The following is a 72,089-nucleotide window of genomic DNA, read 5'->3' as shown; positions in this document are numbered from 1 at the left end:
CCTTAAGAGAGATCTGCAATTACAACAATCTCTCATGCAGAATCCGATACGCAGACAGAATAACCCAACCTCTGCGCCCCAAAGCGGGAACCTCCTCACCCTTCAATACAGGTGCCGTCTGCAAACAAGTAATCACGTCAGCCGGTTCCGCTGACTCCAAAGAAGAGTTCCAATTTTCACTCAGACCAGTAGAGTCAGCCCACTCACGGGCTAAGGCTCCATAAGGCGTTGAATCCCATCCGGGAATATCAACGGACAATTTAAGAGTAGATTTAGATTTCTTAGAAAACATCGCGAAAAAGAAAGAAAAAGAAACGCAGAGAAAGAGAGAGAAAAAAAAAAAAAAGAAGAAGAGAGAAAGAAAGAGAGAAAAAACTATACACGCAAATATATAAAAAAGAAAACCACGCACACGCTGAAAGCAAACACAAGACAATGATAACGCACACAGGTTTCGTAAACGGTTCGTGACGCCAAATGTTCTGCTTGGGTTTTCAGATCGGATGGAACCCGCTCCACAGAGCCCTTCTGACCCAAACCAGAACGTTACCCCCTCCCTAGGGCCTTTTTACACCTAAATGACCACATATATATGTACCACCTAAGGACAGGGAATTCCTATTATATATATATATATATATATCAAGACCTCACAGCCCAACCACAGTCTCGCGGCCTTCAGCAGACCCAGAATCTCCTACCCAGACGGCAGCAACACACACAGTCTCGCGGCCTCAGTCAGACCCAGAATCTCCTACCCAGCCGGCAGCAACACACACAGTCTCGCGGCCTCAGGCAGACCCAGAATCTCCTACCCAGACGGCAGCAACACACATAGTCTCGCGGCCTCAGTCAGACCCAGAATCTCCTACCCAGACGGCAGTAACACACACAGTCTCGCGGCCTCAGTCAGACCCAGAATCTCCTACCCAGCCGGCAGCAACACACACAGTCTCGCGGCCTCAGGCAGACCCAGAATCTCCTACCCAGACGGCAGCAACACACACAGTCTCGCGGCCTCAGGCAGACCCAGAATCTCCTACCCAGACGGCAGCAACACACACAGTCTCGCGGCCTCAGTCAGACCCAGAATCTCCTACCCAGCCGGCAGCAACACACATAGTCTCGCGGCCTCAGTCAGACCCAGAATCTCCTACCCAGACGGCAGCAACACACACAGTCTCGCGGCCTCAGTCAGACCCAGAATCTCCTACCCAGACGGCAGCAACACACATAGTCTCGCGGCCTCAGTCAGACCCAGAATCTCCTACCAGACGGCAGCCTTAGCACGAGCTCATCCTATTATTACCGTAGTACATGACAGGGGAATCGGGATTACTATATATCAGATCACACAAAGACTATTAGTTGAGCACAACCTGTTCTCTAGTTCGAGGGGCTCGTTTCCCCCTCATCCAGTTACCACTTACCTGACCAGGATTAACCTCTGTTCATGTTGAGTTAACTCTGACTAAAAGAATAGGCTATCCTCCTATACAAAAATACACAACACATGCTGACTCACGACAAGCTAAATACTTTATTTAAATGCCACATGCACATTCGCAGAATACATCATATATATATAACCTGCAAGGAAAGTGAAAGGTTAAGTTATACACTTCAAAGAAAAAGGGGTCGACATCACCTGAGTTGTATGTAGCCTGTGCTCAATGGTCATCTAGGTTCCCTTCTCCCTCTGTGCCTCGGCTTCGCCTGGAAGTCACACCTCCGCAGTCGCGGATCTACTCCCTTCTCCCTCTCCGAGTCACTGGAACCTCTTCCTCATCGGCTACTCTCTCCTCTTTAGATTCAAGTTCGTCATCTGTCTTCCCTGGAATAAGTAGTAGCTTTTTCTGCTAACGGCCAGATGCCGCCTATGGTCTAGAAGCAAGTGCCCATATCTAACTCAGACTTTCACTAATATAGAGGTGCATTCTCTCATGGAAATTTCCAGCTCGAAACCTGCCGCCCACCAAATTCCTGTACCTCCCCGTGCCAAGGACACGTTCCCAGCCGGCCGGCCTGATGTAGTGTCTTCGGCAGGGGAAAAAATACACTCCTTCGATAAGGGCCGGCCTGAACCGGTTCTCTCCGAGCGAATAACACCTCATAACTAAAACATCGCCCTCCCTCTAGAAATGTCCCAAGCTGCCGGAGCAGAAAGAAAGATGGAGTCTCTCCTGTCTGAGGCCTACCAGGCCTGAATTCAGCACGACTCCATGAAATACCCTCACTATAGGGCAAATTATCCTCGATGCTAACAAATCTATCCCCTAGGCTATGTATGTAGGCCCTGATCTATGGGTAGGAGCACGGGATTGTGTCAAAGTGTCTAATAGATAGGCCCTATTCACTACTCTAGTCCTTAGACTTGGATGGAAAGAGACTGAAGTCATATTGATCGCTCTACAACACAAGAAGGCCAGGAAAATCAAGCAGTACAATAGGGTTTAAAGGAGGGTGAGAGAATTAAGCCTTTTGAATAGAAAAAAATCACAATATTAAGTTGGGCCTCTATGCAGACGACAGTATGTTTGTGAGAGATTAACAGAGAACAGTGGGTCACATGGAGGCCATAACAGAATTATTTGGGTCTTTTTCTGATTATTCTATAAATAAGGAGAAGATGGGGGTGATAAAGTGGAATTTAGCAGGTACCAGGGTGTGTTGTGAAAAGATGATTAGGTATTGAGGCATCACAGTTTTACACAAGCTGAATCCTGAGGAGGGTGAGGAATGAAATTGATGCCTTATTATCGATGTGTGGGTATTTACTTTTGACCATTTACAGCAGGGCGAATTTGATGAAGATGATAATCCTCCCTAAATTAACTTTTTTTGTTTGACAATATTCCTTTATCTTTTCATAGGTGCAGCTTGGATAAGATACAAGGTAGGATAGGGAGCTTTATTTGGTCCTCCAAGTGTGCAAGACTTAGTTGGAAGAAACTAAGAAGGAAGTTGATAAAGGAGGGTCTAGCCCTGCCAGATGTCTTTTTGTATTATATCTTCTTCCAATTTAGGAACTGTAGAATGCGTTTGGGGGCCCCTGATGATTTTTGCAGAGGGAGAACCTATGCAGGACTGTTAGATTTAATCAGGCAGGACGGTTTTGTGAATAAGTTTGGGGACCAGAAGTACTTCAAGAAGGTCCGGCTGAAAGTGCCAAGGGATTTTCTGAAAATATGGTACTATATAAGGAAAATCCTTGGAATTGATAAATCTTCAAAGGTTGCTCCAGTTTGCAATCCCCCAGGTACTCCCACCTTTTTTGCTGGACAAGTTGAGCAATCTATTGATGAAAGCAGATGTTAGTAATTGGGGACAGCAACGGGGAGGTTCTGGGCTCATTTTGTGGGAGGCGTTAAGGGTAGAAACCAAGGGCACCCAGTCATGGTATAAGTATATGCAATAGGCTTCCTGGGGTTCAGGGTAACAATGGGCCTGGTCCCCAGAAGATCCCAAGAAGTTGGGGGACGGAGGAAAGGCTTCAAGATCTTATGCCGGTAAAAAAGGAGATCTCTATCGTGTATTGGGATTTGGTGAAGGCTGTTGATGAGAGGTACAAGGTTTCTGTCCACCATTGTGGTGGATATCAGCCAGTGGAGGAATATCCAGATAATTGCCAGCCCTCCTCTTACCTCCTCTACTCCACAGTTAAATCAGCTCAACTTATAAAGGACCCATTAAGTACCTGGCACAGAATCTACTATACCTGCAAGAGGCATGAAAGATTTGTTGAGGGGCCTCCACCCAGTTGTAACCATTGTGGTGAGGAAAAGGCAGGCAGTATCCATATGCTTGTTTTGTGCCCCAGATTGAAGGGTTTTTGGGGGTTGCAGAGTGCAGTTTTTGGTGTGATGAGAAGTCCAATCACGGTTGTTGAAAAGTTGATTATTAGTAATGGTAAATATGCATCTACCACTGGCAATAAGGCCACTAAAACTGTTTAGGTCTCAGAAAATTATTCCACGCTCAAATCTTGGTAGCTTGGTTGTGAGCAGGCAGGCTTAACTTCAGAGACAGGCATGTAAAGCATCTAAAATCACCAATTTAGTAAATAATAAAGACGCAACGCAGAATAAAAATCCAACATCAATTCCTACCAATAGGATCGATTTTTACCTTTAAAAGTACACTAAAAGGAAAAAAGTAGGGAACAGGAGATATGAATTTTTAATGAGTTATCACTACATAGAACATAGAAACCTATAGCGCCTATTGGGACATCTGGTCATGCTAGACAAAGTCAAAGTTTCAGGCCAACTGTGATGAAGTCCTGTGCGGCTACCCCTCACGGTAGGCCAGACCCGGGTCCAGTGCGACCGGTCCCACCGTATCGGGTGCTGACTTAAGGGAGCACCAAGTTTGCAAGTTTATTTTGATTTCAAAAGCACCTGCTGCCACATGCCTTGAGTCCGGCAATTTCCAGGCAACAATATAAATGTCAAGATAACTCTGGTGATTCATATTCTTCCTGGAGGGAGATTGGAGTTTTGTCACGTTGAGGTTTTGACTGATCATAAAATAGTGCAGATGGTTAATACGCCTACTGCAATGAATGTGTACCGTGCAGATCAAAAAGGGCATATAATGTAAATAGGTCAGTGTGTTACTGCTTTTCTTAGAGACATCCTTTTGTTACTTGCAGTTTATAAGTTAAAGTCCTATTATAGACCAGTGATTTATTAACTGTCATCAACAAACTGCATGCACACTGCAAAGTATAGATTAGAGCATGGAAATTGATTCTTATTATTAAACAGAACCCCCAACTATGGTGTTCCTTTTTAAATTCTGAGTTTGTGCTTCCCCAGACCAAGCACTCTTAAACTATACTGCCTACCAGTATAGATGACATTTCGCTCCTACACCTTGTCGTCCGCTGGCTTATGTAACATTTCCTACACATTGATTTACACACCAATTATTGATTGTCTTTGTGTAATGTTTGCGTGATGCAAAGTGCTATGACACCCTGCACTGGTATGAGTGATGCTATATAACTAATTAAATGCATCTGAAAAAGAGTGGTTATGGAAACTTGAGGGGCACTGTTAAAAGGTGTTTGTAAGGGAATCTGTGGTTGAGGTGATCACCACTGCCATCACAGATAGGGGGGCGCCTATAAACATTGTCACACCGGGCACCAGCTGTGTTAAAGCCAGCCCTGTGGTAGGCCTCGGTCAAAGTGTTACCTTCAGACTTAGAAACTTTTCTGGAGCTTTTTCTGTAGGGGGCCCTCAATGCTCTTCAGCAGTCCGGATTCAGTGAGGGTTCACAGGCTTGCTTTCCATGAAGCTACCCGTCAAACTCTGGAAGTCGGACCTCAGGAGCATTTCGGCGGGATGAACCAGCAGGGCAGGCCGGCTCGCGTTTGAAAGCCGCTGGCTTGACTCTCGCGGTTGAGTTGGTCCCCCTCTGGAGCTTTTTTCCAAAGTTCCCAAATTTCTGGAACTTCTTCCTGAAGTTCCTCTGGGGGTCCCAAAGTGTCCAAAACACAATCCAAGTGTCTGGAATCTCCAAGATGGTACTTGAACATTTAGGACTTCAGTTCCCACAATCCACTTGGACAAAACCCTTACAAATCCACTAGACACACTCCAGGTTAGGGATTCTTGCTGGTGATGGTCCAGGTGAGCATTGTTAACCTGTAGCTTTCAGGAGTACACTCTTTATTCCTCTTAAAGCAAGTTAGGTCCACAGGGCGGTTGTTCCAGATTGTGCAGCCGACGCAGTCTGTCAGAGTGCACTGCCTGGTTGGTGCAAATCAAACTTCCAGCATGGACCCTTCTTCTTCTCTTAGTTTCAAGCAGCAGATCTGAGAGGCTCTTCCCCTCTTAGATACTTATTCAATGTTCTTTGGGATCAAGCAAGAGGCCACTCCTGTCCAATTGGGTGCAGGGCAACACCCCAGAGGATGATCAGGTCCTCCAAAGTGTGGCATATCGTCCCCAGAAAGCACTTTCCTCCAGAATTCAATATGGCTGAAGTCTCAGCAGAAGAGTAAGAACTAGTTAAACCAACCTCCAGTATGGCTCATTTCCATAGCTCTCCTCCACTTGACATCTGCAAATGCCTTCCTTAAGTGTGCCATCTGGCTGGGTTCAGAAGGGATGGCCTTAAATGGACCAGGCTTTCTCTGACTGTTCCATTTTTCCTTTGAAGCTCATGCTTTACAACCCCTACCCCCTCCTCTAGCATTCCTGTGTAGCCAAGCCATCTCCTACCAGATAGCCTCTCTCCCCGGGTGCCACTTATTACTTCATCAAAGCAGCCTGGATAATCATATTAACTCTGACCAATCAGGGAAGAGGGGAGGAAGGCTGCATTTTGGCTTACAGACAAGAAAGTGTTATAAATTATTTTTTGTATATGTTAGGTACATTAAAAAATAACTTATTGTTGAATTTATCAATACCAGTCTCCTAAGTCTTTGAATGATGTTTTTGGTAATCCTTAGCGATAGTTATGAGTTTACAAACTATTGCAATGTTAACCTATGTGACTGGGGATCTGCAATGGAGAAAATGAAATGTCCAATTTCTCCAAGACCAGGGCCTATCAAACATCTTTTAAAGGACCCTGCCTATAGCTAAATGACCCCCCACCCATGGGACAACTAGGGGAGATATTAGGGGTCCTGAATATTCAAAATAATGAAGATTCTTACTCCCTAGTGCTCCTAGCACAAATGTCGAATTTGGGAAGCACTTTACTACAATGGGGGAAGCGCAATGTGCAATTTCTGTATTCCCAGGGTATATCAAATTTCTTCTATGAGGATTCTCCTTACAATTACATGATCCCCCCCACCCTTGGGACACCGAGGGGAGACCCTGTGGGTACCTAATATGCCGAAATATTGCAGTTTATCAATATTTAAATGCCCCTACCACCACGTTTGAGTTTGGGCACAATTTATATTTTAAAGCAGCCCTGCAACACAGAGCTGCTTGTAAAATGACCTCAAGCTCTCAACAGTGCACACATGAAAGTGCAGAAAGGGCTGCTGGCCTCTAAACTGCCATGCCCCATTATATACTAGGTACTTAAAGGTAGTTTTAATCCCCCTGCCCTAATATTTAGTAGGAACTTATAAGGTAGGTCACGCCAATCATAGGGTTACCCTAACACATAGTGTACCCTAATGTATGTGTGCATTTTCAATGTTTTTTCACCAAAGCACTGGCCCTGGGCCTGGTTATGAACAGCCCAGGGACAGTCATGGCCCAGTTAACACCAGTAACCATCAGCAAAACAAAATGGGGGTGCTCAGGGCACAGGATGACTTTGCAAAAGCGGTTTATTACCTTTTTTATTATATTTGGAATGAATGTCCAGCCTGACCAGGGTGCATTGCTTTGGCAGAAGTTATTACTTTTCTACCTGATCTTGTTGGCAAGGAGGAAGAGCTGCATAAATCGTCTCAGTCCCACTCTGCCTGCCCCCAGTAGCTGGTTGAACTCAGTGGACTGTATCTGCAAATTTGATCGGGACTGTAAAAAGTGGGAAGTCTGGCGAGCTTTGGACATTGAACATTAGCTGAAGAGAAAGCTATCCTTGCTTATTTTGGTCCTGTGATTAAGCCCAATATGCCGAAACGAGACTGGGAGAGAGGAGGTTTGTTTTCCACCTGGAATCCCCTTGTGCCCCCTTTGTTTAAATTTTTTGGCTATTGAAACAGCAGATAGTCAGTTGGCAGCTGAAGGCTTATACCCAATTGACACATTTATTTTGCTTATAAATCCCTAGTAAAGTGCACTACATGTGTTCATGGCCTGTAAGTTAAATGCTACTAGTGAGCCTGCAGCACTGATTGTGCCACCCGCTTAAGTAGCTCTCTAAGCGTGTCTCAAGCCTGTCATTGCAGAGCCTGTGTGTGCAGTTTTAAACTGCCATTTAACCTGACAAAATAAAACTCTTTTTGACAGGCCTAACCCTTCCTTTTAATACATATGTCACCCCAAGGTAGGCTCTAGACAGCCCCACAGGAAGGGTGCAGTGTATTGAATTTTGAACATGCACTTTTAAGTTTTACATGTCCTGGTAGTGAACAACTATTAAATTCGTTTTTCACTGCTGCAAGGCCTATCACTCCCATAGGATAACATTGTTACCTTACTACATTTCTATAGTATAATTCCCAAATGGGAAGAGATAACCCCTTCAAGTTTAGTGTCTCTGGAATCACAATTTAAAATCCTAACTTATGGTGAAGTTCAATGTTTAATTGCAATCCTGAAAATGCCACTTTTAAACTGTTGACATTTTCTTGCCTTAGCCATTTGATGTCTGCAGCCTGTCTCTGGTCACATGACTGGGTGTAGTTGGATTTTGTGCATTCCTCCTAGACAGTCACACACAATGGGATCTTAGGTGTGATTGAATAAGCCATCATTGGCAGGATAAGAGGGAGGAGCTGGACCCAGCCTCACTTATCCGGTGTAGACTGTGCCCTGACTCCACACAAACAGCTGCATTCCCCCTTCATCTGGAGCCAAGGTAGGGAAGGCAGGGCATCTGTGCACTTCAGAGGCATGCCTCTAGAAGATACTCCTCAATTCAAAGGTACAACTAGGTATAAAAGAAGGACCTCAGCTACCACCACTTCAGTACACTTCTGGACCTGTAGATACTCTGCCAAGATGAAGAACTGATGTGCTTCTGAAGGACTGTCAATCTGGTGGACTACACTCTGCTGGACTCCTGCTTTACTATGCTGACCTGCTGCCATCTAGCCCGGGTGAGAAGGACTGGACCTGCATCTCTTGAACCCAGAATCCAGAGTGACTCCAAGGGTTAGTTGGCTGGTCTCCTGACTGAAGCCTTTAGGATTTAACAGGCTTCCAACAATGTTGCGTCTGCACCTGGACTCTGCCATCTGTGAGTCTAACCTGCCAAATAGTGACACCGAAGTCATGGACCCTTGCAGGTGGGCCTAAGGTGCTTGCCAGCAGAACCCCAGGAATAACTAAAGTGCTTCCGTTGCTGCATAGATTGGACCCATCGCAAAGATCTGTGTCACCCTGGTCCTCGCATCTCTCATCAATGGCACCCTTGACAGTGATGCCAGACTCCGCATCACAGCCTCACAGTTCCTCATAACTGATGCATCGCCAGCTGTGCGCCGCATTGCCAATGCCAGAATTCGCATCACAAGCCCTGTCAACGGGATCCTTGACAACGATGCAACAGGACCTAGCACCCCAGCTTTGCTGCATCTCGGAACCGGCGCATCACACTGGCTGCGTGACGCATCGTCGACACGCATCCATGCAATGCTCTGCAACGAGGATTTAGGGTACTTTGTTCAGCTGGCCTAACAGGGTCCCTGTAGCTGGCACGTGCTCCATCGCAGTTCACCTGAACTTACAACTTTCTCCCAGTCTGGTGGGACCATATATCCCCAATTGGTGCTTTATGCTTTTTGGTGCAATTTTTCACTTTAAAATTTAAAGTTCAATAGCTCTGGTTCTACTTATTGGTTTTATGTAATTTTGGTCTTTTTTAATTATTAAAAAAGTTCTCTATTTTATTAAAACTGGCATGGGATTCTTTTGTGTGATGTTTTCACTGTTTTACTGTTTGAAGTGCTGCACAAATACTTTAGACATTTCCTCCGAGTTAAGCCTGATAACTATGTGCCAAGCTACAGGGGGGTAGAGCACAAGTTAATTTGGGGTTTGCTTACGCCTTAGCCTGACTAGGATTCTGGTTGCTGCTTGACCAGGGCTCACACCCCAGACAGCCAGTACCCAATTTCTAACCCCCAGCACCTTTATCCTGCAACCTTTAGTACAAAAAGGAAACAGTAACCACATGTGTGCAGTACTACCTTACCACAGCAGTCACATATGAGGAAAGTCATCAGCATTCATTTATGGCAAATTACACTTGATATCACTCATACGTGCACCACACTACTTGCCCACAGTCACTCATATGTAAAATTGCTCGGCAGATGGTTGATTACACACCCTTATCTTCATCCTTTCAATTGCGCCATTAATCATTCAAACCTACTAGCAGGCTACCCTGCTCACCCAAAGTCACGAGCTACTCTACTTTACCCCAGTCCTTTGCACGCTAACCAACTCATCCAAAAGATATTTCCAACAACAACACATGCCCAAATACCACTTGCTCACATTTAACCTTTGGCAGTTGATCTCACAATCAGATGTTCGAATACCAGTGGGTTCACTCAACCTTTCATCTTTACAAGGCTGATACAATGAGTATTATTGAGTTTGGTAACAATAAGCATAGCATTTAAGAGCCAAGATACCCATCTGGGTGAATTTGCAATTTACAAATACATATGTTATCTTGTATTCATTTTTCACAATTGTCCACTCATTCACAGTTACTCACCCAAACACACTGTCACTGTCTTAAGTCTGTCTTAAGTCTGTCCTAAGTTTGTCTTAAGTCTGTCTTAAGTCTGTCTTAAGTCAAACTTAAGACAAAATCCTAACTTTACTACTACTAAATGCCTTCTGTGAATACCAAAAGTAGTAGGACAGACTTAAGACAGACTTAAGACAGACTTAAGAAAGACTTAAGACAGACTTAGGACAGATTTAAGACAGACTTAAGACAAACTTAAGACAGACTTAAGACAGACTTAAGACAGACTTAAGACAGACTTAAGACAAACTTAGGACAGACTTAAGACAAACTTAAGACAAACTTAGGACAGACTTAAGACAGACTTAAGACAGACTTAAGACATAATCCTATCTTTACTACTGCTAAATGCCTTCTGTGACTACCAAAAGTAGTAAGTTTAGGATTTTGTCTTAAGTTAGTTCTGTGAATCGGGCCCACTCACTCTAAACACTACTCATCCAGAGGCACATGGAATAAATATCACTTTCCCCCAGTTAACAACATGTAAGCTGTCATCCAATCACTGACATAGGAACAATACTTTCCCACAGTCACATAAATCACCATTCACTCCAAAACCTTTATAGCAACTGTCACTAGTTGTGCCTACAACCACTTGCCCACAATCACTCATATGCAACACCACATGTCTACTTCCACTGATATATAGTGCTATTGCCTCAAAGCAGTGAAATTTCACCTTGCTCAGACGGGAGACAACCATTACAATGCAGTTATTACATCCCACTACCTTTACAACGCAGTCATTACATTGCACCATCCTTTACATCGCATGCCATTACAATGCAGCCATTACAACACATTTCACTGCAACGCATGCTATTACAATGCATGCCACTACAATGCATGTAATGGGGAATAGTGATTTTTACACCTACATTATCCGACACTTACCCTACTGATGCACTCACTGGAGTGGGAATAGTAATGTTTACCCCTACACTATCCAAAACTTACCCTACGGTTGCACTGACTGTAGTGGGAATAGTAATTTTTACCCCTACACTATCTAACACTTACCCCACTGTTGCACTCACTGGAGTGTGAATAGTAATTTTTACCGCTACACAATCCAACACTTACACTACTGTTGCCCTAAAAGTATTATGTGTTAGAATGGTATGCGTTGTAATGGTATGCGTTGTAATGGAATGCGTTGTAAGTGTAGTTTCTAAAAAAGCGTTATGATAGCATGCGTTGTAAAATCATGCATTGTAATGGATGTTGCAACGTAAAATCTGCATTGTAAAGGTATGCATTGTAAAAGTTTGCATTGTAACGTATCCTATTCTGCTCAGACAGTCATTTATGGAAAGCATAATTTGCACATAACACACCCACAATCACTTAAAATTACAAATTTAGTAAACACTACTCAACACTAATCAGATGTTTCCACAGCGCAGCTTCTCACTCATGAAGGTCTCAAGGCGCTGAGGGGTGGGGGCTTCTAATCCATCTGGGTACTGAGGTTCAGTAGAAGAGCCAGGTCTTGAGATCCTTCCTGAATTGGGTCAGTGATGGTGACTGCCTGACGTAGATGGGCAAGGAGTTCAATATCTTGGTGGCGAGGTAGGAGAAAGATCTTCCTCTGATCGGGTCTTGTGAATCTGTGGGATGGTGGCCAGGGCAAGTTGGGCAGAGCTAAGTTGTCTATCGGGTACGTGGAATGGGAGGCAGTGGTTCAGATATGCTGGTTCAACATCATGGAGAGCTTTGTAGGCATGTGTGAGGAGATTGAAGGTGATTTGCTACTTGAATGAGAGCCAGTGGAGTTGTCGGAGGTGTTTTGTGATGTGGCTGTGGTAGGGGATGTCGAGGACGAGTCTGGCTACAGCATTTTGAATGTTCTGTAGTTTCCTGAGCTGTTTCTGGGTAATGCAGGCATAGAGTGCATTGCCGTAGTCGAGTCTTCTGGTGATGAGTACGTGGATTACCATCTTTCTGGAGTCGGTGGGGATCCATCTGAATGTCTTTTGAATCAGGTGGAGCGTGTGGAAGCAGTATGAGGATCTGGCTGTTCATTGTGAGTTAGGAGTCCAGTATGATGCTGAGGTTACGTGCGTGGTCCGTGGGGGTGGGAGGGGTTCCCATTGTGGCTGGCCACCAGGCATCATTCTAGGCTGGGGAGGGGTTCCAGGATAGTACTTCAGTATTATCTGAGTTGAGCCTGAGGCAGCTGTCTTTCATCCAGATGGCAACGGCCTTCATCACACTGTGAAAGTTGATTTTGGTGGCTGTGGGTTCATTGGTGAAGGAGAGAATCAGCTGGGTGTTTTTAGCATAGGATATGATGTTGAGTCCATTGTTTCTGACGATGACCGCAAGCGGGGCCACGTAGACGTTGATGAGGGTGGGGCTCAAGGAGAAGCCCTGGGGCACTCTGCAGCTGATCTCTGCAGGTTCTGAGAGGAACAGAGGTAGTCTGACTAGCTGTGTTTGACCGGTAAGGAAGGAGGGGATCAAGTCCTGGGCCTTGTCACGGATGCCACCATCATGAATGCTCGTGATTAGGGTGCTTGGGAGACGGTTTAAAAGGCAGCTGAGAGGTCCAACGGGATGTGAGCTCCGGTTTCGCCATGGTCGAGGAGGGAGCAGATGTCATTGGTGGTGGTGAGGAGTGCAGTCTTGGTGCTGTGGTTACTTCGGAAGATGGATTGAGAGATTTCCAGGGCGTGGTTCTTTTTAATTTAATTAACTTGGAGAGTTGGGCATTGATGGTCTTCTCGATGACCTTGGCTGGGAAGTGGAGGAGGGAGATGGGTCTGAAGTTCTTGAGGTCTGTCGGGTCGGTGGATGGCTTCTTCAGCAGGGGGTTGATTTCGGCATATTTCCAGTCATCGGGGAAGGTGGCAGTTTCTATGGAGCAGTTGTTGATGGTGTGGCGAAGTTCTGGGGTGATGGAGGTGGCTCTGCCACAAACACTCACATGCAACACTATTCACCCACAACTACTTAAACATCCACTCCAACTCTCAGAGCCGCTTATTCAGAATAACTTGCACACATCACTTGTCGACAGTCACTTGCTGGTAAAACTGTTCTTTTACAACACTCTCAACACGACTTGTAAAAAGCCAATCATGTGCAACACAACTCATTCCCACACAATCATGTGCAACAGAACATCCACAAAGATTGACGTGTAACATTATTTCCACATAACCACATAACCATTCACTCATTTCCAATTACTGGAAAAAATAAAATTAGCATACATTTGCAACCTCACTTGTTCAAAGACACATGTCTACCTGAGTTCTTTGTTTGTGACCCTACTCACCCACTGCGACTCACGTACCCACAGTAACTTATGTCACTCACTACAGCAGTTGTTCATACATCACTTATAACAAAGCTAAGCATCAGCTCGCACCATTATCCAAAACACCACTTACAATAACACTCACTCGCAGTCACTCACAGCAGAAATGGCTTGCACTTGGAACACTCTCACCTACCACCACTCAACACCATTAAGGAAAAGCCAAATGTGACATCACAGGCTTTAAGCATCACTTGCAGTACTAATAATCAATATCTCTTTAAAATATCTTTCACTCAAAGCGTTTTTGAATGGCTTACCATCAATTCTGAATTTGTGGTCAAATATTATGGTTTTGCTACCGGATTTTGTGGCAAAACATTAATGTATTCCTAAAGGAATGGCTATGGAAGGGACACCCTCTACACAGCCCTTCCAAATAGCTATTCATCAAACCATTTACCTAACTAATATTTTCCAAATTGTTAATTGGATTCTTACATTACTAAAAGTGTTTAGCGATCTCAAACATTTTGATCTCAAACATTTACCGTATTGGTTTGCAACCGTTAAAAAACTTTGCACATCAAGTTCATTCTTTTAAAAATGTATTTCATAAACCTGGAAGGTGCAAGACAACCAGCTGTATTTTTTACAAGGTTATTTTTCATTCGACTTCAACTGTTCCAAAATAACAACAAATATTTTTTTATATTTTTCAAAGCACATTTGAATGGTATGCCTCTTGCATTTAGTCAGTTTGGAAGGGCAATTCTTTCAGTACGTCTGATTGCGTAACGATGCGGTGTGTTCGCACTTTATCATCTTCACATACCTCACGGGTGTGTACCCTGGAGCTAAAACAGCAGCGTTTTATTAACACATGTTTATTCATAATTGACCATTTGGGAGAAGGTAGGAAAACATGTCTATGATTTACATAGTTTAGGAAATGTCTCAGAGCACCTCACCCAGTCTGGAACTCCCACTGTGACAGATGAGCAAATGCCCATGGGAGATGACAGCATGGTATTTATGGCACTTCCTTCTTAGACAATTAGGTAACATATGCCAGGACCACGGGGATTATCTTTGAGCTGCACGGTATGTAACTCTATCTGAACGGAACCATCATATTTCATAACTTTGACAAACCATAGGAAAGACGAAATTAATTTCCTCATTTTAATAGATGTAATATTATTTCTGTGACTTAATCAGCTGTGTTGCTTGATGCGAATTTGCCATAGGAGTTTAATATGTTGATTTACGTGCTTGGAAATACATTTCACAATGCACCGCCCCTTCTGAATGCAAATATTTGTCATTTCTATCAAACCATCGTGTTCACAATTTGAAACTTACATTTATCAATACAGTTTTACTTTATAGCTTACAATTTAATATCCACATGCCCCGAACGCTTACTAATGTATAATTAAGCATTATTCTGACACTTCGGTGTTGTTAGCCTGCATGTACGTTTATGCCTATCCAAGCAGCAATATAATGTGATTGAAAACAGGAATACAATGCAAACGTATTCACACTTAAATATAATGGGGCAGATTTATAATAACTGGCGCATCCCTGCATATCAGCAGGGATGCGCCAGTTATTGTGCGCCGCAGCTCCGCCACCATGGATGCGCCGCATTTACAATGCGGCGCACCATGGGGCAAAAACGGCACAGATGCGTGACGCATCTGTGCCGTAAAAGTGGCGCATTGCTGCAGTTGCGTCGCAAGCGCGACGCAGCTCCAGCAATGCTTTGGGGGGACCTATCTTCACAATGCTGCGTCAATCTTTACGCCTGCTTCAGGCAGGCGTAGGGTTTTGACGCAGCATGGGCTCAAAAGTGACTGAATGAAATCTTGTAGATTTCACTCAGCCACTTTTAGGAGGCGTTCCTGCGACGGAACGCCCCCCTGCACAGGTACGCCTACTGCTGGTGCAGGGCTTTACAACGTGACGCATCTCCCAGATGCGTCACGTTGTAAATACCCATCAGCATGGCGCAGGATTTGTGCCGCCGCTGCGTCACAAAAGTGACGCAACGGCGGCGTAAATGAGGCGCAAGGGCCTCATAAATCTGCCCCTACGTATATTTTTATTAGATTCATCTTAACTTCTTTCTAGAGGTGGGGGGCGTGGCCGAGCCGAGCTGCAAGATGGCCGCCGTGTAACGGGGCTCTGCCGGCCGGACACCTAATCCGTCAGACAATCCGACCTCTGCCTTGATTTTTGAACATTGCAATACACGACGGGAAGTGCCCTGGCGAAGGGGATCCTAGCGGTACTGCTGCGGTTGAAATCGGCCTCGGAGATCCGGAACTACACGGCCGAGCTGGTCGGGCGGCTGTGGGGCACCGTGCTGGGCGGAGTCTTCTCCTACGCGAGACCCTGGGCCGAAATCTGGCGGATACGAGGAGGCTCTCGTGGACCCTGCTGGGACGTGGTGAGCCCTGCGACTGGCGCCCGAGTGGCTGCGGTGGCCTCCTGAAGTGCTGCGGCTGGCCCCTGCTGGGGGACTGATGCCGGGAGGAGGCTGAGCTGGCTGACTTGCTGCCTGGGCCTATCCGGCGCGGCTGCGCCCTGATCTGATGCCTGTGCCGATGGGCCTGCTGGAGTGAGGCGACGGGAGAAGGGAGCTGTGGCGCCCGCTGGGTAGGGCCCGATCCCTGCCTGCAGAGGGTGATATCCGGCTGCCGGGGCCTGCCGACGACCTGCTCTAACCTTCGTGTGCCTGAGGGCCGGGGAGATACAGCGCTGGCGGTGCTTGCTGCGCGGGAGGTCGGCCGGGTTGCCTCCCAGGCCGCTGCGGGAAAACGGTGAGGCCGCCATTGTTACCTGGCTGACGCAGACCCGTGCCCTGAATGGGACGAGAGCTGGCCTGGTCTTACCTACTGGGCTGATTGTAGGTGTGAACACTCAACATACACGCTCCTTGCGCTTGGTGGCCTGCTTGTTGCCTGATACCCCTCACCGTCGTTGTCGGTGGGTGGCTGGCCCTCGGGGGAAACATGGGGAAATCGGACGCCAAACAGAGGAAGCTCCCCTTCGAGAAGCAGACCTTCCGCGGCGCCGCTGCGGTGCCGGAGTCGCAGGCGGTGGTCCCTGAAACACAGTTGGACCCAACACCGGACGATGATGTCAAAAGCATGTTCCGTGACCTTAAGGGCTGCCTCAAGGAAATTGACGGAAAACTCGACTCCATGGCCCAGCGGTTGGATGGCATGTCGCACAGGGTCGACAAACATGAGGAGCGTATCACGGCGGTCGAAGCGCGAATTGCTGAATGCGAAGAGAGTCACGGAGACACCCAGGAGAAGTTACTCCGCATGGACAGGGTCCTGGAGGTGATACGTGGGCGCAACGAAGATTTGGAAGCTCGCTCCCGCCGGAATAATGTAAGAATTATTGGGGTTGCGGAATCCACTAACATTGGAAATATGGAACAATTTGTGGAAGGAATGTTCCGTGAACTGTTTGGGGAGGGCCTGTCGTCCATGTTCTTGGTTAAACGCGCACATCGCACGTTGGGGCCGCGGCCTGTGCCGGGAGCTCCGCCGCGGCCAATCCTGGCCCGGGTTCTCAACTACCGGGACAGAGATACTATCCTGAGGTTGGCACGTGAAAAGGGGGAGCTAACTTTTTAAAATATGGTCATCTCATTGTTTCCGGATTTTACGCAGGCAGTGCAGGCCGCTCGGCGCGAATTCATACCGGCAAAAAAAATCTTCCAGAAGATGGGGACTAAGTATGCGATGCTGTACCCGGCCAAGCTGCGGATCCACCATAAAGGGAAGCCAATGGTATTTACTGCGGCGGCGGACGCGATCAAATTTGCGAGACAGGCGGAACGTTCGCAGCATGAGCGGCGAGATGACCAAGAGAATCCGCCGATGGGACAGCTAAGTGACATTGAATAGCACGACACAACACCACGCGGGCCCATGCTGGGTCGCTAGGCAACGTTACTGTAGGGCGCGCGCCATGTGCCCAACAATGAGTGTCCCTGGGACCTGCAGAGGGGGATGGGTCCGTCCCTGAGCTGAGGGACTGGTTTGCTCTTGCATGATTAACGTTACTGGTACCCTGCGAAGAACTGTGGTGGGAGACATGCAGGGACTCCCAGGCTGTAATTTGAGTTACTGCGTTAAGTATTAGGCGAAAATGTCCGGCCACCCGGTCGTTTATAGACTGGGGAGTGAGCCGGTAACCCCACGCCCCTGTGGGATGATTCCCGAGATACTATTGCAAGACAGTTCCAGTTGGGGGGGGTGGCGGGAGGTGATGGTATCTCAACCTGATTGGGGGGGTTGGAGTGGGTGGGGGAGGGTTGGGGTTATTGTTGGCTGGTTCTACTTCACTACACTTTCTGGCTACACCACTACATGACGATGCGGTCCAGACACGAGCAGACTTACTATGGTTGCTGATTCATAGGAATAGGGGGCGGGGTGCCCGCGGGTGGGCCCTTCTATTGGGACCATCGGTGACCACACACCTACATGAGACGGGCACACACAAGCCGCCCTGACCGCGTTACGCTGCCTTACATGGAATATCCGTGGTCTTAACGATCACCGAAAAATACGCTTGACCCAGGCACATCTGACACGACACCAAATCGATATATGTTTCCTACAGGAAACCCACTTGAATGGCACCGCAGGGGACAAGCTTAGAAATGTGCGGTGGGGCGAGATACACACACCGGGTTGCTCCAACTACTCCCGTGGAGTGGCTATTCTTATCCGTAAAGGCCTTCCCTGGCAGACGTTTAAGGTGCACGCTGATTCTGAAGGGCGGTACATCTTACTACTTGGACAGCTCTTTAATATGCCGATCACATTAGTTAATGTATATGGCCCCCAACTCGGATGACCCTGGCTTTTTCTGGAATGTCTGGCACCTGGTGCAATCCCTGGGTGGGGGGGCTTGCTTGTGGGGTGGAGATTTTAATGCCGTACTTTCACTGGAGCTAGATAGGGAAGGGGCGGCTCGTACACGCATCATCCGCTAGCTGCTGGCCTCATCCGTGGCCTAATGGCAGATTACACTCTACTAGACTCGTGGCGCGTATTGCATCCCGCGGTTAGAGAAGGCACCTGCTTCACCCCGCACAGGGGAGCCTGGTCCCGCTTGGACTACTGGCTCTTGACCCCGCAGGTACATGCATGGGTCTCTGCAGTAACTCACAGGGCGTGTACCCTCTCCGATCACTCTCCTGTCGAACTCACTCTGAATGTCCCCAAGCCATACATCGCGCCCTTCACGTGGCGGCTACCACCACATGCCCTGTCGGACCAGGTGTTTCGGGAAGATATACATCAGCAAATACTAGATTACTTTGAGCTGAATGAGGGATCCGTGGCCTCATTGGGCACTCTGTGGGATGCATTTAATGTAGTGATAAGGGGCCACTGCATTGCGGGGCAGGCCAAGGTCCTAAAGACTATCAGGGGTTCGCTAGGTAAATTGGAGGATCGCCTGCATTCTTTAGAGGTACAGTACTGTTCGGACCCCTCGGCTACCACCTTGGCCGAAACTCGCACAACGCTAACTGAATATCAGACGGAGGCTGACAGGGAACTTAAGTTCCTGTCTAAGCATGCTGTGGCCCGTAGATATGGGGAGGGGGACCGCCCGGGTAGAACACTCGCCCTGCTCCTGCGCGCACAACGACCCTCTCCCTTCATATCCTCAGTGGTGACACAGGGAGGTGATAGCGTATATACCCCCCCGGAAATCCTGGATACGTTTCGGACCTTTTACAGAGACCTCTACAGGGCGCGGGAGGCTCACGCGCCGGCGGAGCTTGCTGAATATTTTGATACTGTACAGCTTATATGGTTCAATGCGCACCAAAGAGGCTACTTCGATCGGCCCTTTGAGGCGGAGGATGTGCGGGAGGCCATAGGCTCATTGGCGGCCGGAAAGGCGCCGGGTCCGGACGGACTGCCGGCGCAGTTCTACAAGGAGTACACAGATCTCCTGGTCCCCCGGCTGTTGGCAATGTATGCGGAGGCGGTCGAGTCGGGTATGCTCCCGGGGTCACTTAGAGAGGCTGTCATCATCACCCTCCTGAAACCGGACAAGGATGTCCAACAATGCGACTCCTACCGGCCACTGTCATTAATTAACACTGACGCAAAGATTTTTGCAAAAATGCTGGCCACTCGGCTACAGCCGGTGTTGCCCCTCATGATCCGTCCGGATCAGTCGGGATTTGTGCCGGGCAGATCGACCTCTCACAACCTCCGTACCCTCTTTGGAGTACTACACTATTTGGCCCCACATGTTAAGGCTGCGGCGGTGCTGCTGGACGCTACCAAAGCGTTCGACTCCCTGGAGTGGGGGTTCTTGTTTCCCCTGCTGCAGCGCATGGGTGTGAGTGAAGCCTTTATTGGCTACATTAGACTGCTTTATACCGGCATCACTGCTAGGGTGAGAGTTAACGGGCTCATCTCTGCGCCCTTTGCAATTCGGAGGGGTACTAGGCAGGGATGTCCCCTGTCGCCCCTGCTCTTTGCTATCGCCACAGAGCCTTTGGCTGCTCGCATCAGGCAGCATCATGCGGCTAGGGGCATTGGTTTCTCGTCGAGGGCATTGACGATATCACTGTATGCTGATGATATTACGTTATATGTCACTGATCCTCAGACGAACCTCTCCCCTCTGACAGGAGAACTGATGAAATATGGTCGATTATCGGGAGTGAATATAAATTGGGAAAAGTCGGTAATTCTGCCCCTGACGTCTGGGACTCCCCGCTTTACCCCGGATTGCCCGCTGAAATGGGCCACTGGCCCGGTGCGATATTTGGGGATTTGGATAAGCACGGATAAACAGCAAATATGGACGGAGAATTATGGGCGGGTAATGGGCTGGGGGGAGGAGAGGGTCGACCGCTGGAAGCACTTGCCCCTTTCGCTGGCGGGCAGAATTGCTGTGGCCAGAATGGTGATCCTGCCCAAACTCCTATACCTGTTTGGGAATATCCCACTACCCCTGACTGCACATTTTTTGTGGCAGTTACGCTCGCGGATGGTGGAGCTGGCCTGGGGGGGTAAACAACCGAGGGTGGCATGGGAGACCCTTACTCTCCCACAGCGACAGGGAGGCCTGGCCGCGCCGGACTTCTCCTTATATGCCTACTGTGCGCAGGCACAATTCCTGCATTACTGGGCGCATCCCACACCGTTTCAACCACATGTGGCGATAGAGACTGATAGAGTGGCCCCGCTGCCGCTAAATGTGGCACTTTACGTGCCACACACCCGGAGATGCACGGACATCGACCCGGTGCACGCACTCAGGTGGGCATGGAATGGGCTGCGGCGGAGGGCCGGACTGGACCTTCTTTATGCCCACTCTGTGCCCCTGCGCGGGAATCCGATGTGGCCGCCGCTGCGCAGTATGCAGACCGGGGAGCGAGCTGAGGAGCTGGGCCTCCGCACTGGGGGCGATTTGTTTCCGGGGGACACCTTCCTCACGCCGGAGCAGATGTGTAATGCAGAGGCTCCGACGATACTGGACACGCTTCTTTACTATCAGCTCCGTCACTCGTGCCGGAGGTTATCTCCCGCGTTCCCGGCGCCGCCGCCGGCTCTGCTTGCCTTGGAAAATGTACTATCTGTGGAGTCCGGGCGCAAACTTATATCCCGCTTATATGTGCAAATGCAGACTAGCCACCCCGTGGTTCTTCCGGCGGCGCGGGACATGTGGGCGACGGAACTGGGTACGGATATTTCGGATCTACATTGGGACTTGTGCTGTAAGAATCTTGAGATTTTGTCCCCCAACTACAGGCTACGCCTGATCCACTTCAAATATATACACATGACGTACCGCACCCCTAGCCGGTTACACCGAATGGGTTTAAGAGACACGGATGATTGTTGGCGCTGCTACACTCATGGCGCCACCTTTCTGCATATGGCATGGAACTGTCCCACATTGGCGTCATTCTGGGCGAGGGTGGTAGAGATTATATGCGAAATCACTGGCTTACAGATCCCTTGCACACCACGGGCTGCGCTGCTTGGCATTTTGCACATGGTTAAGCCCAAACACCGTAAGCTACCAGCGCTGCTATTGTTACTAGCTAGAAGACAAGTTGCGATGCACTGGGGAGTTGTTACGTCACCTAGCATTCGAGCGTGGGTCACAAGCGCAGTCTACTGCCAGACACAACTTGCCCTGTACTGGGAGCTTATGCCGCTGCGTTCACGACCCAAGGACATTTGGGGGCCCTTCACACAATGGTGGGAGCACGCTACACTGCAGGCGCTGTAGCTCGATACTATTCCCTAAGGCGGACGGGAGATGGCGGTGACTACACTTCTCAGGGGGACATGTTGGTTGATGCTGCGGTTGGAGGTGACACATGCGGGCAGGGTGGGACGTTCGGCTGCTGAGTGCCACGCGACTGATCATGTAGCACTGAGTTCGTATAATGGTACCCAACGTGTGGTGATCTGTTTGGTGTGGAGGTGTATCATCATAGTTTGTCATATGTACACAAAAGTGAGTGATGTTGTTTTAAGTTTGTTTTTGAAAACTGCAAATAAAAAGAATTTAAAAAAAAAAAAAAACTTCTTTCTAGAGGTGGGCTAGTCATTGAAAGTTCGAGCTGGAAGCCTGTCTCAGGTCGAGCTACCCAACGGAGCTTTTATGTGTCTTCTTCCTGCTCATGCACCAAGAATTAAAAAGAAAGCGTTAGCGTTTGATGGAAAACGAGAGAGAAAATTGTGCAATGGAAACCCGGAAAATCTGGCTTAATCCTGGCTTCAAGCTGACCAAATCGTGTCGTCCTAGACACATATTTTATTTCACCGAGCCTCCTTTCTCTTCAGTATCACACATGAGAGCACCTTTAAAAGCATAAATTTAGGGTGCGCGCGGTACAAAAAACTCTTGGTTTGATTTAACAGATTAAAATGTTGTTTCATCTATAAAATTAATCTAGGCCACTTATATAAAACCGGGCGGTGAGCTCCGCTACGTTCACAGAGTTTGCAGAGCTTTCTGCACTTTGCGCTCCGTGGAGCACGCAGAGTCGTTTAAAACTCTGCTCTCCGTAGAGGAGCCGAGTTTCTTTCCTAGCTCATGCTCCCCAACGTCAAGTTGGCGAGCGCAAGCATGGGAAATCAACTTCCTAGCGAGATTTTTCCTCGCTCACGCACCCAAACATCAAGTTGGCGAGTGCAAGGGAGAAAAATCCACCTCCCGGTGAGATTTCCTAACGCGTGTGGTCAGATTTCTCAGTGCGGGCAATCGCGGGGGGTTGCAAAAGCTCGAGTTGAGAAACCTTCTGTTCACATTGAGAAAGTTGCAGCTCGAGTAGAAAATCTAGTCAGGCGGCAGAAAAGCAGCAGCACCGTCTTGCGCTGCGCATGATGCCATTCGCGTTGAATTTCCAGTGCAGGACAAACAGCCGATGCTGAAAATCAATGCAAACTGGCATTACCATTCACACTCCGCTTCTTCCACAACTCTGTGTAGCAAGGCAGAGTTGTTTGGTAAATTCGTCTGCGAACTCCGCCCAGGTTTACTTATATGGTACACATGATAATAGCATTGTCGTCAGGAATGTTTCTAAATTCATACTTAAAAGCTATCACTTTTAATAAGTACCTCTTAATAGAGATATCAAATGGATGTGCTAAGGTGCTAAGATGACACGACTACGTGTGTTAAAGGAATACATGTTGAATTTTGAAGAGAATGTAATATTTTTATATAATGTTCATAGTGTGATGCACATGTTAAATATGAAAATGGCTCAGCTTATATGCAGGCTCTTAGAGACAAGCCAGACCTGTGGATGGCTCTAGCTTCGTTTTCTCCAAAAATGTTGCCCAATCCCGCTTTTATCAGTTCATTTCCAACTGCAATTGCAAAAAGAAATCCCTAGTTCCAGAGCAACAGAGTAAAAAACACTAAAATGGAAGGAAGGAGGAAGAGAAAAACTGAAAAACAACAAAAAGAGAGACCAGGGAAGCTGGGTTTGTTCAGTTTATTGTGCTCCAGCATTAAAATAGGGTGAAACTATTTTGTTTCATAAAACTTTACCTACAAATGTTCTTAAGCAAGAATTTGATGTAGAGGATAGATGGCTCCTTTTAGATACAGTAATTAATAATTGTCATTATTATTTTATTAATGTTTATGGTCCCACTGGTACTTATTTGCACTTGGGAACTCGATTTCAATTAAATGAAACTGTTGATCTCTCCCATTGACTAACTCTGGATTACCTTATTGCATTTATTAAGTGCTAATTTTGAGTTGGATGCCGAGAGAGACATGCTGTTTACACTCAAATGAATTGTAATTTAAAATCGCCTTTAATGGTGAAGTTAGAGTTTAAGCCACAATCCTGAAAATGCAACTTTTAGAAAGTTGGCATTTTCTTGTCCCAACCATTTGTGCCTTCTGCAAGTGTCATGGGTCACATAACTATGAATGGCTCTGCAATTGGAGTTTTTTATTTCTTCCCGACAGTAACACAAAGTGCGCTTCTGTGTGGAGAGGATGGATCATCATGGCAGGATACCTGGGGAGGGGCTGTACCCAGCTCCACATACACTTAACCCCTTCAGCGCGGCTCGGATTTCCTCGCCACGCTGAAGGTTCCGTGCGCGGGCGGGGCCATGACGGAACGGTTCCGTCATGCGCACAGCGCAACCGGCGTGCATGACGGAACCGCTCCGTCATGCGCGTCGAAGGGGTTAAAAGAGCTTTCCTCCTGTACACAGAGAGGAACCTGACACCAGGCCTGTCCTACCTTTTGTCTGCCCCACAGAATTTGGAGCTTTGTCAGGAGAAGGGTAAGAACATTCCAGAACCAAATGTGGGGTTAAGACAGGGAGTCCTCAAACACAAAGGCTGGCACCATGTAAAAATACGGGACCTTCAGAGCTACTCATCAGAACACTCCTGGACATGTGGAAGTTACAGCTGAAGGACTGCCATTGTGCCAGAAGACTGCCACACCGTTTGAAGGGCTGCCTTGATGTCTGAGAAGGAAGACCAAACCAGTTTGCCTTCATCCCAGGCTAACCAGAGTGACTCCAAGGGCCAGTTGGCTAAACTCTTGTGTGAGCTGCAGGGACACAAGAAGCTTCGGAGGCATCCCTGCAATTGCTCAGCTGACTTACTGCAAGTGGATCTGCCTAGACCTGCAACTGGACCTGCCTGAGCCCTGCTGGCCTCTGCTAGAGTGAGTTCTGATCCATAAGAGGTCCTTCCACAGGTCTTGGATCCTTTCCTGGCATCAGAGTGTACACCTCCTACAAAAATGAGAAAATCCTTAAGTTTGGGCTTCTCGCAGGCCCGAAAAGCCATCTGTGCCAAGACTTATGCGCCCGCAATGACCACCAGTGTGAAGTTCCTGTGAGACCTGCTCTTCACATCAACAGTGACCACCAGAGATGATGGACAACACAAGAGCTACACTTCATTCTACAGCAATGAGACCCTGCGATGACGGCCACAGCAGAGCTACAGCAATGACTGTCTGCGACGCATGAGCAGCATCTTCGTGCTGCAGCATCGACCATCCACGGCGTTTGACCTTCTCTTCATGCTACAGCAAATGACAGTCTGTGACGCTCAGCCTCCTCCTCACTGCCTTGTCCAACCCTTAGAGAATAGGCATAGAAGGTAACTTTTTCAGTGGTGCTAGTCAGGTCCCTGTATCTGACCCATGCTCAATGCGGTCAGCCTGAACTTTTCACTTTTCACTGGTCTAGCGCAACCAGATGACTGAGAGTGCCACTTTGTGCTTTTAGGCACTATTTTTACATACAAATTTAAAACTGAATATATATGGTTCTACTGATTGGATGTTTGTTGTTCTGGTACCATTTTATTTGTCAAAATGTACTCAACTGTTCTAAAGGGGTTTGGGATTTTTCTTATGTAGTGTTTTGACTTTATTACTGTTTGTGTGCTGCATAAATACTTTACAAATTGCCTCTAAATGAAGCCTGACTGATTTTGTGCCAAGCTACCAGAGAGCTAAACACAGGTTAATTTAGTGACTTTTCTTGTTCACCCTGACCAAGATCATGGTTGTGGCCTGAGTTGGACTTCAATCGCCCTCAAACAATAACCTGATTTCTTGGAAACTCTTTGCTGGATGAAGACTTCAAAGGATTGAATAAAACCAGGAACCTGGAATCCATTAGTGGAGTAGTTCAGGAACAAAGAGTCAGGATCAGCAAGTAAAGGAGGCAAGGAAACAAGTGAAGGAACACAGCTTAATTGCGAAGCACGCATAAACCAGACTGCAGCCATTACATAGTGAAGGAGCAGCAAAAGGAAATGACATTAGACATCACACACTGGAAGCACAAATGTGTGGGAAAACCAGAAAGGAATCAAGGATGAAACAGACATGAAAGGAAAGGGTGACAAAAACCTGAACCGGACTATCTGTGGAATAGCTTTAAAAAGCACCTGCAAATGCTAGGCATGTGATTGACATTTTGAAGCTGGAGGAGCAAGAAGCTGCTGCTAGGAACCCAGGAACACATAGGAAGGTAGCTCCAAGTGAGTAACACTCACAACAAACAGCTGCAGGCTTCATGATGGATTTCTACAGACCCAGGACCAAAGAACCACGCAGACAGACCATTAGTAACAACCTTAGGAACTGTAACAGACTATAGGAAGGTGGAGTATTATGTAGTGATACTGGCTAGGCTTCGCTATACAATACTCTCACAATACTCTAAAGATGGTCCTTGGGTTCACAATAATAAATCCTAAGCTCAGTCCTGGTAGAGTGGCAAAGAGCAGTCAGGCTTTACTAGAGAAACATGTGTTAAGCATTTCAGAGTACCAATATGGACAATAAGTAATTGACACGAATAGAAAGACATCCAACACCTATTTATAAAGATAAAGCAGCTTTTTTATATCAATTTAGAGATCAAAACGAAGTCAATCGGATAAGTATAACCAGAGATGGATTTTAAAAGCAAAAACAAATCAGTGCAAATCAATAATGCAAAACTTCAGCATTGCGTTCATTGTAAAAAGCACTAGTGACAATCGGTCAGTTGTAGGTGGGGTGGCATGGAACCCATGAAGGGGTAAGGTGATGTGTGTCCCAGGACCAAGTCACAGCAGTCAGTTTGATAATACCTGGCTTTGAGAAGCCAGGGTGCAGAGTTATCCAGGCTGTCCCTGGTGCAGAAGCAGGAGCCCTGGGGGTTGGGCGGGGGATTTACCGCTTACACAGTGCTGCTGAGGAAATGGGTGCAAAAGTTGACAACAAGGCCACTGCTATGGTCAGCTGAAGGTGTTGTGGATTTCCTTCAAGTTGCAGCTTTGCATAAAGGTTGTGGTTGCGGGACTAGCCACCAAGGTCAGCAAGACATTATTTCAATGTTTGCGGGTTCAGGGGAAAATGGTAGACACCTGAAACTTGCTGGTGGTCAGAATTATATTTCCCACAATGCACTGGATCATCTACTTTTGGTCAATCCCCCTGAGGAACCGATGACCAGCGATTCTTTGGTTCCAGTACATTGTTTTTACCTTTGGACTGCAGGGGACTAGTGCCACGAGTCCAAGGGGATCTGGAGTTGCCTTTGGCTCTTAAAGGGGTTCCTCTGTCTCAGGGAACCAGACTTTGGTCTGGGACAAGTCACCGTCTTGCAGTTTCAGGATGGTTGCCACAGGTGCAGAGTATTACGACATTGGTTTGTGCAGCTCCAGTTGTCGCAGACTCTGGTTTCTTCTGTGTCCTCTGTTGTAATTTGAATCAGAACTGAGATTCTGGTGCCATGGTGCCCCTTAAATCCTAGATTTAGGGATGTTAGGACTGTTAGTGCAAATGGCGAAAGTGCTACTAGCCCTAGTGGTGAATGCCCCTGAGGTGACTGCATTCAGGGGGGTGTGTCATCTTTTCTACCCGGAGCTTTTCATTCTGCCACTTTGAGAAATGGCAGAAACTCTCCTTAGTTGTGCAGACCAGGTAACCCACCCTATATGCGTGGCTATCTTTCTGGGGGTGTACACCTCCTGACTACATAATTTTCCCACCTGCCTGGGTGCAAATGTGCCTGGGGCAAAGGGAGGGCTGTTTCCTCCTTTGGGAGGTAGTCTTGTTGCATATCACAGGCAGTGTAAACTTTGAAGATCACCGCCTTGATGTGTTGATTCATTAGCCATCCAGTCAGGGAGCGATGTGTGACTTCCTTCCAGTCCAGGCGATTGTTTCTGAATAATTCTGGGAGAGAGTTCACACCTTCTGTCAGGGGGTCAAATTCCTATCTTGGCAGCTGCAGCTGTGTGCTCTGGCTGTCAGCCCACAAGAAAGGATAGGGCAAACACGTGGGCAACCTCCAAGGTACCCACCTGGGTGCATGCCTTATCGACCTCGGCACAAGAATCATGTCAGGGGTGATGAGGTTAGTTGTTTAATAGCAAACATGACTTACTTCAGCTGTACCATAATGGAGCTGGCAACCTCGGCGTTGCCCGGGTGCCAGCCCATGTTATCTTATGGACTACTGATCATTTATAGTAGCCTTTAATGGAAAAGACTACAACAGGGACAAATAAGCTAGCATTTATATGTCCTCACCTTTAATATAACGCACCCTGCCTCCTGGGCTCAGGAGGTCTTCCTTAGGGGTGATTGGCATATATTAAAAATAGTGCATTGACCTTTCCACACATGGTGAAGGCACAGTCAAGTTCAAGCAGTTTGCACTGCTCCTGCAGTCTGCAATGGCAGGACTGCTGTCATAAGCTTACTTGGGTCACTCGGGTTGGCAAAAACAGTGCTTTAGGCCCTGTTGACCTCTTTACATCCCATGCCTTGGGCACCACTGGTACCATTTATCAGGGACTTATAAGGGGATAAAAGTCCTTATCAATCAGAGTTACCAAGTCACATGTATCTGTATTAAGGAGAGAGCACTGTCACTGGGGACTGGGCAGCAGGCTTCAGTATACTTTCAGCGTCATAAACATCTGCATTGCTGCAAAATGTTGGAGTGGTTTAACCATACAAAAGGGGCACCTTCCGACATAGGTTATCAAAACGATTGGTGTTAACACCACAGACCTCTAATAATGTCCGAAATTGCTGTAGTCTGATTAAATGAAGGCCACATGTCTGACTTCAGAGAACTCCAATAACAGCCTAAGGTACTGCACCATGTTTCAGACCAGATTCATTTCTGTCTCCAGAGACCACTAGCAGTGACCTAAAGTGCTATTGCCTGATGCAGAAACAGCTATGTGTCCCACTTCAAAGATCTCTATTAATGACCTATGACAATGCAGACTGATACAGAAACGAATGTAGGCGTAACAGCATGGACCTCCCCTATAGACCTAGGATAAGACAACCTACTGCAACAAAACATATGCTTTTTACTCCAGGGCTCTCTAGTAACAGTTTATGGACTGCAGCCTGCTACAGAAAATGATTTCTGTCTGAATCCAGTAACCTCTAGATACGACTGAATATACTATACTCTACTTCAGAGAAGATTTGTTTCTGACTTTAGAAACTCTAGTAATGACCTATGGTGCTATAGCCTGCCACAGAAACAATGTGTTTCCGTCTCCAGGAACGTTTAGTCCTGGACTATGGTTCTGCAGCCTGATTACATCAAAGACATATTTCTGACTCCAGGGACCTCGAATAACAGCCCAAGGTCCAGCACAAGTGATCCAGCTTGCTACAGAAAAGTATGTGTGTCTGACTGCAAAGATTTCTAGTAACAACTTAAGTGACTGCACCCTGCTTTGAAGAACATTTGTGTCTGACTTTAAGAGACCTCCATTCCGACCTAAGGAACCGCAGACTGTTATAAAAAAGCATCAGTGCCTAACCCCGGGGAGCTGCTACAGAAGAACATGTGTCTGTCTCCAGGAATATTTTGCATTAACTAAGGCACTGAAGCCTGCTGCCACAAGGACACATGTCTGTTTTGAGGGACCTCTTGTAACAGCCTTGAAGCCTGCACCTGGACAGTGCCACTAGCAGTTTTTCAAAACTCAGAAGCCATTAAAAAGGCACATTTGGCTGAGAGTTTACGTTAATATTTTCTGTGATTTAAATCCACTGCACCACCAAGACAGAAGATAGCATCCGGACTATGGAACACCTCAATTTCAAACTTCAAACAGACAGAAAAATCATCATCAAAGGCGCCCTCACCTACAGACCACCTGGACCATGCCCCAGCTTCTTCATCATCATCCTCAACTTCATTGCCACTGTCTCCATTGACCCCAAAGACTACATCTGTCCACCTCTATGACCTCAATGACACCAACATCGCTGGCCTACTCAACAGCGTGAAAAACATCGGACTCGCCCAACTTGTCACTGAACCTATCCATAGTGCTGACACTTGATGGACCCCATCTTCACCTCCAGCACCAGGGTCATGTACTGCCATGTCACTGAACTCACCTGGACAGACCACTCCATTATACACTTCAATATCTCCAGGCCCCACACCTTCACCGCTGAGCCACCCAGCAATCCCCACCGATTTTGGAGAAAAGGATCAGAGAAACAATGGACTGACACCCTCAACACATCATGCACTAACATTGCATTAAGCCTGGACCAAGCTGTTAAAAGCTTCAACTCCTGGATCATTAATTGCACTGGCATCATCGCTCCTATCAAGACCAGCAGATACAGGAGATCTACCAAGCAGAAAAGATGGTACACCAATGAACTGAGAACAGCAAATCGCCACTGCAAGCAACTGGAAATAAGATGGAAGAAAGGACATCTCAGCCAGGACCACCTTCAATACCTCCATTAACCTCTACCACTGGCTACTGAGAGAGAAAAAGAGGAAAGCCCTAGCCAACTGCATCGAGTCCAGTTCCAACCACAGAAAACAGCTCTTCAACATTGTCAGAGATTTTACCAACCCCACAGAAAACAGCATCATCCCCCCAAGAGCTATGTGACAGACTCGCCAACATTTTCAGCAACAAAATCATGATCATCTGTAAAAACTTCGAACCCCAGCCCAATCCCTCATACTTATTTCACCTTCATGTACTCACTAAAATGAATACGGACCACTTACTTACCTCATGGGATCAGCTCACCCCCTTGGACACCACCACAATCATAAACTCTGTGCACTCAGGAGCCCCCACAGACCCCTGCCTACACCATGTTTTCAACCTCAAAAGCTGCAGGATTAGCGACAAGCTCACCACCCTCTTCACTTGCCACGGCCACCTTTCCCGAAGACTGGGAGCATGCAGAAATTAATCCACTCCTCTAGAAACCATCTGCCGATCCAAGTAAACTCAGAAAATACTTCCCAATCTCATGGAAAAGCCATCAACAGACAGGTCATGAAATATCTGAAGCAGAACCTTCTAGACACCTCCCAATCTGGATTCCACATCAACCACTGCACAGAGACTGCCTTGATCGCAGCCGCTTTAGACTTCAGAACCCTCCTCGGCCGGGGAGAAACAGCAGCTCTGATTTTCCTTAACCTTTCAACAGCTTTGACACCGTATATCAAAACACCCTGATCAGAAGACTGCATCATATCGGTATCCAAAGAAATGCCCTCAAGTGGATCGGCCTTCCTCAAAGAACGCAGAAGGTCCGCCTACCTCACTTGACCTCAGAACCCAAGGACATCATCTGTGGTGTCCCTCAAGGATCCTCCCTCAGCCCCACCCTCTTCAACACCCACATGATCCCCGTGGCAAACATTATCAGATCCCAAGGACTAAACATCATATCCTACGCAGACGACACCCAGATCATCTTCCCGATATAAAATGATCCTGCCGTCACAAGAACCAGCTTCCACAGGTGCATGAGGAGGATCGCTAACTGGATGAAGGACAACTACCTGAAGTTCAACATGGACAAAATGGAAGTGTTGATCTTCGGCAACAACACCACCCCTTGGAACTACTCCTGGTGGCCTTTGGAACTAGCACTGTCACCCAAACCAAATGACTATGCCACAAGTCTCGGCATAATCCTGGACAGCAAACTGACCATGAAGTCCCAGACAACTCAGTTGCCTCTGCCTGCTATTGCACCCTTCACATGTTAGGAAAAGTCTTCAAATGGCTTCGCTTGAAGACTAGGTACACCGTTTCTCAGGCTTAATTACCAACACATTAGACTACAGAAACACACTCTACACTGGGATCACCACATATCTTTTGCAGAGACTCCAGATCATACAGAACTCTGCTGCCAAACTCCTCCTCGACCCCCCTGTTGGACCCACATTAGCCCACCCCAGAAAACTCCAATGGCTCCCCATACAGAAGAGATGCCAATTCAAGCCTACACTTACAAAGCACTGCACAACCAAGGACCAACCTACATCAACCACAGCTTGAATTTCCACCACCCTATCAGACAACTACGCTCCACCTCCCTCTCCCTCGCCCACACCCCCCACAAACACCAACAGCAGAGGACACTCCATTTCCTATCTCACAGCAAAAACTGGAATGACCTTCCTCTGCAGTTACGGACCTCCACCTCTCTACTGGAATTCAGAGAGCACTCAAGACCTAACTGTTCGACTGAGTCACCTGGACCATCATGACACTCAAGCTCCTGGATACCCTCTCGGGTGATTTGCTGCACTATATAAATCCACTTGATTTATTAATTGATTGATTGACTTAACATGGCATAAAACAAGCATTATCAAAGCTGATAGGTGTGGCTGACAATTTCAGTCATGAGGCAGGCCTATTGGCTTTTCAATCCTTGTTTAATAAAGTGATACATATTGGCTGTGCCAATGCTTTTTTCATATTGGTTTCTCAGGAATGGGCTTTAAAACCCCGTATTGTGTTGTATCAAAAGTAACAGAAATTAAATGTGTTTGATATGTCCTGTAGATTATGTGCTTACTGAAGCCCTATGTCGCTTTTCTGCAACACATTTTTTGATGGGGAAAATTTATTATTTGCTAGAATTTCTGTGTTCAGTGCATTGCTGCCTGCAATTTTGGTGCCCCCATCACCTTTACATTCAAACTGCCTTACCTAAACAGCTGTTATGACAAATAGTCAGCCTACATGGCACAGAAACTCACCATGTTTTGCAGCCTACACAACATCACACATCAATAGCTCACAATGCCAGATTGGCTAAAATATACACGAGAAAAGGCTATGTGTTTCCCATGACTGTCGTATTATCTCGCTCCACCTGAGTGCTACCTAGTTCAATCTTCCTACAATTTAGAAGATAAACCAAGGTTCACCTGTTTAAGACGCACCAGTCATGGCATATCCAATCTCTGACCGTGTGTTAATTATAATGTAAGATCTCCTGAAACTACATACCAACCTCTTACCTGGCTCTAATGCTGGCACCTAAACTGACTAGTCAATATGCTCCACATTTGTCAGCTACATAGATAGAAATGTTAATCCACCCATTCTAACGTGTGTTTCAGATTGTCTCACCTTATGTGAAGGACACAGGGCCCTATATACAAGCCCAGTGTGCCTCCGAAATATCACTTTTTAAAATGTTTCAGCAGAGCGCAGTGCAGACTCAAATCTACGGGGTCACAGAAAGGCACCCTTCATGGCTTTTCATTGCCTCGTATATATGGTGTAAAGCAATAAAGGGCAAGTCACTGTGTTGCCTCCTGCTCTGCCTCAGGGAGGTGTGCCATGGGCATTGCACTGGGTGTTTCCACTCAGCTTCCAAGATTTTTGACACATTCCCAGATTTACAACATAGCGTAAATCTGATAATGCGTCAAAACCCTGTGCCTTCCCAGGGGTAGTGTAACAGTTGTTTTGTGAAGGAAGTTGTCCCTTCCTGCACAAAAACAGTCTGATTTCTACTCAGGCATCTTTGCGCCATTGTTCAAGGGTGCTTGCGCTGGCTCTAGGTAGCCATTGGTGAGCCTGCGTAGTGTAAGAGTACAGGAATGTATCTTTTGATGCAGGGCAGCGCAGCAAAGTGATGTGCAGCACTGCCCTATATCAAATTGTTGTAAATGAGGCCCACAGTATCATAGCATAGCAATATTTTTTCTTTTCAGAATAACAAATAGAAAATACATTTTCCCTATGCCATCTCCACAGGATTCACTGTGGGGACATTGAGGGAGCGGAGGTTCTATTCAATTTACACTTGCATGTGTTGGGTCGTGCATTGCAACATGCCGTGCACAAACAACCTGCTAGATCACATTCCGGATGTGTGGCATTGTCACCAGACTAGCAAATTGTTCCATGACAAATGAGTGTCCATGATTCCATTAAACGGTTAGGTTGGTCAGGATTCACATCTCACAATATTTGACAAATATTGGGAAGTGCCACTTGAATGAGGTACACATATAAAACCAGTATCTCCCCTTTAAAGAGGTCCCTGTAGAACATAGGAAGCACAAAACATATTATCATCATCATATTAACTTTATTAAGGTTGAATGGACCATAAAAGTGCACAGTGCAGAAAAACATTATACATGCATAAAAAGATCCTAAAGACAGATCACATCCAAATACCAATGCACAGTAAAAAAGAAATAAAATCCAGTCATAGAGCAACAATTGGCAAATGCTGCTCTCCGATTAAGACCAAGACCAGGAGAAAAAAACCTCAATGAGAGAAACCTTATGAAAGTGCTCCTAAAGATTCCGCTATGTCACCCAAAATGTGTGTATAATTTACATTCCTTCCTACCTCTAGTCTCTGTTTCGTGTTTTTTTTTGTTTAAGAATTTTATTGAATTTTAAGGGTAAACAAAAAACAAGAAGAAAGATAACAGCATTGTCAAAGCAATACACATATTTTAAATAATACATACGTATTCAATATATAACTGTAGATGAGAAAACAATAGCAGAAAAAAGAGAGAAAAAAGTAAAAGAAAGGAGAGGAAAGTAAAACATAAACAAAAATACAAAAAAGATGCAAATGCATAGAATGAAATATGGAATTAAGAAGAAGTCGTTTAAGATATGGGTGCATGTGTAGCAACATAAGATGTGAAAGGTAACCAAAAAAGATCCAATGTAATTTTCTCAGATGAAATAGAAGAGGAAACAGTGGCAATTCTGTGTTCATCACAAATAAAATTCCACCAATTAGGATAACTTGGAATTATCTTTCCAACATGACAAAATAACTTTGAAAGTTAATGCAATAAATAGATTGAATAATAAAGATATAGGAGTAAAATCATCTAAGTCAGTAGAGGATGAACTTAGAAAAATATTTTGCAATGATAACGTAATATCACATTTAAAGATTTTCATGCATGTAGACCAAATAGAATGCCAAAAGGACAATACATTGGAACATTCATAAATTTGATGCCTTAAAGTGCCAGTAAATTCAGAACAAGACCAGCAAAGGGGTGAAGAGGAAGGGGAAAACTTGGATATAAAAACAGGAGTAATAACTGCTCTATTGTAAATAAAATAGAGAGATTGAGTTATACGAGCAGCAGCAGAAATTTTGAATAACTTAGACCATAATTTATCCCAAGCAGACACCGATATTGAGAAGGATGCGTCCGCTTCCCAAGCTAATTCTGTAGGGTATTTAGGTCTTTCAGTAACATGAAATTACAACAACTTATAAATATGTGCGGCTTTAGGTTTGTGCTCTTGAGAAATATTATATAGTGGTGTAGGGGGAATAAGTGAGGTGAAAACATTGGAGAGATCAAAAGAAGCTAAGTGGGACTGCAATGCTGTAGAAATTAAAGTATATTCATGGAGGAAGGTGACGGGTAAATGATATCGCAATTGTAATTGAGGGAAGGGAAGAACAGAATTTTGGTGAATTAATTGATGAACAAAAATAATTCCCTTCTCATTCCAATGTTTGTAGAAGAATGATTTACTTTTGTATTTGATGTATTTATTATACCAAATAGTAGAGGATAAAAAACATTGTAACGGGTCCAGACCATCAACAAGTATGTTATATAGTAGATTTTGGGAATAATTTAAAATAGGATTATTTGATATGAAAGTACAGTTAGACATATAAATTACATTACGAAAAGAAAAATCCTTCAATAAGGAGCGTTCAAAAACAATCCATCTGGGTATAGGGATATCAGCAAATTCGTGGGATAGGGCAAAAAATTGTCTAATAAAAAATGCAGAATGATAGGCTTTAAAATCAGGAAAACTCACACCTCCTTTAGATTTGGGGCGTTTAAGTTTTGTAAGAGAAATGCGTGGATGTTTTTTATTCCATAAAAATTTAGTACAAATGGAATTATTCTGTGAAAAATATGAAACAGGGATTCGAAAAGGCAGCATAGATAGTGTATATAGAATATGGGGAACAATCATCATTTTAATGGTGTCCAACCTTCCCCACCAGGACAAATGGAAGGGGACCAAGAAAGCAGGAGAGATTGAATTTTGGTAATTAGAGCATTAAACGTGAGTCTAATTGTGGTAGACAAAGTAGCAGAAAACCAGATAACAAGGTATTTGATTTTTGTAGGACACCAAATAAAATTAGTATCATCAAACATGTATTGGTAAAATAGGGAATTCAACGGCAATACTTCTGTTTTTGAGAAGTTCAACTTATATCCAAAAATACTGGAATATAACCGAATCTCGTCCAAAAAGAGTGAAGGGAAGTGTGGGGGTCAGACATATATATTAATATATCATCAGTATATGCTGACATTTTGGTTTCCATAGAGTTATATGTGAAACCGGAAATAAGTGTGTTAACACGGATACGCTCAAGAAAGGGTTCGAGACATAAAACAAATAACAAGGGAGAAAGAGGACAACCCTGACGTGTACCCCTATATAAAGAAAAAAAATTGAGAAGCGATTATTTACAAAGATACTGGTGCGGGGGTAAGAGTATAACAATTTAACATAAGCAATAAAAGTAGGACCAAATCCAAACCATTGAAGTGTTTTGAACATGAATTGCCAATTGATTCGATCAAAAGCCTTTTCAGCATCCAAGGACAATGCAGCAAGTGGGGATTTACATTTTTTACCAAAGGAAATTACATTGGCAAACATACGAGCATTATCTGCAGCCAATCTGCCTTTAATAAAATCAGCTTGATCAGTTTTAACCAGGAATCGGATAATAAACTCAAGACGAGTGGCGAGAATTTTAGCGAATATCTTACAATCATAATTAATTAATGATATGGGACGATAATTTTTACAAAGGGAGTGATCCTTATCGGGTTTGGGAAGGAGAACGATCAAGGCTTCCATAAAGGAACCCAAGACCATGGAATCAGTAGTGAAGGAATTAAAGAGAGCCAGGATTTTGGGAGCAAAAATAGAGGAAAAAGCAGAATAAATTCAACAGAAAGGCCATCCGGTCCTGGTGCCTTTTATTTTTTTAAAGACTTAATACCATCAGTTATCTCTTGAAGAGTAACATCTCTCTCCAATAAGCCAAACTCATCAGGTAAGGAAGGAGGAGTGGGAAGGCCAGAAAAGAAGGTATTTAAATTTTGAATAGAGGGTTTCTTATCATTGGAATAAAGTGATTGGTAATATTCATGAAATATATTTGTAATGTCCTCGTCCGATGTTGCTAGGCAGTTTTTAGATTCATTTAAAATGTATCCAATATTCTTACGCTCAGATTTAATTTTTAAGTAATTGGCCAACATCCAATCGGCTTTACTTTGGCCCCCATGATGTTTAGATTTAATTTTAAGAAGGACATTACAAGCATCAACTTTAGCCAGTTTATTAAGTTCAGATTTGGCCTTAATCAGTTCGTGAAGAGCAGAAGGAGATTTAGAAGTAAAATAGGTGTGTTCCAATAATTGGAGTTGCTGTAGTAATGCTGTATACTTATTTCGTGCAATTTTCTTTTTCTTTGCTACAAAAGAAAGTAAAAGCATGAAAAGATGGCTTAAAGGCATCCCAATAATTAGAGGGGTTATTAAGTGTGACAAATTCATTAATAAAAGCAGTGGCTTCAGTGATGAAAAGGGTATCTGATAATAGACAGCTATTTAACTTCCAACAACAAAATTTTGGGGAAGTTAAGGATAGGTCCAAAACAGAAAGGACAGGAGCATGATCAGAAATAAAAATAGATCCAATCTCCGAGGACTGGAGAGATGGGAGAAGGTATTTACCAACCAAAATATAATCAATTCTAGAACGAGTTTGATGAACATTTGAGAAGAAAGTAAATTCAAGAGAATTTGGGTTACAAGTTTTCCAAATATCGTATAATGAACGAGAGGCAATGGCAGATTGAAAGTCTAACCCTAGCGTGATTTGCACAGTATTTTGGTGCCTACCTGACCTGCCAGAGCGAAGGGAATAGGGCACTTGACCACGAGCACCAGCCGCCATCTTGGGGCAGGGTCGGGACGCGGTCTAGCTCTTCTCCACTTCCGGGAGAGAGCTATTTAGAGCGAGCGAGCCCTCTGCTCTGTTGATTCTCATTTACACATTTCTTGAAACTGGAACGGATTACTCCCACTAGCGCTGTTATTTTAGACTAGAAATTGCACAGTTACCCTGTAGGGTGTTAGAAACGAATTTTAGAGAGAAGCTGAATGAATTCTGGAAAAACGAACACATTTTTAAAAAAAACGTCTTTTTAATTGTGATAACAATGCTTTTAATATTGCACTAACCCTAGCGTGATTTGCACAGTATTTTGGTGCCTACCTGACCTGCCAGAGCGAAGGGAATAGGGCACTTGACCACGAGCACCAGCCGCCATCTTGGGGCAGGGTCGGGACGCGGTCTAGCTCTTCTCCACTTCCGGGAGAGAGCTATTTAGTCCTCGCTCGACTAGGATGCGCAGCGGACGAGCGCAGCGGGTGCGCGCCGAAGACGCGCCTAAGACAAGCCCGTCTGCGCCCGTCCGAGCCAGATCCGGGCCCAGGGCCACTCCCCCTGGTCCTGCTGGTATCCTACATACAGCTTCCACCCTACGCTATACTTCCACACAGTTGCAGGAATGGAACACAGGACTGGGTATGTCTTGTCAAGTACTTCCGTTATTAAAACACTCATTATCCACACCCATATCATGTGCAGGTTGCTCTTATACTCTGCCACCTCCCCTGTCTGTGACAAATACTATAGACCACCCCTTTATAACTGCCAGCGCTCCTCGCTTAGCGACACAGTATACTAGAGCTGCACTCATTAATTCACGCTCTCTCCCCAAACATAGTCTGGACATCAGGGAGAGCATTATTAATCATGAACTGGACATCTTATTCATCACAGAATCATGGGGAGATGATGCATCTGGCCCTGACTTTGTTCAAGCTACTCCTGAAGGTTACAGTGTAGCTAGACAAGATAGAGCCTCGGGGCGAGGCGGAGGCTTAGCCATTATTCATAGGGACACTTATCGCGCTAAATTTGAGCCCATTCTAAGTACCAATTGCGAAGCTCTCGCATTTACTATTAATCTTACACACAAACAGGCGTTTAAAGGAACCCTGGTGTACAGGCCACCTGGAACTCGAACCAAATTTCTAGCTGCACTCATTGAAATTATGGAATCAGCAATAGAATCCCCGACTTATACAATTCTTGGGGATTTTAATTTTCCTTTGGAAAACTTGGAAAACAAAGATACACTCCAACTTATTACTGATATGCAGGCAATAGGACTGCAGCAGCTGGTGAAGGGCCCCACGCATGAAGCCGGACACACGCTGGATGGCCTGTTTACGAATGACCATGGCATTGAGTTGGTAGCAACACTACCTTTGATCTGGTCTGACCACCAAGCCATTATTTTTAGGATCCGGATGCTACCACTCAAACCCCCTCAGACCAAAGATAGGGCACCAGTGGGGGCGCGGATGTGGAAAAACGCAGACATACCACATCTCTCAAATCTCTTGCTGTCATCTGCTCCAGAAAGCGGAGACAATATTGAAACTATGTCCATTAAATTTCAGGAATGGATCTTAAAAGCAGCGAACGAAGTTGCTCCTGAAAATACTTATCGCCCCAATAGAACCACTCCATCTGCCCAGTGGTATACAGAAGAGCTGCGACTTCAGCGTCAGTTCTGTAGAAATTTAGAAAGGCGCTGGAGAAAGCACTATAGTCCATTGGCTAAGCAAGAATACAAAAGTGCTCTGGCTATATATAAGAAAGCTATCACCACACAAAAGAATCTTTTCTTCACTGGTCGTATTGAGCACGCCCAGAAGTCAGCTAGGATGTTATTTCAGGTGGTGAACTCTCTGTCTAGTCCTCCAGCTGGCTCCACAATAGAGAACTCGCAGGAATTCTGTACCGCCCTAGCCACATTTTTTACTACTAAAGTAATGGATATTTACTCCACTTTTTCTAAAGAGCCGGTAGGAAGAACCACTGATTTAACTATTCAACCAGCACTGAAGCACCCTTCCTTTACCCAGTTTCAGTCAGCTACCGAAGAACAGGTCAACGCACTTGTTGGCAAAATTAAATCAGGCTCTCCGTTGGACCCATGTCCTCCGACCATAATGAACCAACTACACAATGTGGTTACCCAGCCGCTGACCAACATATGCAACTCCATCTTTAGGACAGGTGTCTATCCACAGACCTGGAAGAAGGCTATTGTTAAACCCCTGATTAAGAAGCCATCTTTAGACCCTACCATCACTTCCAACTACAGGCCAATTGCCTGCCTTCCATTTCCTGCCAAAATAGTGGAGGCAATAATGAATAAACAGCTCTCTGAGTTTATTGAACAACATAAGCTCTTAGATGACACTCAGTTCGGGTTCCGGAAGGGACACGGAACTGAGACAGCATTGATAAAGGCCTCGGATGAAATTCGAGAGATCATGGATTCGGGAGGTGCTGCAGTGCTCATCTTATTGGACCTGTCAGCTGCTTTTGACACGGTCGACCACGTCATCTTGGTCGACCGTGTCGCAGCCCTTGGAATTAGTCATCTGGCTAAAGACCTTATAGCCTCCTTCCTTGTTAATCGCAAACAGGCAGTCAATCTGGGCAACTACTACTCGCCCACTTCTGAACTGCCCTGTGGAGTCCCTCAAGGATCCTCGCTAAGTCCCACGCTTTTTAATATCTATGTTGCGGACTTGGCGAGGGTTATTAAATCACATGGGATGCGATTAACTACCTACGCGGATGACACCCAGCTTGTGCTGGCGGTGCATAAGAACGGTCCAGTGGTAGCAGCTAAGTTTCAGGAGGGGTTACTGGATGTACAATCATGGATGCACAGTAACTGCCTGAAACTTAATGCAGAGAAAACCGAAGTTATGACTTTCGGTAAGATCTCCCCCGAATGGTCTCCAACTTGGTGGCCCAGTCAGATGGGCTCCCCCCCGATTCCAGCTGTCAAGGTTAGGAATTTGGGAGTGATTTTTGATAACAGGCTATCTTTTGGTTATCATGTCAACAAGGTGGTCTCTGCTGCATTCTTCGTGCTGAAGAAAATAAAAAAACTCATGCCATACCTACCCGCTTCGGCAGGGAAAACACTGATTACCACCTTAGTGTTTTCGAAGCTGGACTATGGAAACGCCCTCTTCCTTAGCACTCACAAATACATCCTGAACAAATTGCAGTCCGTGCAAAATGTGGCAGCACGAATTCTGCTTAATATTCCTTGGCGACACTCTACTTCAGCAGCCATACGCCATCTACATTGGCTAAGAGTGGAGAGCAGAATTAAATTCAAGGCTCTCTGCATCGCCTACAAGGCCATTCATCAGACTGGACCAAAGTTCTTAAAGGAAGCTTTTCAGGTGTACATACCTGGAAAGAATCTAAGATCAGCAGCAAGCCACCTATTGCATGTTCCCCGAACAAGAACGGCCACATGGGGAGATAGACGCTTCCTGGTAGCGACCCCCATACTGTGGAACACACTCCCCTTGTATATTAAAACAGCACCAACACTCATTGCCTTCCGTAAGGCTCTGAAAACTTGGCTATTTAATCAATAAGTTCCTGTCCTCAATTTTGTGTATCCTAGAGAATCTCATTGCGCCTAGACACCCTAGGGTATTAGTTGCGCATTAAAAATCCCATAAATAAATAAATAAATAAATAAATTTGTGGGATTTATCTGGATTAAATTTACACTTAGATTGTCTGTCAAAAAAAAGGATCTATCCATTGATTAAAGTCACCAGCAACTACAATATTCGGACAATCAATGGAGGAAAGTAAAATCTTAATAGAATTCCAAAATTCTGGATCAGGTCTGACTGGGCCGTAAATGTTCAAAAGAACTAGCTCTTTATTGTGAATGACAACCTTAGCCATTACCCATCGTCCATCTGTATCATTTTGTGTAGATAAAATTTGTACATGTAATGACTTATGAAACAATATCGCAACACCCCCTTTATTACTAGCTGAAGGAGAAAACACAACCTGACCCACCAATTGTCTTTTTAATTTGAGCGATTCAATTTCATTACAATGCGTTTCCTGAAAAAAAGCAACCTGAGCATTTAATTTTGATAAATGAGAAAATACCTTTTGTCTTTTGACGGGGTGTCCAAGACCACGAACATTCCACGTGACAAAATTACACATAATGGAGTGATGGAGGGGTAGTACATGTAAACAGATTACACACTTCAGGGAAACAGCTGGAAGGAGATAAACACCATACATGAGATGGGAGGAAAAAATATGTTATATAACAATAAAAAGCACTAATGGACACATGCAACAAATGGAACATCAATAAACATGAAAAGCAAACATAAAGAAAGAGAGAGAAAAAAGGAAGAGGAGGAAAGAATAGAAGAAAAAGAAGATAAAGAGTAAGCAGATCAAGGAGAAATGTGGGAAAAGACAAACGTATATGAAAGAAAAACATTACGAAAGAGGAAGTAGGAGATAGATATACAGGAAGAGTAAACAGGTCAAGGAAAAGAATCCAGATCTGAAGAAAGAACAGCATCAGGCAAGAGAGGAGCATGGTGATGCCAAAAACAAGAAACTGCGGATGAAGCGATTAGGTAAGAAAAGGCCTCATAAAGAAAAAAAAAAGAATAAATAAAGAACAATGGAGGAAAAGCAAAGTGGAGAAAAAATAGTAAAGAGAACAGAATAATGTAAACAATCAAAATATTTAATAGAATGAAAGGTGAAAGGATATTGGGAAGGTAGAAATGATAATGAGAATAGTAGACTAACAGGATATATAAACCTTTAGAGCAATAGATAACAATTTGTTATGGAAAAGAAAAGTTAAACATTCATGTTACGAGAAGAGATGTTATTTAGAAAAAGTCTGAGCTTCTCAGGATCATCGAATGAGCGCGAGCTTCCTTCATGCGTAATTTTGCATAGGCAAGGGTGGAGGATGCCATATTGGATGTTTAAGTGTCTCATCTGTGGACGCAGAGCCAGGAATTCTTTACGGCGAGCGTTCGTTGCATTGGAGACATCTTGGGAGATAAAGATATTATGACCTGACCAAGTAAGACAATGTTTAAGTTTTACAGCCTTCAAAACATGCATGAGTTCAGTAAATTCCAGAAAGAGCATTATAATACCAGGTGGCTTGTTGGAGTTAGGGTGAATATGACCCAGACGATGCGCACGTTGTATATTTAGAGGAGCAGAAGAGTGAAGACCTAAAAGTTCAGGAAGGAATTACTGCAAAAAAGATACCTTGTCTGGCCCTTCAATATTTTCCGGAAGACCATAAAGACGTAGGTTGTTCCTTCGATTATGATTTTCGAGGTCTTCTGTGTGAAGTTTCAGCTTGTGGATTTCTTGCTCTAGTATAGGGATTTTAACAGAGATATCCTGAAGATCTCCCACACGTTGCTCGAGTTCCAACACCTTTCCCTCAATAATAATCCATCGGTCCTCTATTTGTTTTAGTTTTTCATTTGTAGTGGACATAAAAGGTTGTAGACCAGGAACCTCATCTAGAATAGAGTCTAGAACTGGATTTTGTGAGGATAGAATAGGAGAAGGTGGGTCATTTTTCTGTCTTTTTGGTTTTGCACCTGTTGAGGCTGCTTTAGGATGGTCAGTGGCCGTTTTAGGTTGTTGGAGAAGGCGATGCGTCGTAAATAGGGCAGGGCGAAGTCGGCCCATCCACTAGAAGGATTGGACGAGTAAGAGATGTTCCTTGATGCAATTACCAGACAGAGGAAGGGTATAAATCACTAAAAAGTAGCAGATTCATATATATATCCCAATGAAGAGTAGAGCAATACCAGTAGGAGTAAGTTATTTCATCCAGTCAATCTGAGAAAGATCAGAAATCCAGGCGCTGTGCAATATATCATGAAGTAGAGGCAGCTATTGAGACAAACATTTCCGCGTCGTACTAGAAACCAACCATTATATTAGGATGAAAGCATCAAATTTGGCATGTACTCTCATTTAAAATATGAGCATAACATGAATGCTGTGTCACAAAAAACATTAGCAAGGGAGAGGCTGGTAATTCAAGAATATAAGCATATAATTCCTTAAAAATGAGACAGTTTGCTTAGGACACGCATGGGGCTTGTTATAAACCTTCAACAAGTATTCTGAGAAGGAATTATGCAGAGTTCCTTACATTGCAGATGGATACCATCACAGGAGCGCGATCACAAAGAGAAAAACGGGTGGCGAACGCTGCAAAAACAAAATGGCGGCCATTCGCAATGATATGTGGAGAATAACCGCCACGGCTCCAGGGTGCCAGGAAGATGTTGCCGGTCTGCAAAACTGTGTTTCACACTCACTGCCACTTCATCTCAGCGGGGGAGGAAACACAGGACCCTTGTGGAGTCTGGAAGAGGCGCTTTGAGGAGAGAAAGCTCCACGTTCGAGCGGAGCTAAATCGGGACCGCCATCTTGGCTCGAAGTCCAAGCCACGCCCCCTCTGTTTCGTGTTTTAAAAGCCATAAAATTAATCAAAGCATTAAAAGCACATAAATCGAAAATGTACACACTAGGGTCCAGATTGAATTAAGAAGCTAATTAGTTAAAAAGGAAGATCTTTATATAGGATTGGTTACTTTCTTCTTACCAACAAAACAATGCTCAGCAAATGCTTCATGACCTTGGCCTTATTACACCTCTAAATGCCCTTCTGCTGGACCATTGGCAGTGATGGGAGAGTGACGGAGGTGCAAGATTGTGAGAAATGGAGGGGGGGCAGGTATAAAAGAGCTGTATGCATGTATACTCAAAACCTCTGAAATGTTTATACTTAAATGCACTGTCAACTGTAAAACACCGTATTTCAAATGTTGCTTCTTTTTCGGAATCTATATTTACTCTATAACATATACTTACACTGTACATTTCTAAATATATAATATGTATTCTTGTATTAAGCGCTTAATAATCACCCACTGTTGAAATCAGTAAATATGAAATTAAAATGAAAGTATGGACCCTTGCTTTAGATGCAACATGCCAACCAGGGCATTTACCCTAACTTCTCAACCAGCAGATGTCTTGCAAATGTGTGTATTTTCAATTTACACGAGGATTGTATGAAATTCTCTCTACATTTAACAAATTTCATGTAAAGTTTGCGAAATTACACAAAAATAGGCAGACGTAGCAAAATATCTTTTGATGATATCTCACTTGACTTTTCTAAACAAGGGCGTACCTCATAAACAGTGTCGGAGTAGCTTATAGGGCAATCAGACAGTGCTGAAGGGCTGGTCTGATAGGTCATTGTGTGGGCAGATTTTTGGCTGTTTGTGTGCCTGTTTTATGGTTAGTGGGCTGTACTTTACTCTTGATTTCCCTGGTATTTAAGCAAACATTCCATGCAGCATGCTCAAATTCATAAAGTCTTCCATACCTTGCAAAACACTTATACAACTTGTCTTTAAATTTTCAAAACGACCCCAATGTGCAAATATGGGCCACTTTTTTTGCTATTTAATTCACTAATGGGGTTACTTTTATTTTGGTGCACTGGCCTATTTTCTCTCCCAGTCCGAAATTGTTTATCTATAAAAGCTTTGAGAGATATCGCCAAGAGAGTGGCTCAAGAATAAAATGGGGGTGAGACATTTCCTTTGTGAACTATTCTCCCAAAGCATCTCACAATACTTCTCTTCTTCTGAGAAAGTTCAAGAATTACCCTATCCATTAGGTCACAGAGAATTCTGGTCATGTTATGCTTAGTGTTCATGTTAAACTCAATGGAAGGCAATGAAGGTGGTAATGAGTGGAGAGGGTATGGTGTAAACATATGGGATTAGAAAACAATTGGAGAACTCACTGAGTAGCCAAGAACAGCATCTGAAAGCATTGATGGATAACTCCAGTTTCCGTAAAAAATAGCAGAATGGGTTAACGAATACAAGTATAGATACCTGGGATAGATTCCAACAGTACACCAACAGAGTGTTTAGACAGTGATTACACAGGGAGGGTGACAAGTCAGGAAGTCTATATGCATTGCCCCTCAAAAGAGAAGCATCATAAACATAGACATTAAGTGTAGGGGATAGGTGGGGCATGTGAACCTCACCCAGGAGGGTGTAACTATGCTTTTTATAACATATGAATACATTACACAGCCAAGATCAGAAGCTTGATCAACACCAGATTCAAGCATACCTGGCACGCTTCCCACTTAAAAGAGCCACCCCGGAACAGTATGAGGTGCTTGCTGCAGTGCTCATTCGAGACAAAGTGGCGGCGGCATTCAAGGCTATGCAGAACATGCAGAAGGCTAAGGGCCCAGGATTTGATGGCCTGCTGACAGAATTCTATCAAAACTATACAGGGCAACTAATAGAGAAATTGCTTGAGGTTTGTAGTGAAGTGCACGCTACAGAGGTACTACCCAAGTCTATGAGGGAGGCCAGATAGTCCTTATAGTCCTCATTCCTAAGTCTGATAGAGAGTCAGAGGAAATGTTTGTGTATCAACCACTATCGATGTTGAATGCTGATGCTAAAGATTGTTGAACATTCTCCTTATGGTGGGCACAGAGGAGGAAGAATATACATTGGCCCTGATAGACATTGAAGAAGTGTTTTATTCTGTGTGCTTATCTTATATGTGGGAAGTACAATGACCTATCGACTAGTGAATGTCTATATTAAATGGGTCAATCTTTGGTACACAGAACCTTTGGAGATAGTCTATATGGGAAGCATAGTCTTGGAGTGATTCTCAATGGAGCAGGGCACAAGATGAGGTTGCCCTCTATCCCCACTCCTATTTGCATTGGCAAAGGAGCCATTGGCCTACAGACTAAGGGGGGCCCTCCCACTCTTGGGAATACAAGTTTGGACCAGCACCCATGCAGTGTTGTATATGCAGATGACACATTGGTGTATCTTAGACAACCAACATACTCAGTCTGATATTTTTACATTCATATCTGAATTTGGGAAAGCTTTATCTGTTGGGGGAACTCCTAGATTTCACAATTGATTCGCTCGTTAGAAGAATTTGCTTTTAAAAAAGTTACATTTTTCATTTGTTAGACCTTCACCCACTCTAGTAGTGGCATATTTCATCATAGGGTCTCATCTTGGTCCCTAAAATCCAGGATGGGCTTAACCATATTCCAGGAAGCATTTTGAATATTTTAAGCTGGGGTCCTTAAGAAGTAATAAAAATACCTCAAACTAACCAAGGTATCCCTTTATTAGCGGTTATTTGGGTACGTTTTAAAATGGTTCTAAAATAGATGGGTAAGAATATTGAGGTCCTAATACCCTAACAGCTAGTTGATATGTTTCAGCCCAATACCTTTTGGCCTCTGGGTCCAAGTCTTCCATAAAGATACAAAGCACTCAGTTGTGGGTTTTATTCTGCGACATTCAAGACATGCATGCAAAGTGAGGTATTACTCATCTATAAATTGCCAAAGTAGATCTTGATTCCTGTAGTGGAAAAACATATGTATCCAGGTTGTTTTAGCCAGGGTGATATCCTCAATATTTTGTTAATTACAGTAAAACATACCTATGTGTGACTTTTGACCTCATTCATGGTCATTGCTCCAGAATACATGCTGGATATATCACTCAGGTATACATGAAATCACGCAAACATGCACTAGAAACTTATTATACTCTGTTCATCAAACCGCATGTGTCAAACAATAAGTGTAATCATAATCATGAATAGTATCTCATAACAGCATACCATGCTTGGTGAAAATGGTGAAACAGTGCAGAACATCAAGGACGAGAATCTTGACTTTGCATACTTACTATACAAAACACAGTAACATAGACTGCAGAAATATTGTGAACAACATTTTGTTAATACATAGGAGGGTGTATATATATTTAAATATATAATTTTAAAAAACCGTAACCTTACAAATTATATATGATACAAAATATATATAGTAAATAAAATGTGAATACAAAGTAAACATTTATTAAATTGAATAGATACATTTAATACATGAATGTAATAGCTAAATAAATACAAAATGTAATAAAAAATGTGATGATTACAAATATACTAATATTAATACAAAAATATATGCATATATCATAAAAATAAACACAATTAAAATAATAAAATATAATTACTAAATCATTAACATACATGGCAAAAAGTAGTTTTCTCACACATAAAACACAAAAAATGTGAAGACAACATGAAATAACAATATAAAATTACCATAGATAGATATTTCAATTAAGGTAAAAATGTACCTAACAAAAAAAATACAAAATATTTAAAACATTCAAATGAAAATAATTAGAAATAATCACTAAAACTAGTATGAGTGAAATCCCAAACACAAACAAAAAATTCATAGTAGGGAAAAGAGAAGAATGGAATAGAAAGTTACAAATCTAACCTCAATTTAACATAAAAGCTTACCATATAACTTCATACATAACCAAACCAAAAATTAGAGAAATTACAACTAACTACTCAAACTCCAACCTAATCAACAGTAGGAAATTTATTTTACATTGAAGAGGGTCGGATTTAGTATTCTCACTACAACCCAAGTAACAGTAGGAAAGTGCTGGGCTTTGGAGCAGTCAGATTTAATGTTTCTTTCCAGAGTAAGCAATGTTAGAGACAATGTTGGACTTTGGAGGGGTAAGATTTATTATTCCCACTCCAAATGTAAACACTAGGGAAAGGATTGGACATCCAAGGCGTCAGATTTACTATTCACACTACAAATTAAGCAACAGCAAGAAAAGGGCCAGAGTGTGGAAGAGCCAGATTTACTCTTTGCACGTCAAACAGAACAGAATTGATGAGAGTATAGAGGTTTACATGGGTGAAGTGTATTATTTCCACTCCTGTGTTAGCAAAGGTAAGGATTGTGTTGGGCTTTGGAGGGCTCTGAAATACTGAAATATTGTTCAATCTCCAAACCAAACCTCAGATTGGAGGATTGTATTTCACCAGATGCGCGAACTAAAGTTTACTATGCTGCCTCCTCAGTGAGTACTCCAATGGGAGATGAAACAAAGATTTGGGAGCAATGCTTGTTACTCCCTCGAAACTATGAAGGATATTAATTTCCCTGAAGGTGTTATTAATCAACTATGAGCCTCTAGAAAAGTGAAAGAATTCTTTGTGGGTATTAAAGAGTTCATTTTGAATGCTCATATTAGAGAAAGCAGCACAGGACTAGTGATATCTTCCAGTCCAGTTTTTGAAAACACCAAGCTTTAAAAGTATAACTATTTAATATTATGCATTTGTATTTGTTGACCTCAGACAAGGTCTGAATCAAATACAATTTAGAATTTGAATTTTGAAAACACCAATTTGATGCAATAACAATTGTTTTATTGATAATTGAAGAAGCACAAAGTAGTATTGATGGACCTTTTATGTCAACAGTTGTTGAAGTAAAAGAATGTGTGGTATTCATATTTATATGTGTCATGTGTTCCCAAATGTTTTATTAAAGAAAAGGTGCTGCTGTTTAGTATATCGAACATGTTTATTGTAGTTTCATTTTAAAAGGAGTTTCAATATGGCAATGATAAAAAAAACCTGATCCAATAAACAGTTTTTTTTCCCTGACTTCGAGTTCCAGATTTTAGCTTTTATTCTCCTATAAGAGATTGGAACCATATATATATATATATATATATATATATATTATCTACTGGCGGTCGCCAGTAGATAGTTATAGTTAGGACCGTGTTTCCATAGGAAATCTGAAAATTCTATTTTGAATAACTTTGGCGCCGGTTGACGAATCCTGGCAAAATTTTCAAAACTAATGGGGCGCTCCGCTCAGCTCCTACCCTGAAAGTCTTGGGGTGATTCGTCAAGCGGGGGCCGAGAAAAAAGGGGGGTCCCAAAACACGTTTTCCCCATGCATTTTCCCGTAGGACCTTTAGTCGAAGGTACAGCCCTGAGGAAATATGAATTTTGTGATCAGTTATGTCCCCTATCGTAGACACCAACGGCTCCATGTGCATGCTATAAGTACATGTATGTTCCCTCCAGTTCCAGTTATGAAGACGCAAATATATGTGCGTCCACCGTCAACATGTCCTCTTTCAGATCCGCCATGAATGGGTCAGATATTCCATTCCTAAGTATGAAAGGCCACCGACTTTATGTGGTTCACTTTCCACATTTTACAGATCCAGGCGAGTAGGCCCTGAATTCTGCCATCAAACCTTTTCCTGCCTTCTGCCTCTGAAAGCTCCAGTCCGAGCCTGCATCTGTATCCATGAACTTTGTTCTACTCCCTGCGCGGCTAACGGTGCCTGATCCAGCCTGTTGCCTGCCAAAAACTGTATTTCACCTTCCAGATTATCTGCTCCGCTCCTCATCCGATGCATTCCTGTCTAGTAGTTTAGGTAAACATCCTTCCAGCTACCGTGCTAAGGGCCAGGCCTCACTGTCCTCATGCAAGTAATTCATAGCCCCTGTTACCATGGAAGATTCCTGCCCCCTCGCATCTCATGTAGACACTTAGACGCTTGTACACGCACTAACAGCCAGTATAGAATAGATTCTGTCCGAGAGACCTTTCCTTTTGGATAATACAGTTCTTTAAACATAAGATATTAGATATGATTTGGGATTAGGTTGACATGACCCCCCAGACTTCTGTCTCCACATGTAGAGCTAAATGTCAAGTCCCCTTCACCCTCTAGTTGTACGTCAATCACACGTCATGCGGCTGCGCGCGCATCTCTGCCAAATATTTCTGCTGACATTGCAGGATTCTCTTATGGATCCACCCACTTGTGACATCATGTATAATGACGTTTTCTAAGTTACGCCTATATGTCCGCCTTTTTTAGTTACGTATGCATATTTTATCTGTATTATCAGCTGTTACGCCTCTTGCATCTGTCTTAATGTAATGCTTTCCATATAAATACCATTACTTGTCAATAATGTATTGCCTTCCTTCCTGAACTTTCGTGGTGATGGAATTTGAAGCCTGCAGTTCGAATTGTATTTCCTTTGTAGAGGAATAAAGCCTTTTAGAACCTCTAATACCACGGATTCTGCCTCTTATATTTACTGAGTTATTCTTACTAGACTTTACCGCATAAAAAATAGTACCGGTAATGAAATATTTACCACATAAATTGGCGCCCGAATAGGGACACTTTCTCATCTCACGCGCCGGAGGTGCGTTGCAGGCCCGGTCTCCTGCCACAGCTGAACGGACAAAAACGCGTACCTGCAGGATTTCCTGTATCTCCCTCCGGCCAAGCGGGGGCGACTGAGGCTGCGATCAACACCCAGACGAGGCGGTGAGAAGTGCGAAGTATCCCGACCAGAGCCTAGCTGAGAGAGCAAGATCCGAGGTATACAGAGGCCCACCAGGTTCCGAAGTTCCGAGTCCAGTCGAGTCGAGTCCAGTCCGGTCCAGTTTCAGTTCAGTTCCGAGGCCTTCCGTTCCGAGCTACCCGGTGAGTACCATTGCCGGGGAGGCATTTAACGTGCACATAGTCTGTGCCGGTCAAGACGGGTTTGGGTACACAAATCCGGTCTGCACTGTTTCAGCAGTGTATCTGTACTGTTTAGCAGTATATCTAGTATGTCTTGCATATAAATAAGTATTATCTAGTGTTAAGTATCATGTCAGTAACTAGTTTTCTATTAGTTATCATCGTTCGTTAAATGTTAAATGTTAAATGTTTTAATACGTTCTATACATTGTGGTGTGAATGACTGTTCATAAGTGTTTACTGTATTAAGTGTGTTCAAGATTAAGTAACCAGATCTAAAAATGCCGCTCTTTTCGAAATTAAGACAGATCAAAACTAGAAAAGGGGTACTCGAAGAAGCTGTTCCCATTCCACCTAGGGATACCCCAGGATACTTTATGTATCATAAGCATGGCCTAGATGCCGTATTATTTCTTGATTTATGGGTGGACTACACCAAGGATTTATCAGAAAGTCAGAGATGGCCCGCAGCGGGGACCTGGGATGCCGATTGCATCATGAGAGTAGAAGAAGAATTATGGAAAAAGAAAGCCAGACAGTCACAGAAAGATGCCATTGAATTATGGCGTAAAGAATCATATAGACGTACAGAAAAAGCGCTCAGACAGGAAGAGAAAGGTAGAGAGAATTCGAATAAAACCCGAGAAAATCTATTAATTGAGGAAGGTACCCGAGTAAAATCAGAACAAATAGATAGACAAAGAAACACTCTTATGAATGGTATGTATCCTCTTCTGGCCGAAGGGTTACCTAAGGCTACTCCGGAAATATCAAAAGACTTGACTCCTCCATTACTCCCGATAAAAGCGCATCCCAAAGCACATCCTAAAACAGCAAAAGACGTTTTCCTTTCCTCCTATTTAGATGACATAGCTCCTGAGTATGCTAATTCCACCCCACACACACCGCTTGCCGATGGTGTTCAACATCAAGAGCATCCGTCTGTATCCCCGCAACAACAAACTCCTACACAAGTTCCAACAGGTCCGTCCGTTTCTACTGTTTTTCCCGCATCTACAATTTCTATCTTACGTCCAACGAATCCTTTCTTGCCCAGCACCTCAGATGGTGCTACAGGAGGTACGACAGACATGTTTGCCACACCGCCGCGAAATAAACAGACCCTTAGAGATTTAGCACTCCAACGTACACCCCAACTAGCGACATCCGACATGTTTAAAGAACAGCTTATGGATTGTAGATACGATCCAGTGCCAGGTAAACAGGACAGATTGCTCATATCATCACTACGTATACGACGAGCTACATTGTATTTAATGACGATACCAGGAATGGTTGAACACCTAGACAATATATATCACTTTGTCCAAACAGGGCGAGGTCCAGAGAGTATTAACGAAGCTATGGAATACCAGAAAGTGGATGTACAGAGACAACTACTACGTTTTTTCATAAACTGCGTGATTAGGAACCAAGATAGGCCTGGGGCAGATCATGATACCATGCAAAAACTTGCCAAATGGGGTCAGAACATATCAGACGAGAAACATGATAAACAGGCGTGTATAATCGCCATGTATCGAAAGATCCGCAAGGAAGTAGAACGAATACATAAAGAAAGACGAAACCCAGACAAGACTTGACAGATATCCCTTTATCAGATCCAGACATGACATTGTATGTAGATGGTTCATGTATGAGAACAAGTACAGGAGAGTTAGTGGCCGCTTACGCAGTTACAACAGACACTGAAGTCATTGAAACAAATTGTATTAACACTTTGTCAGCTCAAGCAGCAGAGCTCATCGCTCTGACGCAAGCCTGTATTCAAGCCAAAAATAAGAAAGTCAACATATACACAGATTCACGTTATGCATTCGGAGTCGTCCATGACTTCGGCGTACTGTGGCGAGAGAGAGGTTATTTAACTTCTCACGGTGCCCACATCCAACACGGACCCCACATTCAAGCCCTATTAGACGCGATTCATCTACCTACTGCAATATCGATTATGAAATGCAAAGCCCATACAAAAGTTACCGATATCATTTCTCAGGGTAATGACCTAGCTGACAGAACAGCTAAACAGACTGCTCAGAACCAGACTCATACAACTGATGCGACAAAGACAATAGTTCCGACACCAACACATTGCATGACAGTTAAGGATCCCGCACTTGATATAATTGACATACAGACACATGCTACACCAGAAGAAATAAAGAAATGGACTGAATTAGGAGGGATCCAAACGGATCAAGGATGGATGATGAAGGAAAAATCTATATGGTTTCTTCCCGACTCCATGGTTCAAGTCATCATTAACACAATACATAGTCCAGCGCACCTAGGAGAAAAAGCTATGCTAGACAGCATTCAACACATTTGGTTTAACAAACACTTGCGAGCAGCAGCCAAACAGAAAGTACGTACCTGTATGATATGTTGTCAGTTTAATCCAGGTAAAAGCATCCCCGTAGAGCAGGGTGGATTTCAACCTCCCGATCATGCTTTTGAAGTCCTCCAGATGGATTATATCCAGATGGAACGATGTCGAGGATTCAAATATGTTCTCGTAGTTGTCTGTGCTCTTTCCCGTTGGACAGAAGCTTACCCGGTTTCAGATTACACTGCCCCGACTACTGCCAAACAGTTAGTTCGAGAATTCTTCCCACGGTATGGTTTGCCACGTGTTGTCTACTCAGATAACGGCCAGCCATTCTCATCCGAACTGATGAAACACGTTTCACTTCTGTTAGGTTACCAATGGAAATTCCACTGTGTCCGACATCCCGAGGCAGCAGGTCTCGTGGAACGCCATAATCAAACCCTGAAAATTAGATTGTCCAAAATATGTAGAGAAAAAGGTGTCGATTGGATAGTAGCCTTACCAGTTGCGCTCTTTTACATGAGAATGGTAGCACATTCTCGAACAGGGCTATCCCCGTACGAGGTGATCTTCGGTAGACCACCAAATATGTGGGGGACGCCTATACCTCGCAAAATCACTGATGTTGATTGTAATATGCTGACAGATTACCTGGCTTCCTTGATGTCTGCACTACAATCTTGTCGTTCACAGGTAGCTGTAGCTTTTCCCGATAACACTGAGGTGAAGCCCCATGACGTGGTTCCAGGCGACCTGGTTCTGGTACGGAATTTCGACCGGAAGACCCAACTGGAGCCTAGGTGGAAATCGCCTAAACTCGTTCTACTAACAACAAGGACAGCCGTGAAGATCGAGGGACGTAAAGGGTGGTTGCACTCGAGTCATATCAAGAAATTTTATGGACTACCGTCCAGTGTGAACACTCAGCCCTGCATTCCCTCACAGACAGACTCAAAGCTCCCCTTGGTTGAACAGTCAAAAACGGAACTTTATAAACTGAAATTAAGGTCTAGCAAGTCAGACAATTTGATTGTTCAAGTCCTCTCCAAGGTGAATCGGTTGAATTTGTCTCTGACATGTATCCTCTAGACCGGAACAGAGAAAGAAATCGACAGATGCAACTTAAAAAGCATGCGTATTGTAAATCACTTCGTAGTCACTGCACAGTAACATTATTAATTTTGTTTTTTCTAAGTCTTCTGATCATCATTTCTAGTATATTGCTGCATATGTATTACCCTATTTCTAAACGTACTTACAATGTTACTGCTGAACATTCTTTTAGCGAATTACCTCCGCATGAGTTGTCTTATAGATTTGCGCTACGCAACAACACATTCATTAGTATGTTACATCATTCCCATCAGACCAGCAATGCTACAAATTGTTGGATATGTGGCCGACTCCCTCCCTATCAGAACTATAAAGGAGTTTTGCCCCTCTTTCCATATCCGTTCACACACAATGGCTCCTGTGGAGCATGGTTTAGTTTGATTAATTCCTTAGATTCAAATTCAGTAGTTTATCAAGACAACTGGGTATGGGGAAACCTGAACCTAGTTTTGCTTAAAGTCTGCTACCCTAACAAGGAGGGACTTCCCAAAAGAACAGGAACTGATCTAGAAAATGAAGTATATGGATTAGGTAATTTTACACTTAACCTCATGATCCTGAATTTTGAATCTGAAGCTACACCAATCTTGCCCGTTATGTCAGTATTCCCAGTTAAAGGAGAATTATGTGTAAGCAAGAATGGTTCCATACACATGGGCCATAGTAAATGCACCACTGTAATAAAATTCAGTGATCAAGGCAAGTCTACATTTAGAGCTTTCCGTCATTCCTACTTCATATGTGGCCAGACCGCATATATACGTCTACCTCTAGATTGGGATGGTACCTGTTACATAGCATTCCTTCTGCCACCTGTTTTCCTAGCTCCTCCTGATTATCATAGAAATACCCATTTAGTACACAATAGACAGCAGAGAGATCTCCCGATTGTCGATTACACTGAAACGGCATGGGAGCAATACACAGATTTCAATAAAGGTTTCTTTCCCTATATAGGTACAGTCACTAATAGTAAGCTGATACGTAGATTAACTAGAACCCTTGAAGCAGTAGTGAACGAGACTACTTCCGCCTTAGGCAATTTAACAGAAGAGCAGTCTGCTATGCGGATTGTTGTGCTTCAAAATCGTCTTGTCCTTGACGTCATCCTGGCCGATAGGGGCGGAGCTTGTAGGGTCATCGGATCAAGTTGCTGCATTTTCATACCAGAAAATTCGCCGTCAGTATATAAAGCCATAACCCACCTTCATAAGTTTATAAGCCAGATACACCAGAGTCCAGGCACCTGGACTTGGTCCGGTTGGTTCTGGAGCGTGTTGTCAGCCTGGGGATGGAGGATTCTATCCTTCCTAGGTATTGGCTTCCTCATACTATTCAGTTGCTGCTTATGTCTACAATGTGGGCCAGCGATTTGTGGTCTGTGTGCCACATCGTGTATCCCACATCTAAGTTTTCGTTCAAGATCCCGGAAGAAGAAAGAAGAACAAATGATGCTATATGAACAGATCGATGGATTGATGAATATCGATATCTCCTGAGGGTCCGTAGGGGACAAGGAGGGAATGAGGAAATATGAATTTTGTGATCAGTTATGTCCCCTATCGTAGACCCCAACGGCTCCATGTGCATGCTATAAGTACATGTATGTTCCCTCCAGTTCCAGTTATGAAGACGCAAATATATGTGCGTCCACCGTCAACATGTCCTCTTTCAGATCCGCCATGAATGGGTCAGATATTCCATTCCTAAGTATGAAAGGCCACCGACTTTATGTGGTTCACTTTCCACATTTTACAGATTCAGGCGAGTAGGCCCTGAATTCTGCCATCAAACCTTTTCCTGCCTTCTGCCTCTGAAAGCTCCAGTCCGAGCCTGCATCTGTATCCGTGAACTTTGTCCTACTCCCTGCGCGGCTAACGGTGCCTGATCCAGCCTGTTGCCTGCCAAAAACTGTATTTCACCTTCAAGATTATCTGCTCCGCTCCTCATCCGATGCATTCCTGTCTAGTAGTTTAGGTAAACATCCTTCCAGCTACCGTGCTAAGGGCCAGGCCTCACTGTCCTCATGCAAGTAATTCATAGCCCCTGTTACCATGGAAGATTCCTGCCCCCTCGCATCTCATGTAGACACTTAGACGCTTGTACACGCACTAACAGCCAGTATAGAATAGATTCTGTCCGAGAGACCTTTCCTTTTGGATAATACAGTTCTTTAAACATAAGATATTAGATATGATTTGGGATTAGGTTGACATGACCCCCCAGACTTCTGTCTCCACATGTAGAGCTAAATGTCAAGTCCCCTTCACCCTCTAGTTGTACGTCAATCACACGTCATGCGGCTGCGCGCGCATCTCTGCCAAATATTTCTGCTGACATTGCAGGATTCTCTTATGGATCCACCCACTTGTGACATCATGTATAATGACGTTTTCTAAGTTACGCCTATATGTCCGCCCTTTTTAGTTACGTATGCATATTTTATCTGTATTATCAGCTGTTACGCCTCTTGCATCTGTCTTAATGTAATGCTTTCCATATAAATACCATTACTTGTCAATAATGTATTGCCTTCCTTCCTGAACTTTCGTGGTGATGGAATTTGAAGCCTGCAGTTCGAATTGTATTTCCTTTGCAGAGGAATAAAGCCTTTTAGAACCTCTAATACCACGGATTCTGCCTCTTATATTTACTGAGTTATTCTTACTAGACTTTACCGCATAAAAAATAGTACCGGTAATGAAATATTTACCACAGCCCGAACGGCTGAACAGAATTACTTTAAATTTGGCAGAGAGGTAGTCCTCAGGTCAGGCATGTGCCTTTTGCATGTATGGAGTCAATCTGTTCAGTATTTCCTGAGAAAATTGCAGTTAAAAGTACATCAACATCTATAGGTGCGCACCGCACCCTAACATGCGCGAGCGTAATTCTGATTGGTGGTTACATGTCAGTCAATGTTCAAATCGGTCGAAATCAGGAAGTGTCCGCCGCCATTTTGTTTGTTTTGGGTGCGAGAGTGAAAAAGAGAGGTGGCGAACGTGAAAAGGGGGCAGGGTAGAGAGTTCCTGACCCCCTAGCCTTTGTCAGAGTGAAAAAACATTTTATTTTTTGTTCAAAAAAATCGCGGGGTGCGCGCACGGTGCGCGCACGGTGCGCGCACGGTGAAAAACCTTAAAAAAACCATACATAACTTAGCATTTAAAAAACCGTACAAATTCACTTAAAAAACCATAGGTTTCACACACGTTATAGTTAGAAATTAGCATTTAAAAAACCTTGCAAATTCACTTAAAAAACCATAGGTTTCACACATGTTATAGTTAGGTGGACATTTCACTCGTAAAAAACCAATGAAATTCCCTCGTTATAGTTAGTTCAGATAACTATAACTCGCGTGAGCGCCACTCTATCACAAGGATGATGTCATCAGTGATGTCATGAGTGATGCCACTGACCATGTCATGAGTGATGTAATATGTGACGTCATGAGCAGTGGATTGCGGGTGCGCGAGTTATAGTTATCTGAACTAACTATAACGGGGGAATTTCATTGATTTTTTACGAGTGAAATGTCCACCTAACTATAACATGTGTGGTTTTTTAAGTGAATTTGCAAGGTTTTTTAAATGCTAATACCTAACTATAACGTGTGTGAAACCTATGGTTTTTTAAGTGAATATATATATATATATATATATATATATATATATATATATATATATATATATATATATATCCAAACCTCATTCAGCTCCTCCTGGGATATCCGCCCATAGTCTGGTGGCGCACGGGGCCGGTAGAGCCACAGCCGGCACAAATTTTAAATCCAATTCCAAAGTAAGGCGCGCTCTCAGTTTAGGGTATAACAACGATCTTTATTCCGACGTCGGAATAAAGATCGTTGTTATACCCTAAACTGAGAGCGCGCCTTACTTTGGAATTGGATTTAAATATATATATATATATATATATATATATATATATATATATATATATATATATATATATATATATATATATATATATATATTCCTTCAACACAGCAGCTTGATACGATGCCAAGGACGGAAAGCACACACGAAAATCCTAAAGCTGATGCTTTATTGTGCAGACCCCCCCTTATTCTCCAACAGACGCGTTTCGCCTCACGGCTTCGTCAGTGTCCAGACACTTATACACCCACTCATTCTTCAATACACCTTGGCATATATACAAAACATATTTAAAGTTTAAAGAAACACACAGTCACTGAATGATGTCAGCAGTGATGTCATTTGAGAAGTCATCAGTGATGTCATCAGTGATGTTACTGACCATGTCATGAATGATGTAATATGTGATGTCATCAGCAGTGCATTGAGAGGACGCAAGTTATAGTTAGTTGAACTAATTATAACGTCCGAATTTCTCTGGTTTTGTACGAGTGAAATGTCCAACTAACTATAACGTCCCTGAAACCTGTGGTTTTTTCAGTGAATTTCAAAGGTATTTTAAATGCTAATTTCTAACTATGCCTAAAAAGGTAGGACATGTGAAGAAAGAGGAAGAAAAGCGCAGAAAGAAGCAAGACAAATACAGAAAGAGGCAACAGAAGTCCAGAAAGACAAAGAAAAGTGCAGGAAGAAGCAATAGATGTGCAGAAAGAGCCAACAGAGGAGCAGAAAGTCCTCCTGTGCCTCCAACATTTTACTGACGGGTACTGGTGTTTTCTGACTCTGACTAACCAGGCCTAGAGCCAGTGCTATGCTAAAAGACACTTAGAATACAGTTAAAACATCTACATACACTAGGGAACACTATGCGTTGGGGTACCCCTGTGATTAGCATGACCTCCTCTGTATTTGCCATGAGTTAGTGCCTGGGTCATTGCATGAGCACATTGGTAGTGACTGGATGATTAGAGTGCTGCAAGGACAGTGCATGGTGATTTTATAACTGCTTGAGTTTTGGCAGAGTGATTGGATAAGTACATGGTGCTGGCTGGGTGATTGGAGGAGTGCATGGGTAGTGACAATGAGATGGCTGGACAGAATCAGTAGTGCTCATGGGATTGTAGCAGTGCATGTGTTAGTGCCTGGGTCATTGCATGAGTACATGGGTACTTATTGAATGATTAGAGTACTGCAAGGAGAGTGCACGGTGAATTTATACGTGTTTGGGTTTTGGCGGAGTGATTGGGTAAGTACATTGTGCTCGCTGGGTGATTGGAGGCGTGCATGGGTAGTGACAGGGTGATGGCTGGACTGCATGGGTAGTGCTCAGGGTATTGTAGCACTGCATGAGTTAGTGCATGGGTCATTGCGTGAGTGCATTAGAGTACTGCAAGGAGAGTGCATGGTGAATTTATAAGTGCTTGGGTTTTGGTGGAGTGATTGGATAAGTACACACATGTCACATCAGGCCCACCCCCTCCCTTCACCACTGTGCAAATGCACCCCCTGGCAGGTTTTAAGCTGGGGGATTAATTCCCCTTGAATCGAGAGGGTCCCTGGAGGCCAAATAGCCCACCACGTACCTCCAGTAAGAGTCACAGAGCTGCGTTGCAGAGAGGTTGTCCAAGGCTATGCCCCTTTTTACAGCTTTCTGCAACACAGCTCTGTGGCACTTACTGGAGGTACCTGGTGGGCTAGTTGGACCCAAGGGACCCTCAGGATTCAAAGGAACTATTTTCAAAGGGAAATATTTTCAAAGGAGGGGGGCTGCATTGCCCCCCTCCTGAGGCCTCTGTCAGCCCCGGGAACCCCATCCCCCGGGGCTCTGCCTCGTTTTTTGTTTTTAAAATATTGTATTTAATTGGTGAGGGGGCCGCGTGGTCCCCCTCCCGGGCCACTTCTGGCCCCGGGGATCCAATACCCAGGGCCCACCCTATCCATAGGGGACCATGGGAGGACCCCAATTCCCCCACAGTCCCGCTGGCTCCCCACCTCCTGAGGGAGCCGGCATTGCTTTTCCACATGGGGAGCTGCTGACATGCAGCTCCCTGTGTGGAAAGAAACCTGCTTTGGATTTAGGAAACGAGAGCAGGAAACCTGCTCTCCCTTCCAAAATCCAAAGCAGTGTTTGCTATGACAGGGCGGAGGCCTCACGCTCCCACCCTGCCATAGCAAACAGCAGTGTCCCTGGGGAGTGGCAGTCCCCAGGGAAATGGAGGGCTCCAGGAGGGGGGCCCCTTAGTAATTTTTAACTATAACGTCCCTGAAACCTGCGGGTTTTTTCAGTGAATTTCTAAGGTTTTTTAAATGCTAATTTCTAACTACAACGTGTCTGAAACCTATGGTTTTTTCAGTGAATTTCAAAGGTTTTTCAATGCTAATTTCTAACCATGCCTACAGAGATAGGACATGTGCAGAAAGAGGAAGAAAGGCACAGAAATAAGCTAAATGCAGAAAGAGGCAACAGAAGTCCAGAAAGTGGAAGAAAGCTAGAAAAAAATGTCAATAAAGCTGTTTCTGCTTGTCTCAGAGACGATAGTATGGGCTCCATATACAACAAAAATCTGCGTTTCGATATGGATGGCATCTACAGGAGTGATGGTGTACTTTTCACAGATAAGGGAAACAGAGTCCTTATCAACAACCTAAGGCTCTGCATCGACATTTTTGCTTGGAGTCGCGCACCAGCGCGACTTAGAGCCACGCACTCATCGCATTCACACTAGGGGCTGCGCACCCATTGTGTTTACACTAGGGGGGCGCGCTGAGAGCCGCGCACCCCTCGTGTTCACACTAGGGGGCTGCGCACCCTTCGTGTTCACACTAGGAAGCTGCGCATCCATCGTGTTCACACTAGGGGGCCGCACTGAGAGCCATGCACCCTTCGAGTTCACACTAGGGAGCCGTGCTGAGAGCCGCGCACCCTTTGTGTTCACACTAGGGGGCCGCGCTGAGAGCCGCGCACCCTTCATGTTCACACTAGGGGGCTGCGCTGAAAGCCACGCTAGGAACGCGACTGCAAATTTTTATATTTTTTAAAAAGCCATTCACTTTCATTAATTTATATTTGCCTTGTGGACCCCATCCCCGAGGCATGGCCACATCTCCATATTTGACATTTTTTTTAAAGGTGAGAGGGGCTGCGTGGCCCCTCTCCCAGGCCACTTCCGGCCCCGGGGACCCCATCCTCTGGGACCTGGCCTCTGTGTTGGAGACCGTGAAGGGAGCCCCAATGCCCCCACGAGAGGAGGTTTTCCTCCTCTCACTTCAACAAAGCAATCCAGGGTTTGCTATGACATGTTGGAACCATGCTCCCGCCCTGCCATAGCATACAGCAATGTACCAGGGCTGGGCACCCTGGGACATTGCAGGAGCCGGCCCTGGGGGGTGGCGGTGCCCAGGGGCTCCAGGAGGGGGGCCCTCTCCCTTTATTTTTAAAACCCCGGGGAGATGGCGGTCCCCGGGGCTCGGGGGTCCAGCGAACCCCCACAAATTAATTTGAGAGTGCCCCCGGGACCTGGCCCACTCGGGGGCTTTTTGAAAACGACGCGCAGGAGCCCACGCTTTTTTTTTCTTTGTAATTTCAGTGGGATTCGTGACCCCAGCGCGCATTCCTCCAAAATTACTTGTGGGACCCCCTGAGCAGGCCTAGGGGGTCAGGGTATTCTAGAGTTAGATACCCAGACACCACAGGGGATTAACTCTAGTGAAGACTTTTATACCTGCTTGTCATTTTTTCAAATTTGACATGTACAATGGTTGTAGATTATTGGCTTCGTTGCTGCAATTCTCTTTTTTATCCTCTTTTTAGCACTTGCACTTTAGAACCTAATATTGGTTCATCAAGGTGGTACCATTTTTAGACATTTGCACTTAAGTATTTTTAGCATAGGGGTAGATTCCATTGCCCACTTGGGCTGTATCTCTCTGCACTAGCACTTTCTTAGTAAAAGCAATGGCATGAACCAACAGTATGCAGTATGCCCCAGGTTCTATATTGTTATACTGGTTGCTGTGACAGTTTAATATGGGCTAAACAATTATATGCATTTGGCTTATGAATTTATCCTTTGTATTATTGCTGTCTCTTACTGCTAAACCTTTGCAATTTATTTGTTCAATAGAGATTTTCTTAAATGAAGGTTTTTATCTGATATCTCAATTGTACTGTTTTAACTTTTATATATTTTTTAGATTATATATATCATTGGATATTTAATAAGGTATTGCTTTTACTCAAATATCGACATATTTTGTTGGTTGTCACGTGATACTGCACTAGCACTAGCACTTTAAATGTAGAGGCACTCCGCATGCGCGTCATGTGAACAAGGCCTTCTGAAGGCTGAAACGCACCATGCAGTGCAGGGTATTCATTAAAAGATCATGCACTGATATCTGGGTCTTCATTCGTCTTTTTCCGAAAACCGGAGTGTGTTTGGCGAAGTACGCAGTACATATAGGGAGATCGGGTGAGAAAAGGCCCTATTGGCTACTCTGATAATTGATCCAGCACTGTGTTCCAAAGTCAATAAGTTTTTTCCAGTTTGGCCAGTCCATCTTTGAGAGTCGGTGAGTCTAACCCCTTAAGAGTCAAACTTGAAGACCCTGTCTAAAAAGACGCCTTCTAAAACAGTGTTCCCACAAGCTGTTTTTGGGGGGCTAAATATCATATATAGGCTTTCCTGTTTTCAGTTTCTATTGTTGGTAAATTCTGGTGGGGTTTTTTCAGTGTTTTGAATACCTTAAAAAAACAGTGGTTGTTAGTGTTTACACATTTTCGTGCCATTAAAAACAACAGAAACAGTGTTTTTCCGGTGTTTTTGGAATGTTTTGCTTTTAATTATTGCTTGCTTTCTGCACTGATAGTGCATGTGTATAGACAGCACGTGTACAGGGTATATGAGGTCCAAATACATTTTTACAAATCAAACTTATTATAGTACACCTTACAATACTTCTTTAAAGAGTCTTTGGTCATACGCGCTCGCTCTTTCCTTCTCATGTAAACGTTTATCTGTGAAAATGCCATCCCAACATTGGCACTTGCGACGGGCAACGCCAAAACAACCAGTACACAGTTTGCTAACTCTGGCCAATGACATAGCTTTCCATGCCAATACTGGTGCACCTGAAGACTGTGATTCTCTAGGACATGTTCTGTAACATATGCTTTGAATTGGGCGCATATGCCCTCAGTTATTGAATCGGTCAAAAATGAGACAATACTTTTCAAAGTCTGGGGAAAATTAAGAAGGGATATAGAACTTGTGCAGAGTACCTCAGTGAGGCTTCATTAACTTCAAATGCCATGGTTGGTGAAGGAACATTTCTATGCATCATTGGAAGCCATTTCCCATAGACTGTAAAATAAAAATTATGTGACTTGCTCCTCAACATTTCTTTGCTTACCAAGTGGCAAGCATTCTAACATGGAGCATGATAAAAAAGTGTCGCTCAGCCTACTCTCAAGTAGATGTTTCACATCCACACCAATTACGCTGAACACTTGGTAGACAAGAGTGTTTTCAGCCTTCAGTTTTTTGATTATGTCCACTACAGCAGGCATGTTTTCCAGCAAAAACCTGAGCACGCAGTAGACTACTTTTTTTCACATCACTATCAATATGTAACCAAAGATCATCACATTTCTTGCCTTTGGCATCATCTCTAAACAAAAATTCTGTAAATGGTCGCCACATGGATAATATAGCATCCACAGCCTCTAGAGCTGAGAACCACTGGCTAAGTGACACAGTTAGGATGACTCTTTCTTTGATGCCGCACAAAGCACCACCATCTCAGATGCTTGGAGACAACTCTCTTTTCACATATACCTGTCACTACACCTTACATTGAATGTTTAAAGCCTGGGGTGTTTGGCAATTTACCTATAATCAATACTGACTCGCTAGAAAAGGGGGCTGTTGTATCAGAGGATTTCACCCATTCTCAGTCTGTGGGCAAATGTGACGGTACATATTGGGAAAGATTCTTATGAAACCAGCCATATTTCCTATAAGTGAAATCGAATGTAGCCAAAATATCAAATATGATTTTGATATTTCCTGATTCTCTACAGTTTATAAAATAACTAAATAAGACCTAAAACATGCTTCTAAACACTGAATTATTAGACCATAGACCATAAAACTGAAAAAAGCAGAAGGAAGAATAAACAATATTTTAGTGACAACCCTAAACAACATAAAACAAGCAGAATACTGTTAGCCCAGTCTTTCTCGCCGCTGCCTTGTATAACAAACTTACATTGTATTGGCCCCTTCAGGAAGAACAAAAAAATACTCATCACTAATCTTTTCTTTGAATGACAGTTTGTGGTTGTGAAGGTGTATTTTCAGTGTTTATATTTTTACACTGGTGATGGATATTTTCCTTTTGGTGCTGTTTTATCAGTTATTATAGGTTTAAACCTAAAACCAGATAGCCTAATCATATATTTAGTTTTACTACTGTTTATTTCTTGACCATGATATTTACAAAATAGACTCAATGGCCCATCAGAATATTTAAGCCCTGTGCAGTATTAAACATTAAAGGAATATCATCATTGAATAGCAACCCCAGCACCTTTGTCCCAGCCATATTGTGTCATTCTCACAATCAAGGTTATATTTAATGCAACCATTAATGAATAACAAAAAGAGAGTGGGGTATTAGGACGCAGTAGTCAAGTGATTATTTCACCCAAATTTTCCTGCTGGTCTACCTGAAACCGATGTGAAGGTCTCAATTCTATATGTGGTGAAACCCTGCCTGTATACTTTAGCGACTGCCCAAGACTCTGGAAGGATACAAATATGGAAGCTATCAATAAAACCTCCCCAGTTGTCATCTACAAATTTGGATTTAATTCCAGCTATATTGCAGTATAACAGCATCAAGTGGTTAGGAGAATGTTGAATATTTAGGTCAAAGACATGATCATAGCCCACACTGTTGACCCTCAGTGCAGGCAAGTTACTCATATTCTCCTCTATATTATGAGAAGTAATAGTTATAGTATCCCTAATGGATGTCAGGCTAATCGAAACAGGGTCTGGAATAGGTTTGACTGCCACTAAGGAAACGGAAGGGCTAGGTAGTTAATTCAGCAAACCTAACCCATTATTAGAAGAATGGACAAGGGGAGCTCCGGGTCCTTTGACATATGCTATGCCTTGCCTGTCTAGTCATCAATCCATCCCTGCCCATAACCTTTTCAATCACTCGGAGCCTCAGCTTAAAGCAGATTTCTGACCTGTAGGGGGGAATGTATGTTGGTCTAACACAATCAAGCCCTCTACCAACTCATTGTCGACATGCTTAATCTCAATAGAGTCCCATTGCCCAACATGTGATTTGAGATGTCTTGCATACACAATATCAGAATGCATGGACAAGTAGCAATGCCTAACATTTGTAATCCAAGGCTAGACTTTGTTTTTCAAAGAGTCTCTGTCTTAAAAACAGGCAGGTAAGAGTTTTGAAACCTTTGTCTTTGTCCTACTTGGGACCATCGAATAGTCAACACATTTGGAGAAGAAGCTACCTTCTGAAACTCAGGGCAACTAGGCTCAATAAGTGTAGGACAATGCCAACTGTTGGTGATATGCATGGATGCAGAGTGGTATCAAGGACATTTTTCACCAGCCTAGGCCTAGGCAATGCTTCTGGTATCAGCTTAGATGGATATTGTGACATAGGGAGATATGCCAGGATTAATCGTATGTGAAGAGCACAGACTCTCCTGGTTCCTACTCCTTCTTATGCGCTTCTCATGGTGCACCAAAGGCTGGGCTGTGGGGCCCATTCTGATATGTCTGCAAACTCGGGAAAAGTAGGTAACAGTAGATTTTAGGACCCCATTATTCAAAGAGGAGGAAGAACATGTGCAACCACCTGACAATTAAGCAAGTGAGTCGATTATGCCCAGTATAACTTGTTTTAAATCATTTATTTCACCCCTCAGATCTTTAATTAGGTCAACTGCCTGTTCAAGAGTAGAAGGATTGGAACAATGAGAAGGAATACCATTCAGTAAAGCTAAAGTAGAGCTTTGGGGTTGAGTGGCAAATGGATAAACATGTTGCAAGACTTCAAAACTGTTTTGACACTCCACATTTGGAATTACATGGGCACTCTTAGTTCCATCCTGTATGTCAGGGGTGTTGGTCGTTCGTTATGCTGTGGAGGATCAATGTTAGTAAGAGCTTTAGAAGGCCTCTACATTTTCTTGAATATTTCTGTCACCTTCCCCCCTTTTGGTGCTCTATGATTGCAGACATTATTAGGCCCACCCGATTTCAAGATAAACTCTACCTCCTCAATTGGAGTTTCAATATCTCTAGTCACACAGTTGTCCACTGCATGCCTAGAGTGCTTTGGAGCTTTTGTTTGAGCAGTTGCTGCTTTAGGACTGGTGGATGCCTTCCTTTTCCTTATAACGATGCACACTTAAAAATAGGCAAAAGCAGAAAAGGGGTCACAAACAATTTTAAGATATAAACCTGGGTCCACAGTTTCTTATACTCAAAAAGGTCATTGCCACCACAAACTCAAGTACCTGGATCTGCCCTGGCCTTACCTTAACTTTGACAGGCATGGATGGGCCCATCCTTGGCCACCTGTTGAGAAGTCCCTGTAAGCTCTAATGTCATCAGTGATGTCACTGACAATATCCTAAGTGATGAAATATGTGAGGTCATAAGCAGTACAATGCGGGTTCGTAAGTTATTGTTAGCTCAGATACATTTAACTGCTGAATTTCACAGGTTTTCTACAAGTGAAATCTGAGCCTAACTATAATGCCCCTGTAACCTTTGGTTTTTTTCTGTGAATTTCTAAATGTTTTTGAAAACTCTATTTCCAAACTATAACGCCACTGTAACCTTTGTTTTTTTCGTGAATTTCTCCATTTTTTTAATGTTACTTTCTAACTATAACTTTCCGACAACCTTTGGAAGTGGGTTTGTGAGTGGATGACTGGGTCTGTGAATGGGTGTGTGAGTGGCTGTATGGGTCTGTGAGTAGGTGTGAGTGGCTGTATGGGTCACTGACTAGGTGTGTGAGTGATGTATGGGTGTGTGAGTGAGTGTGTGAGTGATTTTGTGGGTGTGTGAATCGCTGTATGGGTATGTGAGTTGCATACTAATTAGGTGGGCGGGGCAGAGCCAAATGGGAGATGCCTCCAGTTGATTTTGCACTTTTGCATACTCGCAGTTATGTAAAGAGAGAACCATAGACGCTGCTCTCACCAGAAGATCACAAGCAAAAACCCACTTATCACAGTAACTACTGATAGATAAATAATGCATTCACCTTTACCAAGAATTTCAGCTTGATTTTCAGTGTTAAATTGCTGAGAAAACACACTTGCTTTGTCTTCGCCGAGCCCAGGAAGTTAGGATCATTTGTCCTTTACAGTAGTGGAGCTTTAACTGGGACACCTGCTATGTTTATATTTGTAAGTGTTTCCCATTAAGGTTTATTTTCTGTGATATGAGGATCAGGGCCAGAACAGAACCTCATCAGCCCGTTTATCCAACAAAATTCAATTTAGCCCAAATTTAAAGGGGGCTGTGCTCACCGGGCTGAATTGGCTCCAGTGGCCACATCCACCGGGGTCTGGCCAATTATTGGAAGGGAAGGGGCACCAGATGGCCCCCATCGATTTTGACACCTGGAACCCCATTCTCCAGGGCCCGGCAAACTATGGTTGTGTGCCCTGGTGCCCACCTACTGGGTGCAGTGAGCCTTGCTGGGAACTGCATCGGGAGCTCTAATGTCCGTGTGGTCCCTGCAGCTGGAGCCAGCATTGCACCTGCATGCAGAGGGCAGCCAAAAACGCTTCTTCCTGCATGCAGGAGCAATCCTTCCATCTGTTTTTGGAAAACAGATGAAAACTCCACTCCCAGCATGAGTTATTGTGTGCTCTCGCTTGGAGGGAGCTGTCAAAGCTCCCGCCAAGTGAGAGCACACAGCTATATCCCGGGGTTGGGCACCCTGGGACATAAGTAGCCAGCCCTGGGGGTGGTAGTCCCCAGGGCCATTAGTGGCTCCAGGAAGGGGGCTGCATGGCCCAACTCCTTTATATTGCAGCGGGCCACCCCTGGGGAGGTGGTGGTTCTGGGTCCGAAAATGGCTCCAAGGGGGCTGCGTGGCCCCCTGCTCCTTTTTTTGTTATTCCATGCCCCACGGAGGTGGCATTCCCTGTGGCAAATTCAAATGCAGGAGTGTGGCGCACGTCCCCCCTCTTATTTACATGGCAAGCTTTGGGAATGGTGATGGTCCCTGGGACCCTTTAAGGCCTATAGAAATGAGCCCCCCTTCCTATTATTGTTTAAAGCCCGGGGGAGGTGGTTGTACTTCCATTCAGCAGTTCGGGCTGTAGTCATGTCTAAAATTTCTTGGAGAATTAACATGGGGGTCAGAGCAAAGATGGCGTCTAGCTAAGTGGCTCACATCCCGTGGGCTCCCTCCCCTCCCCTTACCGACGGTGCACTAAAGGCGATCCCAGGCAGCACGACCAACAAGAGAGCAGATACAGCAGGAAATTGGCCCCAGGAGCAGGCGAGGAATTCTTGAGGGTCTGCTGTTCATCGGTGCTTTCTGGACCTCCACGATCCAGCGCGGCGCTTCAGCTGCAAAGTGGAGAGTCAGCAGGAAACACAGTGGAAACATTGCGATGCCTCTGCTGTAAAGGGCCAGCGGGTAGCCTTGGGAGGCGTGCTGAGACAGGCAGGCACAATCATTACTGCCGGACGGTCTAAGTTTTTTGCATTAATGGCTGGCAGGAACTCTAAAGAATCCAAGGCTAAAATAATTAATGTGGCTGCCACCGCTACCGGCCCGGTTGGGACTGGAAAGACCGGCTAGCACCAGGGGGAACTTAAAGAAACTGGTTTGGATTTGAGGAACAAGAAAAAAGGGTGTGAGCCTGGTGATAACATAAACAAGCCTGGCATTGCAGGTAAAAGGGCTACCCGAGGTAACAATATGTTGGTGCCAGCTAAAGGACAAACTGCGATCTCAGACCTTTTTCCTTTGAAGTATCCCAGATCTATAAAAACCCAGGATTCTGTTACTGTGAATCTCCCCCTAGCTGCAGTGTTGAAATCTGCACCTGTCATCATCCAAGTGCAGGAAACAGTGCCCAAAATCATCACAGAGGGGGATGATACCAGAAGCTCCAAACTAGGTGAAAGGGAGGGTCGTGCAGGCACCCCGAGGATGAGGTAGGGGGGAATCGGCAGGACAAGCAGAATCTCTCCAGTGAGGAACATTCTGAGAATCATCCTGGTGTTCACGGGGGGTCTCGGATCCCCTTCTCCTCACAACCGATGGAAGCTGAACCTATCTCTTTTGACTCTGACTGTCTGGGGGTCCCTGATTGGCTGGCTTCACCCGACTGGACTGTGGGCTGTGAGAATTTTTTTTCCGTAGCCGAGGACTCGGACTCCTCAATGCCACACTTAGGTTCATCAACATCCTGACACTCCACATCTTTTTCCAGTAGGTCACAGAATGAATCAGTTATCTACGCTAGTTGGAAAAAGAGATCAGGAGGATCAAGAGGCAAAAAAAAGTCCACAGAAAAGATAAGATAATAAGCGGCAGTCATGTAATGATAAGGCTGTCAAGGACTGGAAAGAGTCTTCAAAGAACGGGTCCCCAAGGCTTAGGTGGGATTATTATGCTTTTCAGCTTTTTGACAAGCCTGCCCAGGGCATGGAGGTTGCTACCGCCGGATCTCCAACAGTACAGGGACCTCCACCTTCTCTAATTTTGTCTATGATTAAGCAAATGCAAGCAGAAGTGCGGACAGATAACCCACGTGCACGGCCCCCTAAAAAGATACAAGGGATGGTCAGGAAAATAAGCAAAACCTGTACTGAAATCTCTGACAGGATGACCAGTATAAAGGCTCGGACCGATACTCTCGAACAAGAGGTCGCTGAGTTAAAGGCAAAAAGCTCCTTCCAGGAACCCAAGCTCACGGAGATGATGCAGAAGATGGAGGACTATGAAAACAGGCAGAGAAGGAACAATCTAAGGTTGCTGGGTATTCCAGAAGGGAGAGAGGGAGGAGATCCCAGAGACTATGTTGTTAAGCTTCTAAAGGGGGCATTCCCAGAACTTAAAGGATGGGATTGGACAAGGGAACTTCATAGGGCACACAGATTCCCTCTAATGTCCACAAAACAACAGGCAGAGAGTAATGCATATCCTAGGGATATGTTGGTTTATTTTGGAAATTTTCTTTTGAGACAAAGTATTTTTGATTTGGCCTGCCCTAATGCTAGGACAGATTTTGAGGGAGTTACTTTCTCTGCACGGCCGGACTCCGCTCACGCTACGGTAGAGCAAAGATGTCGATTAAGGCAGATGTTTGCCCCCCTCCAGAAATTAGGTGCAGAAGCGTACCTACAATGTCTGGCAAAATTGAAAGTAGTATGGAAGGGTCATACCCATACTTTTTGCGGGAGATTCAGGCTCAGGAATTTCTCACGGATCAACAGGGTGGGGTCTGATTCAGGGGGAAATATCCTGAAATATATTTCTGAATCTTGGGGGAAAAAGGAAAGGGAAAAAATAATAAGAAATGTAAGTGAAAAGACTGCAAGAATATAAAAAAAAATATATAAGATGGTTTGTCACGGGGCGGTTGGGGACCGGGGTGTAGGGTTTTTCTGATGCTAGACAGCGTCATACAGGCTATGCCTAGTTGCTCAGTGGAGTGGTGAGGGGGGGTGGAGGGACAGTCAGGGGGGTAGGCTGAGGAAAGAAGGCCAACCCAACCAGTATGAATGAATTATATGTGGAAAGAGGTATAGAGGCAGGGTGGTGGCCCACGGAGGTGGTCCTGAGGATATTGTAGTTATGAAGGGTCGAGCTTAGGGTGTGGGGGTGAACATTGGCTAATGAATGTTCGGCCAGTGATTCGTATCTCATCTATCAACGTATGCAGCCTAAACAACCATAAGAAAAGAGCCAGGACTTCTTTGGGTTTAAAACTCCTGAGGGCGGACATTGTCTGCCTACTGTAGACACATAATGAAGCTTCACAGTGAGATATTCTCAACTCCCTGGTCTATAGACTGGTAGCTAAAGACACAATATTGATGGACGGAGTGCAGAACAAATCAAAACATTCACACCCAGTCAAG

Source organism: Triturus cristatus, chromosome 3_2, assembly GCF_964204655.1.
Source record: "Triturus cristatus chromosome 3_2, aTriCri1.1, whole genome shotgun sequence".
NCBI classification, from domain to species: Eukaryota; Metazoa; Chordata; class Amphibia; order Caudata; family Salamandridae; genus Triturus; species Triturus cristatus.
Note: the sequence above shows the minus strand (reverse complement) of the source record.